At 44.8% G+C, this 71,477-nt stretch overlaps 2 protein-coding genes and 1 long non-coding RNA gene across 3 annotated transcripts; 1 reads left to right on the top strand and 2 right to left on the bottom strand.

Moving 5' to 3' along the window:
- Window positions 1-28,485: 28,485 nt before the first annotated feature.
- Window positions 28,486-34,841, bottom strand: LOC309367148 (retinol dehydrogenase 14-like). The gene is made up of 2 exons (XM_081906503.1): window positions 34,426-34,841; window positions 28,486-30,687 (listed from the first exon to the last, which is right to left on the bottom strand). The coding sequence occupies exons 1-2, from the start codon at window positions 34,825-34,827 to the stop codon at window positions 30,070-30,072; spliced, it is 1,020 nt and encodes a 339-aa protein (XP_081762629.1). The 5' UTR covers window positions 34,828-34,841; the 3' UTR covers window positions 28,486-30,069.
- On the top strand, window positions 30,702-31,596 carry LOC309367420. Its single transcript, XR_014167156.1, has 2 exons — window positions 30,702-30,953; window positions 31,249-31,596. It is a non-coding gene; the product is annotated as an uncharacterized lncRNA (long non-coding RNA).
- An 8,614-nt stretch (window positions 34,842-43,455) lies between the features above and the next one.
- LOC309367130 (cytosolic 5'-nucleotidase 1B-like) lies at window positions 43,456-50,839 on the bottom strand. Its single transcript, XM_081906476.1, has 6 exons — window positions 50,658-50,839; window positions 49,916-50,083; window positions 48,002-48,131; window positions 46,619-46,741; window positions 45,763-45,947; window positions 43,456-44,634 (listed from the first exon to the last, which is right to left on the bottom strand). The coding sequence occupies exons 1-6, from the start codon at window positions 50,805-50,807 to the stop codon at window positions 44,272-44,274; spliced, it is 1,119 nt and encodes a 372-aa protein (XP_081762602.1). The 5' UTR covers window positions 50,808-50,839; the 3' UTR covers window positions 43,456-44,271.
- Window positions 50,840-71,477: the final 20,638 nt, after the last annotated feature.

Here is a 71,477-nt window from a genome sequence, read left to right as displayed (position 1 = left end):
TCACATATGCATGTTGTTGCAGTGCTCACAAGGGAGGTAACTTGTGTGAAGCAGTAGTCTTGAACTCTCCACAGATGTGCCAAATGTCTGACAGTGCTTTTCACAGTTCCTCCGAGGTAAGGCATGCAGATCTAGCTCCAAGCAGAAGGCTGCTGTTTGCGATAAACATCTGCTCCCTGTTCTTCCAGGAACCTCCAGACTCCTAAAAAAGAAGGAAAGGAAAAGATTCGCAGGGGAGGGGGGAGGCGTCTTGTAAGAGCAAATATTTTCATGCTTTGTGTCCTGCCCAAAAGAAGCAGATCATATATTGTCATTATTCTGTTAAGCCCGCTGCCTTTAAAAGTCAAGAAACTGATACAAGCCTGCGCGGTTGTCAAATCACACTCGGCTTCCTCCGCAGTTCTGCCTGTCCTCTGGGGCTACGGTGGAAAATTTGTTTGCACATGAATCTGAGTCGAACTTAGCGAGGCGATGTCAATCTCAAATTTGCCTTCCGGGAATCGCGCAGTTTGCAAGGTTGCTACTTTCTCTGTGACATTGCTTTTTTTATACAGGGTAGAAGTAGAATATTAAGACGATTGCTTCCAGATGCAAAGGTTGGAGGAGACAAGAAGAAATTGGCACTGGAAAGGTGGACAAACTGGTGGGAGAGGACTATGACATATTGAAGCAATCTAAGCGGAAGATGCAACATTAGCCAAGGTTGTAAGATGTATGTGTGTTTGTGTGTGTGCATATCTGCAAATGCTGGAAAGGCTGCAAGAGATGGTTGCTTGTTTTATTTAAGTTATCTGGGTTGCAATCCTACAGCACTTACCAGGAACTAAGCACCATTTGATGCACAGGGCATTGTATTACACTGTTCAATAAAAAGGTAAAGGTAAAGGACACCTGACAGTTAAGTCCAGTCGCAGATGACTCTGGGGTTGCAGTGCTCATTTCGCTTTACAGGCTGAGGAAGCCTCTGTTTGTCCACAGACAGTTTTTTTGGGTCATGTGGCCAGCATGACTAAGCCGCTTCTGGCACAATGGAACACCGAAACCAGAGCAGCGCACAGCTAAGCTGTTTACCTTCCTGCCAGAGCGGTACTGTGGTCTAAACCACAGAGCCTAGGGCTTCCCAATCAGAAGGTTGGCGGTTCAAATCCCTGCAATGGGGTGAGCTCCCATTTCTCGGTCCCTGCTCCTGCCAACCTAGCAGTTCGAAAGCACATCAAAGTGCAAGTGGATAAATAGATACTGCCCTGGGGGGTAGGTAAACAGCGTTTCCGTGCGCTGCTCTGGTTCACCAGAAGCAGCTTAGTCCTGCTGGCCACATGACCCGGAAGCTGTCTGCAGACAAATGCCGGCTCCCTTGGCCAGTAAAGCGAGATGAGTGCCACCACCCCAGAGTCGTCCATGACCGGACTTAACAGTCAGGGGTCCCTACCTATTTATCTACTTGCACTTTTGGCGTGCTTTCAAACTGCTAGGTTGGCAGGAGCTGGGACAGAGCAACGGGAGCTCACCCTGTCGTACCTCAGAAGTTGAACGAAATCCTTCTGGAACTCCGTTCGACTTCAAAAATATTTGGAATCCAAGGCGTGACTTGGACTTGGTACAGATCCATGAAGTGGGGGCCAGCATATTACACCGATCCTGGTCCGACTGCACTAGCTACTAATTAGTTTTCGGGCCCAATTCAAAGTGCTGGTTTTAACCTATAAAGTGTTAAACAGCTCAGGACTGCAATACCTCAAGGACTGTCTCTTTCCATATGAAGCTCCCCAGGCCCTGAGATCACCTTCCAAGGCCCTCCTTCGTGTGCCTCCTCCTTGATAGGTCCGTAGGGTGGCAACACGAGAACGGGCCTTCTCTGCAGTGGCTCCCTATCTGTGGAATGCTCTCCCCAGGGAAGTTTGCCTGGCGCCTTCATTATACACCTTTAGGTGCCAGGCAAAAACATTCCTTTTTAACCAGGCCTTTTGTTGATCTGATTTACATCTAAAAGGTAAAGGTAAAGGTATCCCTGCCCGTACGGGCCAGTCTTGACAGACTCTGGGGTTGTGCGCCCATCTCACTTAAGAGGCCAGGGGCCAGCGCTGTCCGGAGACACTTCCGGGTCACGTGGCCAGCGTGACATCGCTGCTCTGGCGAGCCAGAGCTGCACACGGAAACGCCGTTTACCTTCCCGCTAAGCGGTCCCTATTTATCTACTTGCACCCGGAGGTGCTTTCGAACTGCTAGGTTGGCAGGCGCTGGGACCGAGCAGCGGGAGCGCACCCCGCCGCAGGGATTCGAACCGCCGACCTTTCGATCGGCAAGTCCTAGGCGCTGAGGCTTTAACCCACAGCGCCACCTGCGTCCCATTAGATTTACATCTAATGCCCCTTTAACATGTGTTTTTGGGGGAGGGTTGTTGGGTTGTTGTTTTTATTTTTATTAGATATTTTGTGGTTTTATATCTTGATTTTATTCTGTGAACTACCCTGAAACCTCCCAGGTATAGGGCGGTATATAAATTTAATAAATAATAATAATAATAATAATATTGCAAATGGGTTCAATTTTTGAGCCTGAAGGTTCACTACTTTGAACTAAAAGCAAAACGAAAACTCTTTTTTAAAGGCCACACAAGCTATTTCCACTCTTATTATATTTGTAAGTTTCCATTAATTTAACAAGCAATCATCTTGTAGCAACCGTAGATGCCATTATCAGATAAAATCCAACTAGTTTTATAGTGAATTAATGACTCTTTTAGAATGAAAAAATGAACATTATTTTCAGAGTTGTTGTGCTGAAAATATTAGAAATGGAACTCCACACACCCTGTTTTATTCCATCTTCTCTTAGCGGCATATAAAACTGTGCTCTGGTTGGTTGGTTGGTCAATCGGTCGGTCGGTCGGTTGTTCGGTTGGTTGATCGGTCGATTAGTCAGTCGGTTGGTCGGTCAGTTGATCAATCGGTTGTTCGGTCAGTCGGTCGATCGGTTGTTCGGCCGCTCGGGTGGTTGGTTAGTGAGTCGGTTGATTGGTTGGTTGGTTGGTTGATCGATTAGTCGGTCGTTTGGTCGGTTGATTGGTTGGTCAGTCAGTTGATCGGTCGATTAATCGGTTGGTTGGTTGATAGGTCAATTAGTCGGTTGGTCGGTTGATTGGTCGGTTAGTCTGTTGGTCGGTCATTCGGTCAGTTGATCAGTCCATCAGTTGATCGGTCAGTTGGCTGGTTGGTCGATCGGTTGGTTGGTCAATCGGTCAATTGGTCTGTCGATTGATCGGTTGATTAGTCGGTCGGTGGGTCGGTTGGTTGGTCAGTCAGTCAGTGGGTCGGTCGGTTGGTTGGTTGGTGGGTCGATCGGTTGGTTGGTCAGTCAATCGGTCGTTTGTTCAGTTGATCGGTCGATTAGTCAGTCGGTTGGTCGGTCAATCTGTCGGTCGGTTGTTCGTTCGTTCGGTTGATTGGTTGTTCAGTTGGTCAGTTGGTTGGTCGGTTGGTCAGTCAGTCGGTCGATTGGTTGGTTGATTGGTCAATCGGTCGGTTGGTCGGTCGGTTGAGCGGTCGATTAGTTGGTCGGTCGGTCAATTGGTCGGTCAGTTGGTAGGTTGGTCAGTCAGTAGGTCAGCCGGCCTGTCAGTCGGTCAGTCAGTCGGTTGATCGGTTGGTCAGTCGGTCAGTTGGTTGGTTGGTTGGTCAGTCGGTCAGTTGGTTGGTTGGTTGGTTGGTCAGTCGGTCGATTAGTCAGTCGGTCGGTTGGTCGGTCGACTGGTTGTTCAGTCGGTTGGTTGGTTGGTTGGTTGGTTGGTTGGTCAGTCGGTCGGTCGGTCAATCGGTTGGTTGGTTGGTTGGTCGGTTTGTTGGTTGCTTGGTCGGTCGGTCAGTTGGGTGGTTGGTCAGTCGGTTGGTCTGTCAGTTGATCGTTCAATTAGTTGGTAGGTCGGTTGGTTGGTCGGTCGGTCAGTCGGTTGATCGGTTGGTCGATCAGTCGGTCGGTCGATTGGTCGGTCGGTCAGTTGGTAGGTTGTTTGGTTGTTTGGTTGTTTGGTCGGTCAGTCAGGTGGTTGGTCAGTCAGTCGGTCGGTCGGTCAATCGGTTGGTCAGTTGGTAGGTTGGTTGGTAGATCATTTGGTTGGTCGATCATTCGGTCGGTCGGTTGGTCGGTTGGTTGATCGGTCAAGTAGTCGGTCAATCAGTTGGTTGGTCAGGCGGTTGATCGGTCGATTAGTCGGTCAGTCGGTCAATCGGTTGTTTGGTCGGTCGGTTGGTTGGTCGGTTGCTTAGTCGGTTGGGTCGTTGGTCAGTCTGTCAGTCAATCAGTCGGTCAATCCGTCGGTCAGTTGGTAGGTTGATCAGTCGGTGGGTCGGTTGGTTGGTCAGTCAGTCGGTTGGTTGGTGGGTCGGTTGGTTGGTCAGTCAGTTGGTCGGTTGGTCGGTTGGTTGGTCGGTTAGTCGGTCGGTTGATCAGTTGATTAGTCGGTTGATCGGTTGGTTGGTCGGTCGGTTGATCGGTCAATTAGTCGGTCGATCGGTTGCTTGGTTGGTCGGTCGGTTTGTCGGTTGCTTGTTCGGTCGGTCGGGTGGTTGGTCAGTCAGTAGGTCGGCCGGCCGGTCAGTCGGTCAGTCAGTTGGTTGATCGGTTCATCAGTCGGTCAGTCAGTCGGTTGGTTGGTCAGTCAGTCGATTAGTCGGTCGGTCGGTTGATGGGTTGATCGGTCGGTTGGTTGGTTGGTCGGTCAATCAGTCGGTCGGTTGGTAGGTCGGTTGTTGGGTTGGTCAGTTGGTCGTTTGGTTAGTTGGTTGGTTGGTCGGTCAGTCCGTTGGTAGGTTGGTTGGTTGGTGGGTCAGTTGTTCGGTTGGTTGGTTGGTTGGTCGGTTTGTTGGTTGCTTGGTCGGTCGGTCAGTTGGGTGGTTGGTCAGTCAGTCGGTCGGTTGGTCAGTTGGGTGGTTGGTCAGTCAGTCGGTTGGTCGGTCAGTTCGTAGGTTGGTCGGTCAATCGGTCGGTCGGTCAGTCAGTTGGTTGGTCGGTTGGTCAGTTGGTCAGTCAGTCATTCAGTTGGTTGGTCATTCAGTTGGTTGGTTGGTTGATCGGTTGGTAGGTAGGTTGGTTGGTTGGTCATTCAGTTGGTTGGTTGATCAGTCAGTCGGTTGGTAGGTCAGTCGGTTGGTAGGTTGGTCGGTTGATTGGTAGGTTGGTTGGTTGGCCATTCAGTTGGTTGGTTGGTTGGTCAGTCAGTTGGTTGATCGGTTGATTGGTCAGTCGGTCAGTCGGTTGTTTGGTTGATTGGTTGGTCAGTTGGTTGGTAGGTCGATCGGCCAGTCAGTTGGTTGACCGGTCGGTTGGTCAGTCGGTTGGTTAGTAGGTAGGTAGGTTGCTTGCTTGCTTGTTTGGTTGGTTGGTCTTTTGGTTGATCGGCCAGTCAGTTGGTCGGTTGATCGGTTGGTCAGTCTGTCTGTCGGTCGGTTGGTTGATCGACTGAACAGTCGATTGGTCGGTCGGTCGGTTGGTCAATCGGTTGGTTGGTTGGTCAGTTGGTCGGTTGATCGGTTGGTCAGTTGGCCAGTCGCTCGGTGAATCTGTCGGTTGGTTGGTTGGTCAGTCAATCGGTTGGTCAGTCTGATGGTCAGTCGGTCAGTCATTGAAAACACTACTGAGCTAGATGGACAAATGGTTTTGACGGTATATGGCAGCTTCCTACGTTGATTGTGTTGCCCTTGGCATGGAGTCTGGGTTTCTTGAAGGTTGGTACAGATGTTACAGGAAGCTCCTGCAGCCAATCAGAAGCTGTGGAATCCACATCGGACGTTTGAGTTCCAAAGAACATTTGCAAACTGGAACACTCCCGGGTTTGTGTCGTTTGGGAGCCAAAACATTTGACTTGCAAGGTGTTCGACTTCTGAGGTACGACTGTATATACTCTCCAGAACCAAGAAATGGATGGAAGGATGCAGGACATTATTTTACCCTCAATTCTGCACTGCTTGTTTAAGCCTGGCAGGGCAGAGGACAATGAGGTTGCATCTCTTTTGCCTTGAATTGCAGTCGATCACAGTGTTGGAGGAGATTTAATTGGATTAAGCTGAACTAGATCCAATAAAGTTTTTAGATTGCACCCAGGTCTGCCAAGGCAAAGAAGCACACAATGGCTAGTCTCCCTTTTTGAAAACATAAAATTCAGCAGCCTCATTTGAAGGCAGGGATCAAATGCAAACTACAATCTCAGTTTCCTCCCGGTTTTACTTAACATTCAGCCTGACGGAAAGTTCTGGAGAACTCCAAAAGCTCACTTGCTATTCTGTGACATTTTTGTTGGTCCTAACAAAGGTTCTTTCTCAATTGTGAGTTTGAAGATTGTGGAATTTCTTTTGACAGAGATGATTCTGGACACAGTTCTTAACATCTACGATGCAGGTCTTTTCCACCAGGGGGCACCTAAAGCCCACAGAAGTAGCCTCTTCCATGAACTGCATGCCTTAGAGAGGGAGGGTTTATATATACACAAAATGTATATATTTTCCAGATGGTTGTGTCAGTGGAAAATGCTCAGGGCTCTCTTAGGTCGAATGCCACCATAACGTATGCAGCATGCAAACTACCAGCGTACTGGCTAGGTTAAAGAAATAAAATATAAATGGAAAAAGTTCCCACGCCCGAGCCTATATACTTAAGTTAATGTCTTGTGTTTTATTATAGATGTGTTGCTTTGTTCAACAGCGTTCCATACTGCACTTTGTAGAAAACAAGATGTGGGTGGAGTGGGGAGGAAGAAACAACCCAAATTCTTGCTTATGTCCACATTTTTACCAAATGTAGGCTACATTTAGAATTATAGCATTGGGAGGGACCCCAAGGTCTAACACCCCGCAATGCAGAAATCTCAACACATGTTACCCCATCCAATTTGAAACCATACCGGACCCTGCTTAGCTTTTGCAAATGTACTAGCGGTTTTATTGGTGCTCCACTGGGAGGGTTGCCCATGCACACCTAATTTGAAGCAAACCCCAGCCAACAGAGTGGGCTTTTCTTCCAGATAAGTTTACACAGGAGCAGGCTGCACGAGTTCTTTACAAGATTTCAAGGGACTGCAGCTTAGAATATGCCACTGCATTTCTTTAAGGGAGCAAAACATAGTCCGTGCTCTTTAAACGGCCAGTCCTTAGACTTTTCGCTGATTTTATATCTACTGCTTTTTGCATTTTTAGTGCTGCTACAATACCTCCTCTTGTTTCTGATGTTTTTAATCTCTTTTAGATTTGTTTTGTGGTTCTCTTTTGTAGGCTACCTTGGAAATCTAGATTAATCAAATGATGGTTGTTGGTTTTTGGTTTTTTGGTTTTTGTTTTTAAAGACTTTTCACTTCGCACTGACAAGGCTGACTTTTGCAAGACAAGAATCTAAGGTGGTAAAGGGAATTATTGAGCCATCCGCCGGCTGCAGCCCATAGCATGTAAACACTTGAGAAAAAGTATATGCTGAGATGATAGCTTCATCATTACTGCATTGAACCTGAGCTGACCACCACTACAACTAAACATGTCATCACACATTGTAAAGAGGCCCAGGAACACTAATAATCCTTTAAATTCATTGGCTCTGATGCAACACAGGTGCAGCAGCCCATTGATGCAGCTGCAAAACACAAATGCAACAAACAGCTATAACCGTACATACATATCACCAGTAGGGATGCTCAGTGATTTTGTCTGGCCCACATTTTTAAGCCAGCCATCCTGAATCACACTTCCTGGACTTGCAAATAGATCGGAACACAATTATCATTCCGTTTTTACACTTCCCTGAATTTTGCAACACAGTTCTCTGCTCAAAAAAAGCATAGAAACTGCTTACTTGAGGTTAGAATGCACAAAACACATATTTTAGGATGAAATACATACAAAAAAAATGTATAATAACAGTAAAATAGGCTGTAATTTATTTTAAACAGTTTTAATGTTGTGTTTAGATTGAGGCAACCTGCCCTGGAACCTTAAGGTGAAGGGTGAGTAAGAAATCGTCATCTTACAAAAATGTCATTATTTTTTTTTAATTTTAAGGACAGTTCAGTGCAAAACCAGGATAGCACTGATTTATGAATAAACACACAAGAAAGTGGCATGGACCAGAAATGGAATGCTCCATCCATCCCTGAGCAACAGTGACAGCGATAATAGACACTTCCAGACACCTAGAGGGTGCCCCACTATGAGGTTTACAATGTGTTTTCCTGAAACGCTTTTTTGATGTGTCTCAATCCAGCTAAGCTCAAAAATGTGATTTGCTACAGTCAAATAGTACTTTTCTGCCCACTGCTCTGGAGTATTCTGGCCAAATCATTGCAATCATATGATCCATTTCAGTTCAGTAGTACAGTGGTACCTCAGGTTAAGTACTTAATTCGTTCCGGAGGTCCATTCTTAACCTGAAACTGTTCTTAACCTGAAGCACCACTTTAGTTAATGGGGCCTCCCGCTGCCGCCACGCCACCAGAGCACGATTTCTGTTCTCATCCTGAAGCAAAGTTCTTAACCCAAGTTACTATTTCTGGGTTAGCGGAGTCTGTAACCTGAAGCGTATGTAACCTGAAGCGTATGTAACCCGAGGTACCACTGTATTTGGTAAATTGTACATGCAAGTTTTCAGAATCAGTTTTCTCCCCCACACTAACTGCTCAGTTTATTAGTGATACTCTTCCCCGCCCCCCCAAAAATTGCTTCAACTTTCCTATGTTCCCAGGACACATGTTTATAATCATTTTAAAAGTTATGAGCAACTCCAAAAGGCTCTATTATCTCCGAAATCAAACTCACCCAGGAGGGCTGGCTTCCAAGAGAATTTAGTCGGGATTAGAAAATGGAATTTGCTAAAGCTTCAGTGCTTTATCTACCATCGTTTTCTGAGCGCTCTCCGAAATCCTTGCCCGTTGTTCTCTCATGTGCTTCGCTTGATTAGAAGGCGAAGATCATGGGAGCCTGGTCAGCCATACAACAACAGCAAGAGACAGGGGAGAAAAAGTTGTTTTGATGCCAAACTCTGTGAAGTTAATGGGGGAATAAAGGTTGTTCTCACATCCTAGGATGCCAGATAGCAGAGGGCTTCTCACCTCTGTTCTGGAGCTGTAGTGGCAGGAGCACCAGTAGCATTTAGGAATATAAATGTCAGTGACCTCCTTACGGGTTCCTCGCTGTGAGATCACATTCACCCTGTGCTATACCAGCTGCACTGGCTCCCAGTGGAGTAAAGGGTCAGGTTTAAGGTGCTGGTTTTAACCTTTAAAGCCCTATATGGCCTAGGACCCTCGTACCTATGGGACCACCTCTCCTGGTATGTTCCACGGAGGAACTTACGATCTTCAAACAAAAACATCTTGGAGGTCCCAGGCTACAGAGAGGTTAGGCTGGCCTCAACCAGAGCCAGGGCTTTTTCGGCTGTGGCTCCGATCTGGTGGAACGCTCTGCCACAAGAGACTAGGGCCCTGCGGGACTTGACATCTTTCTCCAGGGCCTGCAAGACAGAGCTGTTCCACCAGGCCTTTGGCCAGGGCACAGCCTGACTCTCTCCTTTGGCAGTCTTCACAGAACTCTAGCCCAATGGTTGCCATCAATTTGATTTGAATTTATTTTATAATGAAATGAAATTATTATTATTACTATTAAGCCCACCCAGCCCAAGCCATTTTAGCATCTGAAGCGGGAAATCTAATTAGCCATTAGGTGAATGAACAAAACTGGACATGAACTGGACAAGTTTGCAAATGGCATCAATTTATTCAGGATGGTGAAAGCCCAAATGGATCACTAAGAGCTCCAAAAGGTACCACCAAACTGGAGGAATGGTCGACAAAATGGCAAATGTATTTCAGTGCTAATGAAGTAAAAATGATATGCAGTTGTGTGGGGGGGGGGAACCCTCCCTTCGCATATAAGTGATGAGGTTTGACAGGTGGCGATTAACTAGGGAAATTATTGTGCCTAGGAAATCTGATTGGGCCTTCTCGAAAATGATAATGTACTGCTGGAAAGGTATGGATAATGGCGGTTGAGGTGATAAGGGGCTGTAGCATCTTTCTTGGGCGACTCCCTGGCCCTGAATATGGTAACTGTGCCCCTGAAGGGCCAGGTGTGCCTCACAGCTGTCCAAGGAGGCACAGGTCAATTTTGTCTCCAGGGCAGCTGTCTACCAGCTCCATCTGGTATGAGGCTGAGACCCTATGTGCCCGCAGACTGCCTCATTAGAGTTGTGCATGCTCTGGTTATCTCCTGCTTGGACTACTGCAATGTGCTCTATGTGGGGCTACCTTTGAAGGTGACCGAGGAACTACAACTAATCCAGAATGTGGCAGCTAGACTGGTGACTGGGAGCTGCTGCCGAGACCATATAACACCGGTCCTGAAAGACCTACACTATTCAAAGTGTTGGTGCTGACCTTTAAAACCCTAAACGGCCTCAGCCCAGTATACTTGAAGGAGCGTCTCCAGCCCCATTGTTCTGCCCAGACACTGAGGTCCAGCTCCAAGGGTCTTCTGGCAGTTCCCTCACTGCGGGAAGTTACACGGAACTAGGAAGAGGGTTTTCTCAGCAGTGGAATGCCCTCCCTTCGGATGTCAAGGAGATAAAGAACTACACAACTTTTAGAAGACATCTGAAGGTGACATCTGTCTGACATTTTATTATTTTTTTACATTTTGCTAGAAGCTAATAATAATAATAATAATTAATGGATTTTTAAAAAATTACATTATACTGTGCACCATCTTCATCTTCCCGAGGAGGAAGGATGAGAAATATAATAAATAAAATAAAGAATTGCATTTTATTTGTTTAGAAACAGGTAAACAAAGCATGTAGATTTATGGACTGTGGGAAGGAAGGAGTTACAGAGGATTTAAAAAAAAAAAAAAACCCACACAGCTCTTTCATTCCAGAACTCAGGATCACCATTGATATTCATTGGCAACAGATTCAGGACTTCTTCCCATCATAAATAGTTAATTTATGTAATTTGCAGCCACCACAAGACAGCTACATAACTCAGATGGTTTTAAAAGAGGGTCGGTCGTATTCATAGAGGAAGATAGATCTTTCAGTAGCTATTGGCATTCATAGCTAAATAGAATCACCAGGTTTAGAGGCACTATGCCAATTGTGGGTGCACATCAGTGAGACGGAGCAGTTCATTTTCAAGCCGGTGGGCTTCCGGGAGGCACCAAATTCACCACAAAGTAGGATGCTGACCTACATGGACTGATGGTTTGATCCTCTTCTTGTGTTCTTATAATATGGTGGTTTTGAGGAGGGAGTATGGGTGGAATGAGGGACCAAATATAGAACAACAGCAATATCACTATGTGACCTTTATTGTTGGGATGGTGACAATAGGTGCAATGGGGATGTCTCTTGGTCTATGAAAAGCAAAGATTGCAGCTGGTCTATAGTCCATCTGCTGCTGCTCATCTGCTGCTGCTGTTTGTTTTGCTGAAGGAAGATTAACAACATGGAACTATAGCAATGGAAAGCCCTGGGCTGAGCACTGCGCTTACAAAGCACCTGTTTAATCCCACTCCCATTGCTATTTTTCTAGGAAAAGAGGTGCCAGAGTTCACCATGAACACCTCCCTTGTTCCCTTATAATGGCAATGGCGCTCACCTAAGGAGTGCCAGAACTGAGTTCCAGTGAGTTCCAGCTGGGGGAAAAAAGTGCCCTGGTTTCCCCACTCACTCCTGTTGGGTTCCTCACCAATTTTGCGAGTACAATTTTATGGGTACAATCTACCCCAAATCCCAGTGATTCCAATGAGAATATTTGAGCAGGTGCTTAAAAGGGTTGAAGTTAACAGGACTTCAAATTGCTTCGCTTTGACTGGATTCATGGGATTTGGAAAAACTGAGAAAGCAAGCAAATTATTTCATATTAAGAACGCAAACTTTCCATACGATTTAAAAATATACATCACAGTTTTAACACCTGTCCTGTAAAATGTAAGTGCTAGAAGAGGTATTTCAGGCCCAAGATATCGTTTGAATATTTTATGCAGACGTCATGTGGATTTTCCAAATTATCCATCCTTAGACTTTCACATACACCGTGTAGGTAATATATAGGACAAACCAAGACTAGCCTGCCTCAGATAATGTGTCTGATACTATTCCATAGGCACCTTCTTCCTCTATGCTTGTAGTCATCTCAGTCTTCTGTTGCTGTTTAGTATCCAGTGATCTTCATTGCATTCCTTCATGTCAAAATGTTGGTCTACTAGTTTATCCAGTATGACAGTGATTAATATGGGGCAAAATGTCTCCCCGTACTTTGCAGGGATTTTGGCACAGATTTTGTCTTCAAACGTTCCCCCTATCTTCTAAGGAAACAGGAATTAGCCCCTACAGCTGTTTGGCATGTGATATTTTGATCTATTATTAAGTGATTTGCTTTGGGCCGCCAATCAGGTTGCTTTGATTTCTAAACATTGTCTACATTTTTCCTCCCTGCAATATATTTAAACTTTCCTCTTCAAGCAGAACGGGACGCAGAGATATTGCTATCCAATTTTAATAAAATGAACTTTTAATGTATTATTTCAGTGCCTGATAAATTATAACATATTACTTGTAGGTTCTTCTAAGCTCACCTATTATAAGGTGTTTCATTTGCGCTCCAATTAGGGCAGAACACCAGGCTTATACTCTGGATCCAAATTCCTCACAGGATACTGTGAATTATAAACAGTAGTAATTCTTAGTAATATATACACATGAGTTTCCAAACTCTTATAGGTGTTTAACTAGCAGAGATTTGAATTTTAGTATAAGAAATAGAATATACCTCTGGAATAAGGGTAGACGTGGTGATCTCTGCTAACCTACTCCTAGATCACTGTACAGAGAAGGTCCCTTGTAGTTCAGTCCCTTGCAATCAGAAGGTTAGCGGTTCAAATCCCCATGATGGGGTGAGCTCCCGTTGCTCTGTCCCAGCTCCCGCCAACCTAGCAGCTTGAAAGCACGCCAGTGCAAGTAGATAAATAGGTAGGAAGGTAAACAGCGTTTCCGTGTGCTCTGGTTTCTGGCACAGTGTCCCATTGCGCCAGAAGTAATTTAGTCCTGCTGGCCTCATGACCCAGAAAGCTGTCTGTGGACAAACTTCAGTTCCCTCGGCCTGAAAGCAAGATGAGCGCTGCACCCCATAGTTGCCTTAGACTGGATTTAACCATCCAGGGGTCCTTTACCTTACCTTTTTTGCCCATACCTCAAAGGCAAAGATGCCCTTGCATGTTTATGGTCATCTCCAGTCCCTCAACAGGGACGCGGGTGGCACTGTAGGTTAAACCACAGAGCCTAGGACTTGCTGATCAGAAGGTCAGCGGTTTGAATCCCCGCGATGGGGTGAGCTCCCATTGCCCGGTCCCTGCTCCTGCCAACCTAGCAGTTTGAAAGCACGTCAAAGTGCAAGTAGATAAACAGGTACCACTCCGGCGGGAAGGTAAACGGCATTTCCTTGTGTTGCTCTGGTTCGCCAGAAGCAGCCTAGTCATGCTGGCCACATGGCCCGGAAGCTGTACGCCGGCTCCCTCGGCCAATAAAGCAAGATGAGCGCCGCAACCCCAGAGTCGGTCATGACTGGACCTAATGTTCAGGGGTCCCTTTACTTTTACCTTTACCAGTCCCTCAACAAGTTCATAATAGCATACTTGGCGTGAGAAGAATATGTTTTTTATGTCTTTATGCAAAAGATGGGGACTCTGTGGCTCTCTGAATGTCGCCAGACCCCCCAACTCCCATCATCCCTGACCACCAACCATGATGGATGGAGCTCAACAGAGCTGGAAGAACATCTGGAGGACCACAATTGTTTCTTTTGTTTTTCATTAGCCTCTTTAAAAAAGCAGAGATAATATCTCCTTTGCACAATGGCTCTTACGGTGTAGATAAAAATATGCTTGTTCAGCTAGGCTTGGCACTTAACTTTGGTTCTCTGCTGTTGTCCTCTTTGGGTTGCTCTATTGACAACAATATCTGGATGCCTTCCTAGTTCAAAAACATGAGGGCCTCTAATGGAAGACAAGTGATGCTATTCCCTTTCCATTTCTGCTACTAAGACTCATTATATGATTGCATGCAATATTAATATAATGAGTGCACAGCATGCTGTTTTATATAAAAACAACTGTAACCAAGTGGTGGATGGGAATAAGACTTGTGGGGCGATGGAGGCAAGGAGGGTCATTGGATTCTCAAGTGCAAAGCCATGCTTTAGTCCCAAAGACATCTTTGCTTACCCAGTTAGATCCTGTAGTTTGCAGAAAGCAGATACTTTGAGATGGGGAGTGGATATGCTGTAATTGTTCTTTAATTGCTTGAACTGTCATATTTCAATATGGATGGCAATGCACAGCATCATCTGGTGCCACAAGTTGTGTTATTTGTGACTAGTATGTTGTGGGATGTGAAACACAAGAGCAGTCAAGTACAACATTCCTAGAGTTGGGGAGGAATGTTTGTCCAGCCAGCAGGTAAACTTTCTGTTTCCTTCTGGGCTGGGACAGACTTCCTCTGCATGTGACTAGAGGTGGGTGTGGCCTCACCTGTGCAGGTAATGACAAGAGCACAGGGCAGGGCAGCATCTCTCTCTTTTTGACTACATGCATCAAAGAAGCAACATCTGCTTAGCTAAAGATGCTCTCTTGGCTTCCAGCCAAGAGAGGACAAAGGGACTGTCTCTTTATGGGATAGTATCCAGGTGTATGTTACTTTTCTAAACTAAGTCTGCTTTCTGGGATCCGATTGGGAACAGAATGTGAGTAAATTCTTTTTATACTTTTGTAGAAGACTGTGTCGTGTCTTATCTTTTATGAGGGAATAAGGGGGAAATACCAGAACAGTTATTATAGAGGCTTTAGCGAGCCTGAGCAAACGCATCCACTGCAAGTTTAAAAAGGGGAATGTTACTCCGCTAAATTGTGAACTTGTTTACACAAGTTGGAAAGGCTATAATCAAACAATATATCCTCTCCTGCATCCCTGAACATTCCCATGTATGTTAAGAATAAGTGTTCAACTTCCTGAAATGGGAATCTTTGCTTATGTTGAAATGCTGTGTATTTTTAGCATCGGGTTTTTCCTTTGACAGTAGCTCTCTTGTATGATTGGCTGACTGTGAGTCACATGAGCGAGGCATTCCATTAGGTTGTGACTGTTATTCAAGTAACTGTCATTTTTAACTGTTTTCTGTTCTTCTCTCTCTCTGTTTGTGAAGGAGAATGGCTGCTGAGAAGTTTCGCTGGCTGCTGCTGAGGATGGTGTGTGCCAGTGTGGTCTGTCTGGGGTGAAGCAGACAGAGGAGGATCCCTAAATGTTAATAGGGAGAAACGTGTGCTGTCTATAATAAACAAAGTGAATAAGCATGAGATTGTAGATATGTTTTTCTCAGTTATATATTTATGAAAGTAAAGTTTTCTTTTTCTTTTCTTTTTTTTAAAAAATATTTTTTATTAACCGGCCAATCAAATCACATCACATAAATTCCGAATTACAAAGCCGAATTTTAAATTTTGTTGAGGGAATCCATATTTCAAGATCTTGGATCTTTAAGTTTTCTTTTGAATATAAAGAGTCTGGACATTACATATCATAAAAATGTCACACACACAACATAGTAGCGTTTGGATATAGCTGGATCATGGCCAAGGTTTATAAAGGTTTTGAAAGATTTAATGAGGTCTACTGAGAAACTTTTAGTGGCTACCAATATTCCATTTGCAAAACACTGGAAGCTGCCAACATTCATATCAATTTCAGAGTGGTTGGCTAAGGAAACACTCTTAGTGGCACAGCAACAAAGAAGGTGGATATATTAACTGCTATGTGGTGTGATCCTATGCATGTCTATGCAAAAAGCAAATCACAATTGAGCTCAGTGGGAGTAAGACTACTAACTCCCAGGTAAATATGCATAGAATGCTTAAATATGTCTATTTGAATGAGCTGATAACAGCCATAATTCCATGAAACTATTGGTTTCATTGTAAATGACTGGTACAGATATATTTATTTAAAAAGGTTTATGAAGGAACAAGTCTCTCTCTCTCTCTCTCTCTCTCTCTCTCTCTCTCTCTCTCTCTCTCTCTCTCTCTCTCTCTCTCCTCCCCCCAGTTCTACAATGATATTGGTTATTGATCAAGGATTGTGTGTTAAATAATGATCACAATTCAGTTGGTAAAAGTTACTAAAAATTGTTGTTTTAGAAAGCCTGCTAATCAAACCAGATGAACTGTACGCTAACCAATCATTTAACTATTAACCAGTCACGTTAATAGTTGGGAAATCTAAAAGGTGCTTTCTGTTTATCTATTCATTATGCAAATAAAAGGAGTTGAAATAATGTAAAACATGTCAAGCTATGTTATCAGTTGCACCAACTTACATAGCTAGAAAAGTATTCCAAGCATTCCAAGTCTTTAATTGGAATGTTTTTATAACTGGGCTTTTTTAAATCTCCTTGCACTCTCAAGCAGATGTTTGTGACTTCAGATCATTCCCTTTCAAAAGAAATCACTGGTCTTATTATAATATTTGTAATATGTTCCTTTTGATCCCAGTATTGTGACATAACTCAGACGTCTTCCATTGTCCGCATGCTGTTTCTCCAACACCGATGACAGATGATGTCATTCTGACCTTGATCCACAAGGCTGTATTGGGGGCACTGGTCTGTGTTATGCGGTGCTTGAAACCAGCATGGCTGTTTAGGAGTGGCAGGATTTGAGTGCTAAATTAGTCTAAAAAGCAAATCAGGTTTTTTTGGGGGGGGCGGATAATTAGAGGGAAACTTCAGCAGTAGTCATTGAAGTAGCAGGAGAGATGAGAGCCTTGGAAAGGAGTTGGAGCTGGAGGGAAGGCAAAAGAGGCACTGAAAGTGAGGACAGAACAGAAGGAGGTGAATAACCAAAGACTCCAAGATCAGACGACCATCTTGGATAAGAAGAACTGACATTCGTTTGAAACCCTGCATGGGCCCGTGAGTTTTATGGGTTGAATCGGAAATGTGTTAGCTGCACATAGGCCCCATTGAAATCAGTATGATGATGATGATGATGATTTTATTATTTATACCCTGCTCATCTGTCTGGGTTTCCCCAGCCACTCTGGGTGGCTTACAGCATATAGTAAAGGTAAAGGAACCCCTGACCATTAGGTCTAGTCGTGGCCGACTCTGGGGTTGCGGCGCTCATCTCGCTTTACAGTGGTACCTCGGGTTAAGTACTTAATTCGTTCCGGAGGTCCGTTCTTAACCTGAAACTGTTCTCAACCTGAAGCACCACTTTAGCTAATGGGGCCTCCCACTGCCTCCACACTGCCAGAGCACGATTTCTGTTCTCATCCTGAAGCAAAGTTCTTAACCTGAGGTAATATTTCTGGGTTAGCGGAGTCTGTAACCTGAAGCGTATGTAACCTGAAGCGTATGTAACCCGAGGTACTACTGTATTGGCCGAGGGAGCCGGCCTACAGCTTCCGGGTCATGTGGTCAGCATGACTAAGCCACTTCTGGCGAACCAGAGCAGCGCACGGAAATGCCGTTTACCTTCCCGCTGGAGCAGTACCTATTTATCTACTTGCACTTTGATGTGCTTTCGAACTGCTAGGTTGGCAGGAGCAGGGACTGAGCAATGGGAGCTCACCCCGTGGGATTCGAATCGCTGACCTTCTGATTGGCAAGTCATAGGCTCTGTGGTTTAACCCACAGCGCCATCCACGTCCCACAGCATATATAAAAGCACAATAAAACAACAAATATAAAAAACTTCCTGATACAGATGTTGCTTTCAGATGTCTTCTAAAAGTTGTGTAGTTTTTTTATCGCCTTGACAGCTGAAGGGAGGCAGTTCCACTACCGAGAAGGCCCTCTACCTGGTTCCCTATAACTTTGCTTCTCGCAGTGAGGGAATCGGCAGAAGACCCTCAATGGATGGGAGTGATGGGAGTGGAGATGCTCCTTCAGGTATGCTCAGGACACATCCCATTGATTTCAACAGGAATTAAGTACAGTAGTACCTCGGTTTTCAAACATCTTCGTTGATGAACATTTTGGTTTTTGAACACCATAAACCCGGAAGTAAATGCTTCAGTTTTCGAACAAGCCTCAGAAGTCGAACATGCCACTCGGATTCTGCTGAGTGTAAGATCCTGAGGCCTAGCTGTCGGTTATTGAGTTTTTGGTTTTCAAATGTTTCAGAACTCGAACAGTCTTCCAGAACAGATTACATTCGAAAAACTAGGTACCACTGTATATCTAATTTAGTCTGTATCCAACCCTGTAATGATTTTGTTTTGTTTTTCCCCAAGTGGAATGCCACAACAAATCAACAGTTTTCCAGTTTTCCAAAATCCATCAATACATTCCTGGATGATACTGACGCAGTATAGCTGCCCATGTCTGCTATACTTTAATGCCTGAGGTTTGGTTTTCTATGTCAGCATGTTCATTGTTAAGGTGACCGGCGTAGCATCTACATAGCAGTCAAATTCTGTCACATCAGTGTCACCAAGAAGCAGAAGCCAAGATGTGGCTTTGTGAAGAGAACTGCTGGCTTTATTCTCAATGGCTGCAGTCAGCAGACTTGGAGAATAGATTTGGGACTCAGCTATACAGCTGCAAATATAACGTTTAAAGTGTGTTTTAAGTGCATTATATAAATGTGACACTAGATGGCAATGGGGAGCTTATGGCAAATTTGATATATTTTTTCAAAACGCTAAAAAAAGCATTTTCACAAGGTTTTTTGTATGTGTCTAGATTCCACCTTAGTCTTCCATTGCAGTTGTGACTGAGGGCGTAATTCTTTACTCTCTCAATTCCAACAGCCTTCATTAGTTAGGCCATAATGGCAGACATTTTGCTAGTGCAGAGGTTGCCAACGTGGCACACACTACTGCACAGAAAGCCTTACCTTGCATGCTCAGAGATTCCCCCAACCCCAACAAATCTGGCTTGAAAGAAGCAATCTATTGTAGCCCAAAGAATGGGTTGCTCTGTCTGTGTGTGTGTGTGTGTGTGTGTGTGTGTGTTACCCATGACCAAAGTGGGTAAATGTGCCCACAAGCCCCCAAAGGTTGGCAACCCTGTGCTAGTGTTATCAAATGCTACTTGAGGGAGCTACACCATGTGCATCTTGCCTCTCGTCCCCAACAGAATATTAAAAATATGATAAAACACCAAACATTAAAAACTTCCCTAAACAGGGCTGCTTTCAGATGTCGTCTAAAAGTCAGGTAGTTGTTTATTACCTTGACATTTGATGGGAGGGCATTCCACCGGGCGGGTGCCACTACCGAGAAGGCCCTCTGCCTGGTTCCCTGTAGCTTCACTTCTTGTAGTGAGGGAACTGCCAGAAGGCCCTCAGAGCTGGAGCTCAGTGTCTGGGCTGAATGATGGGGGTGGAGATGCTCCTTCGGGTACACTGAAGGACATTAAGCAATCTTAAAACACGGAACATTCTGGTTGCACTGTGCTCCCAATTCACAGTACGTATTACTTGCCCATGTGACAATGAGGTCACAGCATGTGACAATGAGGTCATGGAGTGGGTGAATTAAAGCACAGACTGGGCAGGCAGGAGAAGGGAGCAGAATCCTCCTTTCCGGGGCCGGCCCAACCATGAGGCAAGGTGAGGAAACTGCCTCAGGCGGCAGGATCCACAGGGCCACAGATCCTCATGTAGATCTTCATTCCCCCTTGTTCCTGATGTAGATCTTCACTCACAAGAGAAAGGGGAGCCATTTTGGGGTTTGCCTCAGGCACCAAAATTTCTTGGACCAACCCTGCTCCTTCATACCAGGACATTCATCCCTCTGATGTTGTTATTGTTTTTTTTAAAAAAGCTATTTGACTCCCAGTGGGACCGCTCCTCCTTTCTTACTGCGTGAAACAATATGAGCAAGAGCACCAAGCTCCCCACTTACTTACATTGGCATTTTAAATCAGTCTTCTTCCTCCTCAGACATTTTATAGAGAATTGGCAGGATCCTTGCTGGGTGCTGCCCCCATTCCATATACAGTGGTACCTCGGGTTACATACGCTTCAGGTTACATACGCTTCAGGTTACAGACTCCGCTAACCCAGAAATAGTACCTCAGGTTAAGAACTTTGCTTCAGGATGAGAACGGAAATTGCGTGGCTGTGGCGCGGTGGCAACATGAAGCCCCATTAGCTAAAGTGGTGCCTCAGGTTAAGAACAGTTTCAGGTTAAGAACGGACCTCCGGAATGAATTAAGTACTTAACCCGAGGTACCACGGTACTTTGCCACATACGCCGGCATGCATTCCAAAGTTGTAGCTTTGATTATTACTGATAGGGTTTCTATTTCTATTTTCTTGGTTTATGTGCCAACAGATTCTGCCAGTACTTCCAAAATAGTGCGCTGTATCTGAATACTTGGAACAGCCTGGCTTCCTATGCTGTGAGCCTAGCCAGATGGTCGATTGCACTAATGGGGCACATTTGTAATACTTCAGGCACTGAATTAATAATAGTTAGTTTAGCCCAATGGGAATACAACCTAATAGAGTGTCTCCTTAACGTATCTGGTCCCCATCACTTTGATTGCTCTGAGCCGATGAGGTTTTTTCCACAAAGCTTAAAGGTGATCTCCAAGGATTTTTAGTCTTTTTCTGGTTAACTTTGTGTTACATGAGAAGTGCTGGGAAAATAGGATTTCTGGAAATAAATATATAAAAGTGTGCGTTTTATGCTCCTTAAAATGAAATAAAAATAATTAAAGGCCAAAGGAATCAAAAGTGTGAAGCCTGATTTTCATTGAATTTATTGGAGAACAGTGTGTTGCTTATTATAGGAACACTGAAGCAGAAGGCTGAAAAGCAGAACAACCCGTCTCCTTGCCATTGCCAGTCATAAGAACATAAAAGGAGCTCTGCTGGATCAAACCAAAGAAAGCCCACCTGGACCTGCATCCTGCACTCACACTAGGGACGCAGGTGGCACTGTGGTCTAAACCACTGAGCCTCTTGGGCTTGCCGATCGGAAGGTTGGCAGTTCGAATCCCTGCGATGGGGTGAGCTCCCATTGCTCTGTCCCAGCTCCTGCCAACTTGCAGTTCGAAAGCACACCAGTGCAAGTAGATAAATAGGTACCACTGTGGTGGGAAGGTAAATGGCATTTCTGTGCGCTGCTCTGGTTTCCGTCACGGTGTCCCGTTGCACCAGAAGTGTTTAGTCATGCTGGCCACATGACCCAGAAAGCTGTCGGTGGACAAACACCTGCTCCCTCAGCCTGAAAAGTGAGATGAGTGCTGCACTCCATATTCGCCTTTGACTGGACTTAACCGTCCAGGGGTCCTTTATCTTTTACCATACTCGTAGTGACCAGCCAGGTCCCTGTGAGAAACCCACGAGCAGGATCTGATCACAAAAGCATGCTCCCCGTTTGTGCTTCCTGGCAAGTGACATTCAGAGGCATACAGTACAGGGTCACAGCAGGGGGCACAGGGGTGATTGCCCTGGGTGCAAAATTGTTAGGGGATGTAAAATTTCAACACCTGGTGCTGAAATGCAGAATTAAGAAGAAGAGTTTGGATTTGATATCCGGCTTTATCACTACCCAAAGGAGTGTGATGGCCTGGGAATCCAATTCAGAGGCTGAACCGGAGGAATCCCAGCCTGCACAGGAGTCCCCACCTCCAGGGCCGGCTAAACTGGGACAGGGCCTTGATTCTGAAGTGCCTGCACCTGTGCTGGATCCTCAGGAGCAGGCACCAGGGGAATCCACTCTGGCTCCAGAGGTGGTTGAGGACTCAGTGCCTACAGGTGAGTCTCCCCCTGGGCCCAGTAACCCTTCAGCCTCTCCTGAACTGCAGAGGCTCGGGGCAGAGAGGCGAAGGGAACTGGTTTCTCCCAGGAGGAGTGCTCGCCTTAAGGCCAGGAGAGGCGGGTCTCCTGGGGGCTGGGACCGCCCCTGGCCTCAGAGAAGATAAAGGCCAGTCAGCCCAGTCCCAGGTTGCGGGAGCAATGTCGTTGATGAGCTGTTTCGGCCAGCATCCAGTCCTGTTTCCCCCAGAGATCCTGTCCTTGCCCGGCTTCCCGCTGTGGACCCCGCTTCACCCGAGGAGGACTGTCTGCCGACCCTCAACTCAGGTCCTGGACCTCGCCCCATGGTAACCTCCCTCCTGGACCAGCACAAGGAGTCTCAAAGCAGCTAACATTCTCCTTTCCCTTCCTTCCCCACAACAAACACTCTGTGGGGTGAGTGGGGCTGAGAGACTTCAGAGAAGTGTGACTGGCCCAAGGTCACCCAGCAGCTGCATGTGGAGGAGCGGAGACACGAACCCAGTTCCCCAGATTACGAGTCCACCGCTCTTAACCACTCTCTTGCATTTATGGGTAAAATGCAATTATGGGTAAAAGCATGCAAAAGTAACACAGAACAAAACCTCCAACATTACTGGGCTCTTCCCTCAAAATGAGCTCTTCCCTCAAATAAAAGGGGGGGGGGTTGAAGAGTTGTGACACCTTCAAACTTGAAAAACAGATGTATTGAATGTACAGGCCAGCTTTCATTCCAATAGCTAAATGTTCCAGAGACATTCCATTCCTTTTTCTTTTACGTGTCTCTCCTCAAATCTAGAACCATGCAATTCCTCTCCTTTAAATCTGGAACCTTACTGTTCCTCTTCAGCCAGATCTTTACAAAAAACATTAGGCTATTGGACCGGATCAAAGCTGGCTTTGACACCATGTACAACCTTGAGCCTATAGCCAGCAGAACAAGCTAAGTCAGAAAAATATACAGAAGAACACAGAGCACAAACCCAATTTTCTTCTTACAAAATGGCCTTTTAAAATGTGTGTGTGTGTGTGTGTGTAGGGACACTAATTGTCATTGTCCATGTGTTAAGCGGACACAAGCCAAAAGCCTGAGAGAGCAAACAATTACGATCCTTCCCCAGAAATCAAATGACTGTGGCACAAATGAAAAACCAGGAGATCAGTAAATTGGAAGTTAACGAGAAACAATGCTGTAATTCATGGATATAAAGCAGAGCTCTCTGTTAAGCCCGTGCACAAACACACAGCCATGCCCCACTGCAGTTTTAAAACAAACAACATGCTTTGCAGTCAGTTTGCTCACTGGTCCCAGGGAACTGGCGAGCTGTTTTAATCTGACGAAAGGTCCAAACGCACAACGGAAGTGTTGCCTTTCAAGTTAATCGGTTCAATAAAAGCCGGGGGCCCTGCTCTTGTGGATTCAGAATGAACCTGTGATGAAAACTGACATGAAAGCACAGTCAAGTTTCTCAGATGCAATGGATCTCACTGGAAGAAAGTGGCTGGACAATCGAGTTCTCCCTCACCGGTGACTCCCTGACACAATCTGCTCAGAAGTACATTCACTTGGAAGGACGACCCAATGATGTCAGTGTGAGAGACAAGTGTCACTTTCTCTCACTTTCCCAACTGGTGGGAAGTTCCAGAGAATGTCAGGGTCTGTTCTCTTGGGAAGGAGAAAGGAGGACGTGATGTACCTGAGCTTGGCCTGTTGCCATTTGAAAAGTACAGCACAGAAAAGGAGACAGGAAGGTTTGCCAACCCTCCAGCCGTTAATTGATGCTTAATCATTGATTTCATCTCTTAGGCCATGGGTAGTCAAACCAAGGCCCGGGGGCCGGATCCGGCCCAATCGCCTTCTAAATCTGGCCCGCGGACGGTCCAGGAATCAGCGTGTTTTTACATGAGTAGAATGTGTCCTTTTATTTAAAATGCATCTCTGGGTTATTTGTGGGGCCTGCCTGGTGTTTTGACATGAGTAGAACGTGTGCTTTTATTTTAAATGCATCTCTGGGTTACTTGTGGGGTATAGGAATTCGTTCATCCCCCCCCCCGGAAAAAATACAGTCTGCCCCCCCACAAGGTCTGAGGGACAGTGGACCGGCCTCCTGCTGAAAAAGTTTGCTGACCCGTCGTATTCCAGGAAATACGAGCTGCCAAAACCTTTGCCAATCTTCCAGTAAGTAACCATTGTTAACTGGAAGAAAACGTGTTGCTACCTCAGGTCACTATAAGGCAGAGGTCACCGACCCTTTTGGGCCAATGGGCACATTTGGAATTTTGAGAAACGGCCGTCACAAAATGGCTGCCATCAGTAGTGTGGCATAACGTCCAATGGCTGCCACATCCAAGAGAAGAAAAAGAATTGGGAACAAAAAAAGGCGTGAGCACCCCCCCCCCCACTGAACATTGTGCATTTTTGAGACGATATTTACTGGAACCTTTTGCAGGCATCACAGGAAGTAGCAGTGAATGTGCTAGCATTAAGAACACATAGGGTTCTTGTTGGCCTGTTGCATTGTAGAAGTGGATGTTTGAATCAGTTTTCCATGTGTTAAGAATGCTTCTTCTTTAAGATTATGGACTGGGTGTGACCCGATGCCTGCATAGAAATGCCATACAAGCTGACAAAAGAGACTGCATAGTTTGCTTTCAGGATATGTTGAAGATGGACAGTTGCCCAGATAAACCACAGGTGTTTGGGGCCTTAATAAAGATCTTCCAAAGCTTGCACTCATTTCAGGTGTTACAGTTAGCCTGGAGCATCTATGCCTGGAATACAGAACCTATGGCCTTTCAGATATGCCTCAGCTCCCATCTGCCCCAGAGTTGATGGGAGTTGCAATCCAACATCTGGAGAATCAAAGGTTCCCCATCACTGATCTGTGCAACAGTATCACTGGCTATCAGTAACAAGGGCTGATATCAAGGTTTTCTTAAGCTGTCCTGGCTCTTTTATTAAGACTCCAAACGAGCTGGAAAGTTAGAACCCACATGCTGCAAACTTGTGGTATTTTGTAGTATCTTATTTGTTTGCAGATGTACAGCTGAGTAAAGGGGTGCAGAAGCAAACACAGCAGATAGTATCACCCCCAAACCTGCTTGTGCAATCTAGAATCCCCTTGGTAAACTTTCAGCAAGCTGCAAAATTGAAAAAGGGCAACCTGTAGTACCACTTTGTACTGGGTAAAAGGTAAAGGTAAAGGGACCCCTGACCATTAGGTCCAGTCGTGAGCGACTCTGGGGTTGCGGTGCTCTTCTTGCTTTATTGGCCAAGGTAGCCGGGGTACAGCTTCCGGGTCATGTGGCCAGCACAACTAAGCCACTTCTGGCGAACCAGAGCAGCGCACGGAAACGCCGTTTACCTTCCCGCTGGAGCAGTACCTATTTATCTACTTGCACTTTGATGTGCTTTCAAACTGCTAGGTTGGCAGGAGCAGGGACGAGCAACGAGAGCTCACCCCGTCGAGGGGATTTGAACCACCGACCTTCTGATCCGAAAGTCTTAGGCTCTGTGGTTTAACCCACAGCGCCACCCGCATCCCTTAGTACTGGGGGTGCTACCTAAATGCAGTATGAGACTCAGCTAATTAGACTCCTGCTTTTTCTCCCTGCCCAGGTTTCAAGATTATTTCCAGCATAGCACCTAGTACTTACACACATACAAACATTCATTAATTACTTGCAAATATTTAAGGTGATAATTCCAAAATGGAGCAAGACATTTGCTGAATTTAGGAAAAAAAACCACACCTACCATGCTTACCTTTTGAAGAATGATCAGTAACAGGGTTTTTTTTCTTTTCTTTTCCTAGATGGTGTTTAGAATACTTGGAATCAAGTCAATATTCATTTAAGTTCTTAGATCTTAGGCCAGTCACAGCAGAAACGAAGGTGCTGGTGGTTGCTGGGAGAGGAGGTGGAATGGGGCCATTTTCTGCTACAGAAAACAACAGCTCCATTCTCAAAAATAATATTCTGTCTAGGTCTCCTGGACTGTTTTGCCAGGTGAAGAATGCCTGGAAGATTAGGCCGGGGAAGGGGGCCTTGTGTGAAAAGCAAAGAACAAGGTATTTTTTAAAATACATTTGGAATTTAAACCACCTCCCTTTCCAATCACCTTAAATGGAAAAAGTATCAAGGTTGTTCAGCTGGGAAATCAAGTCATTTCCCGACACCCTAGTTCTAAGCCTATTATACTTAGAAGCAAATCCCATTATTTCAACACTTATTCCCATATACATCATTACGAATGGAAAACGCACATATAAAAGAACCAAGTCTATCTGCCCCTAGAACTAAAACTTCTCCAAATTACAGTTATTCAGAAGTCAATGGCATCCCGGCATAAATGACTAAAAAAAAAAGTATATTGTAGGGGTTGGTAATCTTCCCTCCTAAAATGCAGACATAATCTCAGAGGGTATTGTTGGGGACTGCATGCCAGCAGCGATGCCCCAAATATGCCATACCCTCCCATCTGAGACATGCAAGTTTCTGGTACCAATGGGAGGCCTATTTTTGGGAGCAGGCCATTGTAGGGTATTAATGTCCTGGTCAGGTTTTCCTATTATCGCTGGTGCTTTTTTCTGCCTTTTTTACAATACTGTATTGTGGTTTTGATTCATGGTACTGCACCAAACCCCATCCCAGAATCGGTTGCAATAAAGAGTAGGCTAAAAATACCTTCCGGGTGGCACTGTGGTCTAAACCACTGAGCCTTGGGCTTGCCGATCAAAAGGTCGGCAGTTCAAATCCCTGCGACGGGGTGAGCTCCCATTGCTCGGTCCCTGCTCCTGCCAAACTACCAGTTCGAAAGCACGCCCAAAAGTGCAAGTAGATAAATAGGTACCACTCCAGCGGGAAGGTAAACGGTGTTTCTGTGCGCTGCTCTGGTGTCGGTGTTCTGTTGCGCCAGAAGCGGCTTAGTCATGCTGGCCACATTACCTGGAAAAACTGTCTGCAGAGCAGACAAATAACAGCTCCCTCCACCGGTAAAGTGAGATGAGCACCGCAACCAGAGTTGTTTGCTACTGGACTTAACCGTATATCATATGCACTCATGAGCCTGCTATAAGCCTCGTGTAATACACCAACAGCAAGTTTTCCAGTTGTTCTTAGCTCTCCATTGCATATCTATGGGTTGTCTAGGCCCCATCATATAATCACAGCCCTCCTTCTGCTCATAGTACTAGTGCCAACCTCAATGTTTGAAGATGGTGGCATCTTGTCACGCCACCCTCAAACCACGCTGCAGCAGGAGCTGCCCAAACAGTTGCAGAAGCAACTGTACGTACGGTCTATTGGTAACTGCTTCTTTAAATGGCTTGAAGAGTTCCCTTAAAAAAAAACTTTGGAGCGTGATTCTTCTTTTTTCTTTTTTTTACATTTGTGCGTAACCAGTGACCTGTTACAACTGTCACTCAAAGGAGTAGAGACACTCCTTCAAGAAGCATAACACTGGATTTAATGTGTATACCCAAGCACAGGACGGGCTGCCTTCAAACATCTTTGTGCAATCCTAGGATGCAAGTAGCAGGTATAATTCTATTGAGAATCCAGCATATATGGATACTTGCTGCACAATACTTCTTCAAAAACAAATCCCATCGAGTTCAGTGGCCTTTGTAGCAGAATCCTCTGCATACCCCTGAGTAGACGTAGGCCATAGGATTGCATAGCAAAGGTCCCTGAACTGTGGGATTTATTTTTGAAAGCTATTGTGCTGTTAGTAATACCAATATTGTGCGTAGCAGTAAACCCCAGTGTTAAATGGGACTTACTCCAAGAAAGCATGCCTAGGATTGCAGCCACATGGTGTGATGGTTAAGAGCGGTAGACTCGTAATCTGGGGAACCGGGTTCGCTTCCCTGCTCCTCCACATGCAGCTGCTGGTGACCCTGGGCTAGTCACACTTCTTTGAAGTCTCTCAGCCCCACTGACCACACAGAGTGTTTGTTGTGGGGGAGGAAGGGAAAGGAGAATGTTAGCCGCTTTGAGACTCCTTAGGGTAGTGATAAAGCGGGATATCAAATCCAAACTCTTCTTCTTCTTCACCTCCCTTCTTAAGTGTGCTAAAGACAATACAATCCTGTACACGCCTCCTCAAACATAAGTCCCACTAAGCTTATTAAGGCTGGCTCTCATAGAAGGTGGTCTAGTGTTTCAGACAGGGCAAATGTCGTATTTCCAATTTAGCCTTTATGGGCATTACAAACATGCTCAGAAGTAGCATCCCAAGCATTCCTTCGTTGGAAAGAGGCTTGCAGGCTCTTGTAAGTTTTCTAACCTTTGGTTTGTTTCTTAAATACAGTGGTACCTCGGGTTACATACGCTTCAGGTTACAGACTCCGCTAACCCAGAAATAGTGCTTCAGGTTAAGAACTTTGCTTCAGGTTAAGAACAGAAATCGTGCTCCGGCGGCGCGACAGCAGCAGGAGGCCCCATTAGCTAAAGTGGTGCTTCAGGTTAAGAACAGTTTCAGGTTAAGAACGGACCTCTGGAACGAATTAAGTACTTAAACCGAGGTACCACTGTACTGCTCCTCTTTTATTCTGGCACTTTGTGCTCTCTCCCTCTTACCTGCTATCCTCACAAATGTAGATTAAGCATTTCAAAGCTTTTAATTTAAATAATGAAACACAACAATGATGCACACAGATAACTTTGCTATGTGTTTGTTTAAGATATACCTTTATTTATGTACAACAAAAGGAGGCACATTTAGGTAATTAAACTCAATCCTAAATACTGTGAAAAACGACTCTGCATGGCAGAGAATCTATATGAAAATTTATGGTGGGTTTTAATTCAAGACAAGTTTAGACTGATGGTGAGGGTGGGTGTTCTGTATCTGTGCATATGTATATAAAAATTGGGTAAAGTTCTTGTATAGTAGTGCAAACTTAGATGGCAGCTTATTAGTCCAATGACTCAGAACCCACTCCAGCCAGTGTACACTTCAATCTGAGATACGTTTACTTCTAAGAAACAAGTTCAGAATCACTGTGTTTGGTCTGTAGTTTGTAAAAGCATTAAATTGCCAAGTGGGCTACAAAAGCTTAGGTCACAATTCGCCATTAATGCGAGTACACTAGCATTAATCAATTGCAGGTGGGAATCGGGTCGTTTATGAATTGTACTTCATGCATAATGATTTGTGTGTCACTGCCAACTCTTGTGATTTGCTCTGAGATTCTAGTTTGTGATTCTATGTGATGCCCCATTCATATTTTGTTAGTATAAATCACTCAAAATAACTCAAAGGACATAAAATCGATGTACGTGAATCCGTGCAAAACACTGTATTATATTATAATGTTCCATGGATATAAGTGAAGCTTTCTTAACACACACCTGCACTAAGGAGAGCAGTCTCAGCTAAGAAGTGTAGGAATGCAATGTCATGGCTTACTGATTCTGGAAGAACCACGTACTCACTTCAGGTGTGCAAACGTAACAGAAAGTCAGTCGTGGATCGGGACTTGGTAAGCATGTGCAAAACAGTAATTTTCACCTGTGCCGTACACTAAACCTAAAAGGTTTGACTAAATGTGATCTGTGAAGTGCTGCTAGCCAAAGAAGCATACATGAAGTAAGAGGTCCTAGTGGAGGTCGTGGAGGAGTGCAATAACTGCTTTGCAAAGTCAGACAACATCAAAGATGCAATCCATTGTTACGCATACATCAATTTTGACTGAAATATGCTATCAGCTGCACCCGGAATACTGTTCCTAGAGATGTCTAGAGAACCAGTCAGTGTACAATGGTGCTATTACATCATGCCAAGCTGTTTTCAGCTGGGTATCCTTACCAAAGCAGAAAAATACTCATTGACTCGAGCAATTCACAGATGATTTCTCTGCCTTATATTCTTGGAATTCCTTTTTGGAGCACAAAAATGACGCTGCCACATATTTCAAATACAGTACCATGCACAGCTAATTCGGATATGAAGCACTGAACTATCAGGAAACACCTACGAAAGCAGACAACTTTCCGTTTTGTTTGCAGAACAGCAAAAATCTCCCTTCAGCCCAAAATATACAAAAACCTCAACCTCTAATTTAAATATTAATTTATTCTGATATTTTCTCTTAAAAAAACAAACACAGTCTGCATTGATTGTGATAAATCCCAGCCAGAGATGCAAAATAACTTGGGCTCCATCTGTTGCAATGAGGCAAGATAACAGAAGCAAGAAACTGTAAATTCTGAAAGACTATTGACACTATTTTGATACAGTGCTTCTCCTTGACCTTTATTTTAATAGCCCCACCATCACTTCGCTGATATCCCATAGTTTCCTTGCAACCAAATCATCCATGGCATTGGGCAACAGTTGTTCCTCCTTGCAGTTTCCAAAATATTTCCCAGATACACCCTCTACTTCAGGGGAGGAGGCCAGATAAATTGACGTCTGGGCTCCTTCCAGAGGGGTTTTGAAGAAAGCCCAAGATACCAAATTGAAGAGGGGCTTGGCTAGCAAAGGGATATGTATATGTCTGCCTAGATTTGTTCTGACAATACCGGGATGCAGCACATTGACCGTGACCCCTGTGTTCTCTAAGCGACGGGCTAATTCCCTAGTGAACAGTATGTTGGCCAGTTTACTCCGACTATAAGCAAAGCTTTTATTGTAATTTAGCTCACTGTTCAAGTCATCAAAGTTGATCTCGCCGTATTTGTAAAGCTTGGAGGAAACCACCACAATCCTGCTGGGCGCAGAGCTTTTCAGAAGTCCAAGGAGGAGGTTTGTGAGCAAGAAGTGCCCCAAGTGGTTGACGCCAAACTGCATCTCAAAGCCGTCCTCGGTCTTCATATAGGGACACTGGAATATCCCTGCGTTGTTGATCAGGACATCCAGCCTAGACTCTTCCTTTACACAACAGAGGGGGAAAGTAATCAGACATACTAATGCAATAATATTAAAATTATTCATTTTTTTAAAAAAATAAAGATTAAAAAGTTTGATCCCTTAAAAGTGAAGCCCTTTACAGTTGACCACTTCCAATGCTAGCAATACCTTTATTGATTTGGCCACACACCATTTTGATTTTCCGCTCACTCCAACCTGAACCTATTGACCTTTTTTTCCTGTCAATGTTTTTTCTCTTAGGGTTATTTGTTGAGACGGGACATACAGTGGTATCTCAGGTTAAGTTCTTGTTGCAAACGGAAACTTATAGATACAGTGGTATCTCTGGTTATGTACTTAATTCGTTCCGGAGGTCCGTTCTTAACCTGAAACTGTTCCTAACCTGAAGCACCACTTTAGCTAATGGGGCCTCCTGCTGCTGCCGCGCCGCCGGAGCACGATTTCTGTTCTCATCCTGAAGCAAAGTTCTTAATCTAAGGTACTATTTCTGGGTTAGCGGAGTCTCTAACCTGAAGCCTATGTAACCTAAAGTGTATGTAACCCGAGGTACCACTGTACTAGCGGTGAGTAGGCCCACACTCTTTTCTCCCACTTTCTGCCACTCCTTTGTCTCTTCCCCCTCTCTCAGCCACCTCCTTTTCTCTCCTTTTTGCCACATGAAAGGTAGACCAAAGGCTGCTTGAAATTAGGCTGAGGGCAGCATGTGAGCCTAAGGCTATTAGTTGACCACCCTCAATGTAGAGTTGGACCGTTACTGGGTTCAAATCTCCTCTGTCATTAAACTCTCCCTAGGTGACTTTCTATGTTTCAATCATTCTCTCAGCTTAGCCTATGTCACAGGTTTGTGATACAAAAGAAGGGCATTTTGCCCCTCTCTGATATCTTTGGGGAAAGTGGGGGGGGGGGAGGGAATGCAATTAAAAACACTTTTCACAAGTAGCATGGCCTAACACATACAAGTTCCACAACTCATCTCACTTTTAATAGCAATTAAATGTTATTGGAGAACACTCCAGCTGCTGAAACACAAGCCATTTACAGTGCCATGCTATTCATGTCTCCTCAGAACTAAATCCTAATGAATTCAGTGGGGATTACTCCCCAGGTAAGCAGGGAAAGGACTGCAGTCTCATTCACTAATAATATTTAGCTATACAGTAGCACTGTGCCAAGATTGTCAGGTCCGTTATTTCAAAATATCGTATCTCCAAAAACATATAAGAGTGCAAGCTCTTAAACTGGCTCATTTGGTGTGACCAGACGCTCTTCTCATATTTAATCACATATTTAATTGATCACTTATTGATTACTGGGTGAAAGGAGACTTCCATTGACATTCCAAGGAATGCAAAACAAATACAGCTTGTGGCTTTGTTGTTTCTGCTAAATTGCCTGTTTTACTCTCTTTTGATGCTATTAATAGTCGCTTGGCAAGATTTGACATTGGAAGGTCAAATGCTCTTTTATGAATGATATTGCTGTATCTGTCCCCTTCAGATGTACTGGATTCTATTTTCCTATACAGTGGTGCCTCGCAAGACGAAATTAATTCGTTCCGCAAGTCTTTTCGTCTTGCAAGTTTTTCGTCTTGCGAAGCACGGTTTCCCATAGGAATGCATTAAAAATCAATTAATGTGTTCCTATGGAAACCGAACCGCCTTCAGACCAGGTCTGGGGACAGTCTGTCCCCCGACCTCTTCTGAAGGCTGGCGGGGGCGAAAGTCTTTGCTCCCCCCCGCCTGCCTTCCCGGGACAGTCCCGGGGGCTTTTAAAATGCTGGCGGGCGGCAGCGAAGCCTTCGCTGCTGCCCGCCAGCATTTTAAAATCGCCCAGGAACAGCGGAGGAATTCTCAGCTGTCCCGGGGCGATTTAAAAGCCCCCGGGAAGGCAGGCAGGGGGACAAAGACTTTTGCCCCCCGCCCGCCTTGGGAAGAGGTCCAGGACCTCTTCCCAAGGCGGGCGGGGGGCAAAAGTCTTTGCTCCCCCCGCCTGCCTTCAAAAGCCGTCCGGGATAGCGGGAAGCGATTCCCTGCTATCCCGGACTGCTTTTAAAATGCTGGTGGTGGGGAGCAAAGCCTTTCGCCCCCGCCGGCCTTCCTGGACCTCTTCTGAAGTCCGGAGGGGGGGAAAAGGCTTTGCTCCCCACCACCAGCATTTAAAAAAAGGTCCCCGAGATTTCCCTATGGGCTTTCGTCTTGCGATGCAAGCCCATAGGGAAAATCGTCTAGCGAAGCGTCGCAAAAACCGAAAAACCCTTTCGTCTTGCGGGTTTTTCGTCTTGCGAGGCATTCATCTTGCGGGGCACCACTGTATATGTAACATACTCTTCTCTCGCTTTTGTGATAATAATTCTAAGATTTATTATTGACATGTCATTCTTCTTGGAAAAGGGATACTGTGTGTACTTCACAAAACAAGTTTGTATCTGATACAAACAAGGCCAAAACCAGATCAACCAGCTCTCTTTTCTATCCACCCTGTGGTTGTCTATCTTTAAATCAATAGGATCAGGCTGTAACCGCCCTCATACTGGCTAGTCTGCATTTCGGATTCTGCAAAGATATATTCTCAATGTTAATGCTTATGGCGCAAAGAGAACACCATTTTGTGCTGTGGCATTTGGGAAGATTGCTACATTAAGCAGCAACAAGTACAGATGAAGGGAGCTACCAATAAAATCTTAGGCATACATCGGACGGCTCAATTGGTAGAGCATGAGGCTCTTAATCTCAGGGTTGTGGATTCGAGCCCCAAATTAGGCAAAAGATCCCTGCATTGCAGGGGGTTGGGCTAAATGACCCTTGCGGTCCCTTCTGACTCAACAATTGTTTTGACTCTGTGGTCCCTTGAACTCTGGACCCCAAGACATGCATACTTAGATGAAAGCCCCACTTATTTATTCTGAAATTCTATACCTCAGTTAGTCAGTTGGGTGAAGGGTCTTTAGCTGCAGCCCAGCCAGATGGGTGGATAATAATAATAATAATAATAATGGCAGCTCTTTAGGTGTATCCCAGTCATATGGGCAGGGTATATAATAATAGTAACAGTAATACAGTAGTAGTAATAATCGCAGCTCTTTAGCTGCAGCCCAGCCAGATGGGCAAGGTATTAATAATGATAATATTAATAATGATGATGATTGCTCTATACCAGATGGGCCGGGTATGTATAAATAAATGATATTAATAATAATAATCATCATCATCATCATCATAGCAGCTCTTTAGCTGCAGCCCAGCCAGATGGGCTGGGTATGTATGTATAAATAAATGATATTAATAATAATAATAATAATAATAATAATAATGGCAGCTCTTTACCTGCAGCCCAGCCAGATGGGCAGGGTATTAATAATAATATTAATGATGATGATGATATCTCTTTACCAGATGGGCAGGGTATGTATGTATAAATAAACGATATTAATAATAATAATCATAGCAGCTCTTTAGCTGCAGCCCAGCCACACGGGCAGGGTATTAACAATAATAATAATAATAATGATGTTTGCTCTTTAGCTGCAGCCCAGCCAGATGGGCCGGGTATGTATGTATAAATAAATAAATGATGATGATAATAATAATAATAATAATAATAATAATAATAATAATTGCTCTTTAGCTACAGCCCAGCCAGATGGGCCGGGTATGTATGTATGTATAAATGATATTAACAACAATAATAATAATGACAGCTCTTTAGCTGCAGCCCAGCCAGACGGGCTTGTCTCTTTACCTGCAGCACCTGCTGGCAGAAGCGGCGCACGGAGCCCAGCGAGGCCAAGTCCAGGTGGCGCACCACCAGCTCCCCTCGGCCTCCTCCTCTTTCCCTCGAGCTCAGGCCCATCTCGGCGCGCAGCTCCCGGGCCGCCTCCTCGGCGCGCGCCGGGTCCCGGCAGGCCATGATGACCCTCGCGCGGCGCCTCAGCAGCTCGGCCGCCGCCGCCCGGCCCAGGCCGCTGTTGGCGCCCGTGATGATCACCGTCTTGCCCTCCATCCAGCACAAGGCAGCGGCGGAGGCGGCGGCCGTAGCGCTGCCCTTCCCCGCGGCCGCCGCCGGCCAGAGGCGCCGGGCGAGGAGCAGCAGCCCTCCGCCCACAGCCGCGGCCACAACCACCGCGGCGGCAGTGGCGGCCATCGCCCTCGGAGCCCCGCCCCAGAGCGTGAGAGCGGAAGGGCCGAGCGACGCGCAACGCCGGAGAGGCGCGGCCCAATGAGCGGGCGGGCGCAGGCTCCTCAGCGTCGCAAGGCATCCTGGGAGATGTAGTTCTCAAGCGCTCTGGAACTTGCAGCCTTTCTCAACCTTGGGTCCCCAGGTGTTATTGGGCCTACAACTCCCATAATCCCTGACCACTGGTCCTGTGAGCTAGGGATCATGGGAGTTGTAGGCCAAAAACATCTGGTGAGAACCATTGTAAGGAATACCACGGCACATGGTGCGCTAGGAAGCCCGCGCAACGCGTTTCTTTTTTTGGGTCAAATTTATTTATTTGGTTATTCAGATTAATGTTTTACAAGCTCATATCCAACACGCACAATGACAAACCTAGACAGCATCTTAAAAAGCAGAGACATCACCTTGCCAGCAAAGGTTCCTATAGTTAAAACTATGGTTTTTCCCAGTAGTGATGTATGGAAGTGAGAGCTGGACCATAAAGAAGGCTGATTGCCGAAGAATTGATGCTTTTGAATTATGGTGCTGGAGGAGACGCTTGAGAGTCCCATGGACTGCAAGAAGATCAAATCTCTCCATTCTTAAGGAAATCAGCCCTGAGTGCTCACTGGAAGGACAGATCCTGAAGCTGAGGCTCCAATACTTTGGCCACCTCATGAGAAGAGAAGACTCCCTGGAAAAGACCCTGATGTTGGGAAAGATGGAGGGCACAAGGAGAAGGGGACGACAGAGGACGAGATGGTTGGATAGTGTTCTCAAAGCTACCAACATGAGTTTGACCAAACTGTGGGAGGCAGTGGAAGACAGGAGTGCCTGGCGTGCTCTTGTCCATGGGGTCACGGTCAGACATGACAAAAAGGACTAAACAACAATCCAACACGCAACATAAAAACAAGGTTCCAAAGAATCTCCTGGACTTCCCTCCTCCCCTTTGTGGGTCCCTCCTGCATCTTTTATAACAATCCAAATCTTTTACATCTCCATTATGTCCAAAATTTACCATCAACACAAGTGTTATTCCAATCCTACTAACGATTTTAGCTGTTTACAATGGTTTTTAAGCTAAATTATAAAGTTTCCCCATTCCTTACTAAAATTTTGGTCTTCCTGATTTCTGATTCATTTTGGCCATTTAGGCATAATCCATCAACTTGATCTGCCATTCTTCTCTAGAAGGGGCTTTATCTTCTTTACCACAGCTGCATGAATATTATTATTCATATTATTATATTATTATTTCCATAAACCAACAACTAAAAAAAGGGTGTACCTCTATGGTTGCAGTTGCTTACAGATGGATATACCTGTCCTGTGAGGTAAATAACCGAATCTAGTTATTGCCATCCCTACCAAAAAGTGAGAAATTTAAACTAAGAAAATGTTTATTTTTTATTTTATTTTTTAAAAAACCAAGTGTGAACCTCCATACTGATCTGTAAGATGGTGGGAGAAATGAGCATTTTAGCAAAGCTTTACATTACTGTTCATCAGCTGCTTTCTTTCTTTTAAACTGTAAAAAATAAGCAGACTTAAGTGTTTCAAAAATACCCATTTATTGCCATAGGAGAAAATTTAAGTGCATGGTAAAATAAATGGCAGCACCCCACTTATAGAACTCTCTTCCAGGGGATCAGAAGTCTTGAAAGGTTTTTTTGTTTGTTTGGGAAATTTTGGTTTTGAAAGACATATTTTTAGAATTGTTTATGATGGACACTTTGTTTATGTATAATATACAATAATTGCGTAGTTTTAACAATTTGGTTCTGCTTTGTGTTTTACACAGCTTTATGTTGTACAGCACAACTGGACGCCTTCAGCTGTCCCAGTTGCAACAAAACATGTCTCTCCTGTATTGGTCTCTACAGCCACAGCAGGTGCTGTGACCTTCCAAAAGTTTTACTTCACCTCGAAAAGCACACTCTTCCATTGTCTCCTGAGGCAGATGGATGCCAACAATACTGTTAGCCGCCCTGGGTTCCTTGTAGAAGAAGGGTGTGGTTACAAACCTAATGAATCCATTTTAAACCAAGAGTGATATGAAAATAGGAATCTGTGTTGTTGAGGGTCACAAGTCACATGCTCTGCCTTTCGATATCTAGCTATTTTTATTTTTATGCAATAGAATAGGGTTTTCCAGATATTTATTTCCCTCTTACAGCACTGCATTAGCAACACTGTATTTTATATTTGTTATGCAAGCCACTTAGGTTTGTGTTAAGCAGAGAATAAATATTTTACATTAAAAACAAATATATACAAAGCAGCAATGCCAGCAAGAATGTTGACTGCATTCCAAAGGCGAAAAGATTTTCAACTTGCAAATGAAACCAATGATGAACAAGGCGGGACAACTGATTGCTGCTGGACTTTGACCCAGCCAGCATGTCCAATGATACGTATTATTAGTGATGGGAGTTGCAGACCAACTCTTGCGAGAGTCACAGGTTCTCCACCTGCTGCAATAGACTTTAAGAGGGTTAGATTTACAAGGCCTTTCTTTAGATGCAAGATAGGAATGTCTGCTCCCCACAGGAAATAATGAGAAAAGATGAGAGCTTCATGCTCTTTCTAACGGCATTTTGTGTCTATTTTGCAAATGCAAATGCAGTTCAGTGTTATTATCCCTATATTGCATGTGGTGTTGCGGCTGAGAAAGAGTGTACCACAAGAGGCCTGCATTGTAGCTTCCTGTTATCCCCACACTGCAAAGTGGGGAAGGATCCATTGGTCACGTTGCAGCTTCTGGTTAGAGGCTGATAAAAGCCAACCATAATGTAAAGGTAAAGGGACCCCTGACCATTAGGTCCAGTTGTGGAAGACTCTGGAGTTGCAGCGCTCATCTCATCTCACTTTACTTGCCGAGGGAGCCCGCATACAGCTTCTTGGTCATGTGGCCAGCATGACTAAGCCGCTTCTGGCGAACCAGAGCAGCGCACGGAAACGCCGTTTACCTTCCCGTCAGAGTGGTACCTATTTATCTACTTGCACTTTGATGTGCTTTCGAACTGCTAGGTTGGCAGGATCAGGGACTGAGCAACAGGAGCTCACCCTGTCATGGGGATTCGAACCGCCGGCCTTCTGATCGGCAAGCCCTAGGCTCTGTGGTTTAACCCAACCATAATGTAGTATGGAGTTATTATGGCATGTCCCAAAGCCGTATGTAGGTGATCTTGCACCCCTGGCAGAACCGTCCAGATTGCGCCCCCTAGCTATGGACAAATTAGCTCTTCTTTCCACCTCTCCTCAACCCCAATCCCCTCCACCCATTCAATTCCTCACACACTTTACCTTGTAATGAATTCTTTCACAGAAAATCCAGTATTATATATATATATATATATGCTTTCGTAGATTTTCACGGGTACAGGAATGCAGGTTTTGGTGTCCTCGGGTGTCTTCCCGTGTAAAAGTTGGGGTGTCTAGGCGACGTTTCGACGAGGTCTCACTCGTCATCTTCAGGCTGGTGCTTTCGGCTTCTTGTTACTGGAACAGAGCAGGATCTCAGTGTTTGAGTTCCTATAAATACTGTTGAGGGGGTGTGGTGTATAGCCTCCAATGTTCTGGGCAGAGAGGAAGTTCCCAGGCTAGTGTGCCTTTTCTTCTTTTGTTCCTTAATTACTTGAGGGATATCTTGAGTGATTTCTTGAGTGATATCCTGAGTACCACTTAGGTGGGTCATTAGGTGTGGATTAGTTGCTAAAGTCTTTGTGTCTTGACCTCTTGAACTTTGTGAAGAGTTTTTCTGAGAAGATGGCTGTACTGCACTTAGTTGTGCTCTGGCTTGGCTTCGTGTATAGGGGCGAGCTGTGGTTTTGTGGCCTGTGTCAGCCAGATCTGTGTAGGGATTGCAGGGGGGTGCAGCATCCGGAGGTGCCACCATGGTTTGGCTACTGGATGGTGTCTGTAATTTATCTGTGGAGAGGGTCTGGGTTTGGGTCTGGTGTGGTTGATTGGTGATAGCGTTCTGTGTGCCTCTGGATCTGGTGTCAGTTTTTGTGGGGAGGGCTAATTTCCAGATGTCTGGCAAGCGGGATGTGTCGTCACGCTTGTTCATGTTGTGAGGGTGTTTCTCTATCTCGATGGCTTCCATGATTATTCTCTTGTGGTGATGTTCCATGTTAAAGAGCAATTTGGAATCTGCAAAATTAATTTCGTGTCCTGTTTCTTTCATGTGTTGGAAAAGAGAGGAAGTTTTTTCTTCTTTTTTGACGGCATTCTTGTGTTCTGCGATACGTGCATTTATTCGTCTGTTTGTTTGTCCAATGTACGTGGCTGGGCAGACTTTGCAGGGTATTTCATAGACCCCTTGGTTTTCCAACTGCATTTTATCCTTGGGGTTTCTGAGGATATTGGCTATTTTTTGGTTGGTGCAAAAGGCTGTTTTGATATTGTGTTTATGGAGGATTTTGCTAATTTTATCTGTAGTGCCCTTGATATAAGGAAGGAGGGCCATGCCATTGTTTTCTTCTGTGTCTTGGTTTTTGGGGGGTGTTTCTTTTTGGATTAGCTTCGTAACCCTGTTTTGCTGGTATCCATTGGCAATTAACACATTTGAGAGATTCTGTAACTCAGTTGTCAAGTGGTCTTTGTCAGCCAGGCGTTTGGTTCTGGAGATGAGAGTCTTGGCTACGGAGTTTATTTGTGCAGGGTGGTGGTGTGATTGTGCATGTAAGTAGCGGTTGGTGTGTGTTTTTTTCCGGTAGATAGTGTGTCCTAGGGAGCCATCAGGTTTTTTGTAGATTAGGACGTCAAGGAAGGGAAGTTGGTTGTTGGCTTCTATTTCCATAGTGAATTGTATTTTGGGGTGTAGGCTGTTGAGATGTGTGAGGAAGCTATCCAGTTTTTCCTTCCCGTGTGGCCAAATTACAAAGGTGTCGTCAACATATCTGAGCCAAAGTTTGGGTTTGTGTTCTGACTTGTCTAAAGCATTGGTTTCAAAGTGTTCCATGTACAGGTTTGCGATGACCGGTGAGAGGGGTGATCCCATAGGTGCTCCTTCTATCTGTTTGTATCTTTGTCCATTGTGGATGAAGTACGTGTTGGTTAGGCAGTGGTTGGTCAGGTCCAAGATGTATTCGGGGGGATTGTATTTGTTTTGAATGGCTGTCAAGGCTTCATTAATGGGCACTTGTGTGAAGAGAGATACAACATCGAAGCTCACAAGTAGGTCATTAGGATGTAGGTTTTGCTTCTTTATTGTTTCTATGAACTGGAAGGAGTTTGGAACGTGTGAAGAGATGGATTCTGCATAGGGCTGAAGTTGCTTGGCGAGAAATTTAGCGAGATTTTGTAGAGGTGAGCCTATGGAGCTGACTATTGGTCTGAGTGGTGTTCCTTCTTTGTGTATCTTGGGGAGGCCGTAGAGTTTGGGGCATCTGGATGATTTTTCTCTGGGGATGATTCTTAGCTGGATTTCTTCACTGATAGGAGAGGCTTTTATTTTGGATTTGGTGGTTTTTTCCAGATAGGCGGTGGGATCTGTTTTTAAAGGTTGGTAGGTAGGATCTTGGAGTAGGTTTGATAGTTTTGCTTGGTAGTCCGATGTGTTCATCACAACAGTGGCATTACCTTTGTCTGCTGGGAGAATGATTATGTTGTTGTCTTTCCTCAGGTTGGTGAGTGCTTTCTGTTCTTCTTTGTGTAAATTGCTTCTGGGTGGTTTGCTGGAGCAGAGGATGTTGGTGACTTCAAGTCTGATTTTATTGGCTTCATCTGGGTTGATTTTGGTTAGGCTAGCTTCGACTCCGCATATGATGTTTTCCGTGGGGATGCGTCTCGGGGCGACTGCAAAGTTGAAACCTTTGGAGAGTACTTTGGTTTCAGTTGTGGTGAGGATCCTGTCTGATATGTTATGTACTGTTTGTTTCATGGGTTGTTGTGGAGGGTGGCTGGGCTTCTGGCGTTTCTCTAGTTTGTGGAGTTTGTTGGTGTGTGTGTCTGTCTTATGTGAGGTCTCCGTTTCAGCTCTCCAGACGGCTAGTTGTTTGCATTTGTCCCAGAGTGCAGGGTGGATTTTGTTACAGAGTTTGAGGTGAAGAGTGAGCAGATCTTTGTTGGTTTGGTTTAGTAGGTATCTTTTCTTGTGTAGTTCGTTTCTGATTAGGGATAGTTCAGTTCGTTTCAGGATCCTTTCGGTAGCTGGGGTTTTAGAATGGTTTTAGAATGGAATTTAAGTTGGAAGCATGTGGGAATTAAGTTGTTGTCTCGGCAGTTGCGTAGGAACAAGAGATCACATAAGATGGTGGCTCTTCGGACTTCTAGTTTCTCGTAGGTTCTTGTCAGCTGGAAGGTTTCCTCCCCGTAGAGGTGAGATATTTGCTTTCGTAGATTTTCACGGGTACAGGAATGCAGGTTTTGGTGTCCTCGGGTGTCTTCCTGTGTAAAAGTTGGGGTGTCTAGGCGACGTTTCCTGCAAAGTCTGCCCAGCCACGTACATTGGACAAACAAACAGACGAATAAATGCACGTATCGCAGAACACAAGAATGCCGTCAAAAAAGAAGAAAAAACTTCCTCTCTTTTCCAACACATGAAAGAAACAGGACACGAAATTAATTTTGCAGATTCCAAATTGCTCTTTAACATGGAACATCACCACAAGAGAATAATCATGGAAGCCATCGAGATAGAGAAACACCCTCACAACATGAACAAGCGTGACGACACATCCCGCTTGCCAGACATCTGGAAATTAGCCCTCCCCACAAAAACTGACACCAGATCCAGAGGCACACAGAACGCTATCACCAATCAACCACACCAGACCCAAACCCAGACCCTCTCCACAGATAAATTACAGACACCATCCAGTAGCCAAACCATGGTGGCACCTCCGGATGCTGCACCCCCCTGCAATCCCTACACAGATCTGGCTGACACAGGCCACAAAACCACAGCTCGCCCCTATACACGAAGCCAAGCCAGAGCACAACTAAGTGCAGTACAGCCATCTTCTCAGAAAAACTCTTCACAAAGTTCAAGAGGTCAAGACACAAAGACTTTAGCAACTAATCCACACCTAATGACCCACCTAAGTGGTACTCAGGATATCACTCAAGAAATCACTCAAGATATCCCTCAAGTAATTAAGGAACAAAAGAAGAAAAGGCACACTAGCCTGGGAACTTCCTCTCTGCCCAGAACATTGGAGGCTATACACCACACCCCCTCAACAGTATTTATAGGAACTCAAACACTGAGATCCTGCTCTGTTCCAGTAACAAGAAGCCGAAAGCACCAGCCTGAAGATGACGAGTGAGACCTCGTCGAAACGTCGCCTAGACACCCCAACTTTTACACGGGAAGACACCCGAGGACACCAAAACCTGCATATATATATATATATATATATTATAGCCAATTTTGCGCTCCCACCCCTCGCCTGCACCCCTGGTGGGGGCCTTCCTCACCACCCCTTAGCTATGGCCCTGGCATGTCCAATCCAAGATTTGGTTTCTTTTTTTATAAGAAAGATGTCATCTGGGTGCTCCGTTTATCATAATTGCCATCCTGGGTGGTACTCCCCAACTATTATCTCTTAGCACAGTCAAAATTGGTGCTTGAGGAATTCTGTTCTCAACAAGGCAATATAGTAAATAGCCAGTCAAACAGATCTAACTCCACTAGTGTTAAATAATGATTCATGGGTAATGGGAAAATAGGTACATAATGTTGAAAGGTGCACTCCTCTTTCTTGTGTATCAGTATTAGGTTTCATAGGCTTCTATCACTGTCATGCTGTGCACTTGGAATTGAGTCCCATAGAACCTTGTTTCTGACCAGGCTGTGTGATGTTGTTGTTGTTGTTTAGTCGTTTAGTCGTGACCCCATGGACCAGAGAACGCCAGGCACCTCTGTCCTCCACTGCCTCCCGCAGTTTGGTCAAACTCATGCTGGTAACCTCGAAAACACTATCCAACCATCTCATCCTCTGTCGCCCCCTTCTCCTTGTGCCCTCCATCTTTCCCAACATCAGGGTCTTCTCCAGGGAGTCTTCTCTTCTCATGAGGTGGCCAAAGTACTGGAGCCTCAGCTTCACAATCTGTCCTTCCAGTGAGCACTCAGGGCTGATTTCCTTCAGAATGGATAGGTCTGATCTTCTTGCAGTCCATGGGACTCTCAAGAGTCTCCTCCAGCACCATAATTCAAAAGCAGGCTGTGTGATACCAGAGAATAAAATTGTAGTGCTTTCTGTTTTGGGAGATGGAAGGTGCACTGGGACCTTAATACAAATGCCTGAATACACTCTGAGCACAGACGTCTGCCTTATGTCCTTAAAAGAGGGCACAGATAGGGAAATAATTAAACCAAGGGCAAAAGTAATGGTTATTCTCATTCCAGGGAGCAATCTGAAGAATTATATTGCCATACAATCCCAGTTGAATGAAATTTGCAATCTAATTACAGTGGTTATGCAAGATACATTTAAAAGTGTTTATAAATATTAGCCTAGAAATAACGCATCTATGCAGGGATGTAATGATTCCTGCATTCTTTCAACATTGCAACTTAAAACAATATATTGTTTACTTCTACAGGACAACCGTTCATGAATACACCTTTAAAAGATGCTTGAATAAATAGAAAAATGCTGATTAAGTCTCTAAAAGCCACTTTTATTAAACCAGACAAGTAGTTTAAAAAAGAAAAGTGTACGTGTGTATCCCTATAAATCACAAGACATTTACTAATAGGTTTATACCACTTTCACACAGCACAAACCATGTGAAGCACGAGATAGAAGGCAGGGCCCGGTCTACTGACTGCCATTAACAGTTATATATACTGTCACTTTGGTGTTTGTGGTAGCAGGTGTCTGTGTGCATGATAATGCAGCACAGCTCAAGTTCTAGACAATGCACTGGGTCTAAATTCAGAATTACTAAATGAGAGGAGTGCTATTTGCATCCCATTCCAATCAATGGAAACTATTGATTGCATTTTGATTGCATTCTACTGACTTGGATCCTGCAGTCTGGCTGGTGTGCACACAGGGCAACAGACTGTCTAATAAAGCTGTAAGACATACAAAACCCCATATTTCCATAGCTTGTGTGCAAAGTGTGCACTAGGCACTGGTTATTCGTCAAGACACAGCAACGAATGCATGGTCTTCTGCTACGTTCACGGTTCTGTAGAGCAGAGGGAATGATTTAAGTATTATAGTGCTAATATTTCCCAATAGCCAAAGAGCCCAAGTTAGAAAGGTCGACTAAAACCCAATCTGTTTAGGAGTGTATATGCAAGTATTTCAACTTTTCCCAAAATATATATTTATAGTAAAAATATATATCTCCTCTAAAAATAGATCAGGAAACTGGAGGTCACACTTAAATATAAACCTTGATAAAAGTCCAAGAATGGAAATTTCAGACTCAACAGCACATTCAAGGCTAGGCTGAAAAAGCAACTTAATTTTTGGCAGGGCTGTCTTTCAGCTTGGACTTGTGGTACTTCTGCCCAATGCCATATGGCACGTGCGCAGCAATTGTACCCAGCTGCCGCGCTCCCTCTATGTGAAACATCTGATCATCAAAGAAAATATGAGGTCTGATTTTTGCCAGGACTGGTCCCTTAGGTGCCCCTGCGAGGAAGAGGGCTTCATCAATCTGCACGCCCCAGCTGCGGAGAGTCTTCAGCACTCGGGCCCCAGAACTGGCGGCGCTTCTGGCAGTCACCAGATAGGTTCTGATTGGCGAATCTAGCCGTTCGTTCTTCGCGTAGAACTTCTTCTGGAGTCGTCCAAGGTCTTCCAGGAAACCTTTCAAAGGACCCTAAAGGCACAAAATATCAGAAACACATTTACCATATGGAGACTGGTGATTCAGAAGAGAACTATGAGGGTTATAAAAAGCGTAAAGGACGAAAAAAAGTTTTAGCTAGAGAAAAGGTGCACAGGGCATTGCTTTAGGCTAAGTTTGATCACTGTACCATATATTATTATTATTATTTGTATACCGCTCTATACCTGCAGGTCTCCTGGCATACAAGATAAAATCGCAATATAAAAACACAAAATATATAATGAAAATGAAAACGAAAACAACCCAATAACCCCCCCCCCCATTTTTTAAAGGGCACTGGATGTCAATCATCTAGTGCAGCATTGACCAAACCAAGGTTTCCCAAACTTGGGTCTCCAGCTGTTTGTGGACTAAAACTTGCATCATCCCTAGCTAGCAGGACCACTGGTCAGGGATGATGGAAATTGTAGTCCAAAAACAGCTGGAGACTGAAGTTTGGGAAACCCTGGACCTGGGGGCAAGAAGCAGTAGATTTAAACTACCAGCTGCAGTTTCCATTAAACATAAGAGAATGTTGGCTTCCATCCTTGTCTTTCTTTTGGAGACTAAACATTTGGATGGTTCTACCAGGCTACCCAGGATGCAGGTGGCGCTGTGGGTTAAACCACTGAGCCTAGGACTTGCCGAGCAGAAGGCCGGCGGTTCGAATCCCCGCAACGGGGTGAGCTCCCATTGCTCGGTCCCTGCTCCTGCCAACCTAGCAGTTTGAAAGCACGTCAAAGTGCAAGTAGATAAATAGGTATTACTCCAGCAGGAAGGTAAACAGCGTTTCCGTGCACTGCTCTGGTTTGCCAGAAGCGGCTTAGTCCTGCTGGCCACATGACCCGGAAGCTGTACGCCGGCTCCCTCGGCCAATAAAGCGAGATGAGCGCTGCAACCCCAGAGTCGGCCACGACTGGACCTAATAGTCAGGGGTCCCTTTACCTTTACCTTACCAGGGTACCCAACCTTATCAGGACAGGATGTTAAAGATTTATTGTTATTCTTTTAAAACAGAATCTGTTTCCGATCTAAGATTCTTCCACAGACCTTTCCAACGCTTGTTAAGCCTTCCAATAACTTAGGGGGTAAAACTATAGCAAACGTTGACCACCATACCTGTGCCAGAGGCTTGTTCTCATTTAGTTGCTCATGCTCAAAAAACCTATCCAGGCCATGTTCTTTCACAATTATTTCAGACTCGTCAGAAAACAGAACGGCATCTCCATCAAAGGCTACTCGGAGTTGCTTGTCATCGTAAGGGACGTTTTTATTCCCAGTGAACAATGTGGCTGCAGCAATTCCTGCGGAAATATTTCAGAAGTCGTTAGGTCTGTATCTGTATCTCGTGTAAGTTAAAGGCCATTGTTATAAGAGCATTATAAAGGATCACACCTTGGTGGTAAACATAGGGGCTCATGTGCTTCTTGTAGTAAACATTTTCTGGCTAAACCACTGCCTTTCTAGAGTAACTAAGGCTGCAATCCTAAACACACTAGGAAACAACCCCTACTGAACGCAAAAATGCATCCTATTATGCTGCAAGGCTGCAATCACCGTTTGCACAATTGCTTAGGAGCAAGTCCCAGGCTGGACACAAATTCAGACTGCATTCATTTTTATGTCAACTGAGTTTGCTCACTAGGAGGCCATACTTTCATCATTTATAATTAGGACTCATATGTAACTGAAAAACTTCCATTTTCTTAAACCCAATGGCATTGGCCCGATGAAATGGACCATCTTACTATTATGTTTCTTCATTTCTACAGACCTCTGTAGAATACTTTGGATGACAGCCCAGAAGCACATTCTTGTACTGATATACTTGAAATCTGTACTAAGTGTAAGGCAACTGCATTCTACCACGCTGCATATCCTGGGGCTCAAAATTCAGGATGTTCCCTCTGGTCCAAAAAGGCTGGTGACCATTGGGCTAGTGTATGATTGAAGCAAGGAAAGAACTTGTCCACACCTTCTTCTATGGCTTCTTGAACTTTTTCAGAGTCAGCAGAAAGGTACAGATTCGTAAGGTATGCTTTTAGGTACCCGATGGGAGACTTCCCTCCAGTCATGCAGAACCTTTCAATTAGCAGGCCTGGAATGGATAAGAATTTTTATTTTTTTAAAGAATCATTTGATGCACAAGACACACAGGTTTTCTTGCAATACGATCACGTGGGCAGCTGTGTTCTCCTTTGGGAGGCATGTAGGGAGCTGGTTTAAATGGGAGAGGTGAGAGATGCTTCCAATCCGATGTTAATTTCTCTGGTCTCTACATGAGAATCTGAAAGAGATCTGCCACACCATCATACAGGAGAGCAGCATCACAGTTATGGACTTGGCCTCCTGGAATTTGGTTGCAACCTGCTACATACAGTTAATAAATACACAGGACAAGTATTTGATTTGTTCTCAGCCACGAAGGACATTTGAATACATTTGGCTTCTCCCCAAACAATAAATTTGGGAACAGAAGGCTACATCATTATGGTGGTCAGGCAGGGATTGTGGTACCCTACCTGGCAACAACTCCTACCACCATGTTCCTTAGCCTGATCTATTCCACCATCCCCAAAACTTTGGATTAGTGAAAGTCACACGTAAGTGAAAATCAGATGCTGCACACAAAATCCTCAGAAAGGCCAGTCAAAATCCAATTACCTGGTCACCCCACTGCAGGGACTGGCCCCAGCAATCATAGCCAATAGACAGGGTTGTTGGGACTTGTATTCCACCAACATCTGGAAGGGGCCACAGGTCCCCCAACCCAGCCCTAGCTAGTTCGTCCCAACTCTACAGCCCCACCATTGTGATTTTTATGTCGCTCAATTCTTCCTTGCCATTTTCAATCCATGTCCTCTGTGCTCCTCCCCTGACTTTGCAGTCCTTCCTTCGCAGCTTTCAGCTGCATCGCTCCCCAAATCCAGCCCATTTTTCAAGGCCAAGGGTGGGGACACAGCAGATGCGACAAGATGGGAAAGCACCAAATCATCTTGGAGAGGAGGAGATGTGGAGTGAGGGTGAAACCATGTTGCTTTTTAGCCAGGTTGCCAGATGTCCAAGAACATTAATCTGTGGGACATTTGGAGCCAGTTATGACAGCTTCTTATATCTGGGAAGTAAATCTTGACAGGCATAACTCAAGTAATTCTTTCAGATATCTCTTTAATCTAGGGCTACCCTAGCCTCTGTTGGGTTCCAGAAATCCCACAGTATTCTGCACAGAGGTGCAGGAGGAAAGCCAGCCTTCTCTTGAGTTGTGCTGAGGAGGCACAACAGTGAGACACATGACAGGGTCATGGGGAAGTAGCAGCAGCCCAGCCAGATGGGCAGGAACTCAGACCTCCAGACTCACCATAATGGTTAATGCTGTTGATAAGTCTCACCCCGACTTGAGCGTGGTTATTAGTCATAAGCACAATATCAAACAGTTCTTCATCGTCTGGATACAGCTCACGGAGTCGGGCGTTCACCAGCTCAACTGCCTGTGGATGGGCAAACATAGAGGAGTTCATGCGTTGGCTCAATTTTAGCTGTTTTCATCAGATCTTCTGACCGGGACATGTGGGAAGCCGTCTAGAAAAAGAATGCACTTGCCAGCTGAACTTCCATAATGTGCTCTATTAATAAGTGGGCCTGCTAAATTTTGGTGCAAAAGGAACAAACCCAAACCCCACCTTCTAACAGTTATGGAAGAAAGTGTGCTTTACTGTTTTCAATTTGGGCACCTACGATTATGGATTGATTGTTAGGTTAGCTGTATATACCCAAGGCTGTTCAGCTTGGCATCCATTTTTTTCAGGGGTTGGTGGGGAGAAGAGAAAGGAAATCCTTTCCAATTACTGAGCAGAATGTAGTAGACACCACTGCATACAAAAATGAAAGCAATGAAGAAAACGGAAGTGTTTACACACTGCAGAAAATGCTGCCAGTCTTGCTGTCAAAAGAGTTAGGAATGATGATGATGATAATTTATTACTTATACTCCCACACATCTGGCTGGGTTTTTCCAGCAACTCTGGGTGGCTTCCAATAGAATAATAATAATAATAATAAAGCGATAAAACATTAAATCTTAAAAAGCTTCCCTATACAGGGCTGCCTTCAGATGTCTTCTAAAGGTTACCTAGTTACCCATCTCCTTGACATCTGATGGGAGGGCATTCCACAGGGTGGGTGCCACTTCCAAGAAGGTTCCCTGTAACCTCACTCCTTGCAGTGAGGGAACCACCAGAAGGCCCTTGGAGCTGGACCTCAATATCCAGGCTGAACGATGGGGGTGGAGATGCTCCTTCAGGTATACTGGGCCGAGGTCGTTTAGGGCTTTAAAGGTCAGAACCAACACTCTGAATGGTGCTCAGAAATGTACTGTAGGTCTTTCAGGACTGGTGTTATATGGTCTTGGCAGCCGCTCCCAGTCACCAGTCTATCTGCCGCATTCTGGATTAGTTGTAGTTTCCAGCTCACCTTCAAAGGTAGCCCCACGTAGAGTGCATTGCAGTAGACCAAGTGGAAGATAGCCAGAGCATGCACCACTCTGGCGAGACAGTCTGAGGGCAGGTAGGGTCTCAGAATATAGGAAGTTGCCTGATAATGGTGTGACAGAATCTGTCCCTCTAGCTGCATAGTGTCTACAGGGGCCGCACAGCAGCTCTTAGGTGTTTCAGATGGGAGACATTTCCAGCTCTGCTGAGAGAGGCTGGAGACAGACGTTGGTTACATGCAGAGCCGATGCTCTAGCAGGGCTCAAAATCTTCCATGTTGCTTTTGCCCATTGTGCGCTAAGCTACTTTAAAAACACAGATCTTTATCCCAGTCTCAACAGAATGAACTATTGTAAACTGGATCATCTCTACTTTTCACTTGGTCTCGCTTAGGATTACGAGGCACAATGGGAATCAATTGTCTCCCTCAAGTTTCACTCTCGGTTTTTGGTGCGCTCATTTACCACTCCCAGCCCCTCCGTAAAAAGTGGCCTGGAACCCCCAAACATCATTTTTGTGTGTGTGTTTTCAAGGAACCACCACCAGAGAAAGCAGGAGGCCATCTTTTCTATTTGCTCTAACTCTGAAAGTCTCTGTGTTTATCTGGCAGCAGGATTATGTAACATGCAGCCGGATTACTGCTTTTGGGCAGAGGAAGGGAAAGGAGAGGAAAACCGAGTGGCGGGGAGGGAGAATTGCAGCTCTGGGATGCAGAGAATGATAATATATATATATATATATGTAGCCCCTACGGAAGCGGACTACTTGAGAGGAAGCTGGTTTACCTTCACCAAGGCAAAAGCTGGGCCGGGCTTCAGGGTGACGTTCTCGTTCGCCTGTTGATACTCCACATACTTTTCCACGCCTTGCTCTTCGTAGATTTTCCTCTCTTCCACCATATCAAAGAGAGCCCGGGAGGAAACAGCGATGGTGATGGCGTTTTGGGGTTTCGGCTGCAGGGGTGTGGGAGGGAAAATAATGATGATGATGATGGTAACATTATTGAGGAGACAGCCTTATGGGGGGGGGGAGAGTGTGTGTGCCATGGATGCAGCTAGGATTTATGCTAGGAGGGGGGCAGGCTTTAAGTGGGGAGGCAGAACCCCCGTTAGTTATTTTTATGTATTTACTTGATTTAGGGGGGCAGCTGTTCCCTGCCCACCCCCCGGCTCTCTGTGAGAGAGATGGGGAGATCAGGAAGGGTACGAGTGCGCCGGGAGGGGGGGGCGCATGAGAAAGAGAGATGGAGGCCAGTCTGAATTGTTTTACAGAGAAAATCAGCGAGGGGCGTGTAACCACTTGGGGCGAGGAGCAGCGGTACAAGGAAGAAAGGGACAGCCATTCAGGGCTTAGGGGAAGGAAGGACTCGCTTGCGCCATTACGCAGCCTCTCCTAGGAAGCAAGTTGATGCTGCTGTTACGCTTTGCACGCTTCCTTGGACCCCAGAGGGCGGGATCTCTTACTCCCGAGTAAAACAACCAAGAACAAACCCCGTGGCCTTGCACTGCACTTTTTTTTTCAACTCACGGGCCGGGGTCTCTTAGTGGAGGCGAGGCTTTCGTAGGCAGCCTTGGCCGCTTCCCAGTCTTGCTCGGCGACGGCCACTTCCTCCTCGGAGAGAAGCTCCATTTTGCAGCCGCGCTGCTCTTCCTCTTTGTCCGGGTTGCAGCCGCTCATCCTCCGGCCTGGAGTCGCTGGCTGGGGCTCAACTGCTCCGGCTAGAGGGGAAGAGAAAGGGCATGCCCAGCCCTGCCTCGGGCCCCGTCGTTTCCCGTCTTCTCGGCACGCCCGTCCGCGCCTCTCTCCGCCACACCCTTTGCCCCCAGGCACAGGGCGGGGAAGCCGGGAGGAGGAAGCCGGGCTGCGCCTCGGAGCGCCGGTGCCTTTTCGCTCAGGCGAGAGGAGGAAGCGCCGTCGAACCGGTCGGGCGGCGATCCTGCGCGCAAAGAGGCGCGCCTTTCCTGGGTTGCAGTGGACGTTTAGGCGCGCTGAACTCCTCAGGGTTGCGTTAAGGGGGACTCGCATCCCACGGCTAGGATCCGGCTGGAGATCACGCACACGCACAGTAACAATAATGATATAATCATAATTTATTGCTTATATGCCACCCATCTGACCGGCTTGCCCCAGCCACTCTGGGCTTCTCCCAACAAAAAATAAAGAAATAGTAAAAACACAATGCTACATCACACTACTAAAAACTTCCCTGTACACAGGGCTGCCTTTGGGTGCCTTTTAAAAATCGCAAAATGACATCTGCTGGGAGGGCGGGACAATATTAGAATTGTAGAATTGTTGGGTTGGAAGGGGTCCCCAAGGGCCATCTATTCTAGACCAACCCCATGAAATGCAAAAAACTCAGCTAAAGCATCCATGACAGATGGCCGTCCAAGCTCTGATTTAAAACCTCCAAGGAAGGAGAGCCCACCACTTCCCGAGGCAGACCGTTCCACTGCCAAACAGCTCTTACTGTCAAAACAAAAAAAATTCCTTCCAGTAGCACCTTAAAGACCAACTAAGTTAGTTCTTGGTATGAGCTTTCGTGTGCATGCACACTCTTACTGTCAGAAAGTTTTTTCTGACTTTTCGTTGGAATCTCCTTTCTTGTCACTCACAGTCATTCATTCATTTATTCATTCATCCCTTGCCTTTTGGCCTGGCCACGGTTCACTACACCCACCCACATTCCATACTAAGCGTCCCCACAGCAAAACCTTGCAGAATTCAAGTCCTCCTGCCATGCACATAATCATCTGTCATAATTATGGGATTTTTGCTAATGATCAATAAAGACTGTTATCTGATTCGTGAATTTGACTGTTAGTACTCACAGAAGAAACCTTTGACTGGACCTAAGAATTGATCCATACTTTTACATGTATGCTCTGTACACGTCATGAAATGTGAAGTCGTGACAAATCTTTGTAGAAACTGCATTTGTCAGTAAGCTCTGAATGGTTGTAGCTCCTTTGCACAAGCCTACAGTATATTTACAACGGTATGTCATCATCATTTTGTTATTTATATGCTTCCATTAAAAACTTTCCTGAACAGGGCTGCCTCCATATGTAAACGCCGTTTACCTTCCTGCCGGAGTGGTACCTATTTATCTACTTGCACTGGTGTGCTTTCGAACTGCTAGGTTGGCAGGAGCAGGGACCGAGCAACGGGAGCTCACCCCGTGGTGGGGATTCAAACTGCTGACCTTCTGATCGGCAAGCCCTAGGCTCTGTGGTTTAACCCACAGCACCACCCGTGTCCCTTTTCAGTGGGACTTACTTCCAAGCAAATGTGCTTAGGGATTGCACTGTAGGTTTTTGAAAAGTGTGTTGCACTCAGGATTGGCTTTAATACTTTCTATTCATTTTATTCTCTGTTGATAGTCTTAGCACATCGGCTTTTTCAAACTGGGGCAGGATTTCTGCAAGATTAGTACCACCATCTGTGGTGGAAAATTAAGATTTATTTTTTATGTTGGCCTTTCAAACCTTTTCAGACTAATTCATGAGCAGGAGAGGGGCATTTCCTGAGTGTTTTTAACGTGATGTATTCTCTCCAATCCAGCTACCTTCTCTGATTACAAGAGTGGTTCATTTCCCCTCATTATTCTCAGTCTTAATGCAGTTAGTGATTTCAGGCTGGCCACAATAACTGATTTGATAAATCAATCCACCGTTTTAGTTGTATGCAGCCTTTTATTCACTGCACAGGCCTTTCCAGATAATTAGTGCAATGAGGCCACAGTTGTTGTTGATTTATTGCAGACAGTCTACACGCCCTCCCTACATATTTGATGCAGGGATATAATGTTCCTGAACATTTGAACCACAGTGTTTGGTCACTAGCAAACTTTAGTTTCCATGTAGGTGTGATGTGGCACCCCTATGGCGGCAGTGGGCCGTATCGGGCATCCCTGCGGCTGTGATGGGCCTCACGGCCTCCTCCTAGCATGTGACATCACACATGTGTGCTGTGTGCGTGTTGTCACATGTGCAATGGGTCCCCCCAAAGTTGGGCGGAAGCCGGATGTGGGATGTGAAAAACAAGAGCAGTCAAGTACAACATCCCTAGAGTGGATATAAGGGGGGATGTCTGGACCAGCTAGTCGGAACTTCCTGTTTCTCATAGGCTGGGACAGACTTCCTCTGCATGTGACTAGAGGTGGGCATGACCTCACCTGCCCAGGTAATGAAAGAGCAGGACTGGTCAGCCATCTCTCTCTCTCTCTCTCTCTCTCTGACCACATTTGTTGAAGAAGCAACATCTGCTTAGCCTAAGATGCTTCCAGCTAAGAGAGGACAAAGGGACTATCTCCTTATGGAATAGTTTCAAGGTATACAGTGGTGCCTCGCAAGACGAAAAGAATCCGTTCCGCAAGTCTCTTCGTCTTGCGGTTTTTTCGTCTTGCGAAGCAAGCCCATTAGCGGATTAGCGCTATTAGCGGCTTAGCGGGCTTAGTGGATCAGCTAATAAGCGGCTTAGCGGCTTAGCGGCTTAGCGGATCAGCTGATAAGCGGCTTAGCGGATTAGTGGATCAGCTGTTAAGCGGCTTAGCGGATCAGCTGTTAAGCGGCTTAGCAGATCAGCTGTTAAACGGCTTAGCAACTTGGAAAAAAGGGGGGGAAAGGGAAAAAACCTCGCAGGAACTCGCAAGACATTTTTGTCTTGCGAAGCAAGCCCATAGGAAATTCGTTTTGCGAAGCACCTCCAAAATGGAAAACCCTTTCCTCTAGCGGGTTTTCCGTCTTGCAAGGCATTCGTCTTGCGGGGCACCACTGTATTACTTTTATAACTTAAGTCTGCCTTCTGGGATCCATTTGTGAACAGAATGTGAGTGAGTAAACTCATTTGATACTTTTATAGAAGACTGTGTCATGTCTATCTTTTTATGAGGGACTAAAGGGGAAATTATCAGTGAAACTTATAGAGGCTTTAGCAAGCCTGAACAAACACATCCGCTGTGCAAGTTTAAAAAGGGGAATGTTACTCTGCTAAATTGTAGAACTTGTTAACACAAGTTGGAAAGGATATAATCCAACAATGTGTCCTCTCCTGCATCCCTGAACATTCCCACGCTGGAGCCTACGATTCAAAGAAACAAAACAGCTTAGGGCTAGTGAGCACAACAACTCATCCTGGTAGATCTTGCCCCAATGAGGCATCTGTGAGAACTGAAGGTCCCCACCTTCTTGCAGCTCCCTCAGCCGCCTCTTACCCTGGGTCCATCCCAAGCAACCTGAGACTTTGGCAAAGCGTCTGTCTGGTTCCTCCCTCTTCATACCTCTTCTGGTTCTGGGAGAACATTGGGGAGTGGAGCTGGATGCCAACATTATCCTATTGGAAGGAAGGAGGGAAAGAAGGAATTTGACTATCCCTTTTGCCCTGTAAAGACCCCTGGATGGTTAAGTCCAGTCAAAGCTGACTATGGGGTTGCGGCCTCATCTCGCTTCAGACTGAGAGAGCTGGCGTTTGCCAACAGACAGCTTTCTGGGTCCTGTGGCCAGCATGAGTAAACACTGATGGAAATGAGAGCACATGGAAACACCGTTTACCTTCCCGCCTCTATATCTACTTGCACTGGCATGCTTTCAAACTGCTAGATTGGCAGAAGCTGGGACAGAGCAACGAAAGCTGACTCCGTCGTGGGGATTCGAACCACCGACCTTCTGATTGACAAGCCCAAGAGGCTCAGTGGTTTAGACCACAATGCCACCCGTGTCCTGTAACAACCCTACTTAGCATCTGATCAGGGAAGGAGTGCGTGCAAATTATCTTTACCCAGTGGTTTGAAACTTGAACTTCACTACTGCTATGTCACCCTTTCTCCTATTTGAGCAATATGGCTGAGTCTGGTGTGGCCAGGTAGCTCAATTCCTCTGTTATCACATTTGCCTGTAGCTGCCATGATGACTCCATGGTAGATTCTATAGGTTGTGGTGGCATTTGAGTTCTTCCTCTCCTCCAATATATATATATATATATATATATATATATATATATATATATATATATATGCAGGTTTTGGTGTCCTCGGGTGTCTTCCCGTGTAAAAGTTGGGGTGTCTAGGCGACGTTTCGACGAGGTCTCACTCGTCATCTTCAGGCTGGTGCTTTCGGCTTCTTGTTACTGGAACAGAGCAGGATCTCAGTGTTTGAGTTCCTATAAATACTGTTGAGGGGGTGTGGTGTATAGCCTCCAATGTTCTGGGCAGAGAGGAAGTTCCCAGGCTAGTGTGCCTTTTCTTCTTTTGTTCCTTAATTACTTGAGGGATATCTTGAGTGATTTCTTGAGTGATATCCTGAGTACCACTTAGGTGGGTCATTAGGTGTGGATTAGTTGCTAAAGTCTTTGTGTCTTGACCTCTTGAACTTTGTGAAGAGTTTTTCTTAGAAGATGGCTGTACTGCACTTAGTTGTGCTCTGGCTTGGCTTCGTGTATAGGGGCGAGCTGTGGTTTTGTGGCCTGTTCCTGCCATATGAGATGAGGAAGCGAGAAATAGATAGTTGTCATTTTAGTTTAACCATTACTGTTTTTATTCCTAGTATATCCTCTCAACATTTAATAATTCTCACTTCAGTGATTTCAAGCACTTACAGTGTGAACTGCATGGTCCAACTTTTCATTGACGCTGAATTATCTGCATACCTAAACATCCTTTAAGAAATTAGCACACACAGATGTGACATTCACTATCCAACATAAACATATATAATTTTAAGTAAGTGACATCAGCCAAATAAAATGGTTATGATTGAGTGCGGGTGATTATTTGTTTTGAAGAGTAAATAGATGACAGAATAAAACCATTACTGGGGGAGGCCAGGATTATATCTGCACTTTATAAAATAGAGGGGGAGGAAGTTATGTTAATAAATATAAAAACATGTGTGCATATTTCAGTGCTTTACACAGTGTATAAAACCAGGGGACACTTTTTGCTCAGTAGAAAAAATGTGAATTTATTGCAGTTCTAAATGCGTTTAATCCATGCTGAAATTCTTTCCTAATGTGTGGGACATTAATATTCTGAAGGTCAGTTACTACTCACAGACCACTTAATATAGATTAGTTTCCTCATGTCACACTTTGAACAACTCTTTTAGATAACCATTTGCCGACTCTCTTTGGGAATACACAATTCCTTCCAAGTGTGGAGTTTGGCAGCGTTGTCTCTCTCTCCAACTTAAATTTCTTAGGTCTGTGCAGGTGTGTAGCCTAGCACTCTGGTAAATGTTGAGTCCTAATTTGCAAAAGGCTGCTGTGCAAGTACAACCCTAGGCATAGTGACTTGGAAGCAAGCCTTGTTGCGTTCCCTGGGATTTACTCCTGCATAATTACAAGAGCAGAAGCTGGGTCCTACTGGACGGAACCATCAATCAATCCATCTAGATCAGGGAGGAGGGATCTGCGGTCCTCCAGATGGTATTAGACTACAACTCCTATCATCCCTGACCACTGGCCATGCTGCCAGGGGGCTGATGAGAGCTGGAGCTCACCAACATCTGAAGGGTCCATTCCTCATCTGGCTACCATCCTGTTTTTTTTACAGTTGCCAAGAAGATGCCTGTGGAAAGATCACAAGCAAGCCTTGAAGGCAACAGCCCTCTCCCACTATTCCTGGCAGCAAAGAGAGTCTATCAACTGTTGTTAGCCATGACGATAACCATCTTCCTCCATTCATTTGTCTAATCAGCCTTTAAAACACCACCATCTGGGGGGATGCACGACTGTGGTTCCTATTGAAACCCTGTTAGACTGCAATCACTAAAGAGAAAACCCTATTGTACTGTGGAAACTGCATCTTGCATCACATTTTAATCTGGTGGTATGTGTGTTACAGCAGGATAATGATGTCTCTGTAAAGATGTTCAAGAACTGCCACACTGCCAGTGTTTGGCCTGATTCTGATGGTGCGTGCCAACAAATCTCCAGTCTCTGGTCCCACTTAGTTGGCCAATGTGTATATCTTCCTTTCTTTTCTAACTGCTCCAAGGCGGTTGAAGTGGGAGGCAGCAGCTGCATGGATTCTAACAGCTGAGTCCAGTTGACCTTTGAAACTGATAAGCATGGGAAATGTAAGGAGGTATTAAAGAGAAGATAGTACTTATATTTTCAGGAAACTCTCTCCAGCCTTGAGCCAAGGGGAAAACTCTTTATCAGAAAGGGGAACCTTCTCGTGAACAATTTGCCAAAGCAAATCTCCTTTGATGAAAACGAATTGCAAAACGCATTCCTTTCCATTTAATTCCTTGACAACCTGGTACTTCAAATATGTCAAAACCCACAGTTCAGCTCATGTAATATTCCAGGCATCTTTATTCAATTCCATGGGTTTCATATGGTCCATGTCAAACATGAGTCTATGCAATATTCCCAGTCTGCAGATGCTGTCACACTCACGTTTTAAGTCATGTAAATAGTTCTGATTTTTAACCTTTTAACACCCTTTGCTTTCGTTTTGCAACTTTCAGAAGGATGGTTTGCCTCAGACGGGACACATGGAATCTACCAGCAAATCCCTTGTCTTCTAAGAAAGGAATTCTAATCCCAGTTGCTCTGCCATTAATAACATCCTACCCTGATCTCTCCTTTTATTATTTTTAATGTATGTATGGCAACTAGGACTGTAAGAGTTACAGTCCAATGATATGCATTTTTACTTAGGAAAATTCCCACTGAGTTTGATGGGGCTAAACTTGCAATCCTCTACTCATTGATCTGAAAATAAGCATTCCCTCAACCAATAGGACCTTCCTCTGAGTAGACCAGTCTAGAATGGGCAGGAGCAGAGGCACCAACTTCTCCAGAGGGAAGGGGGTCCTGATGCGATGTTGCACAACATCCTGACGCCATGTGCATGTTGTCATGAGAAGCCAGGGGGCGGAGCCAAGCACCCTCTTCAAACTGAGGGGGCTCCTTCAAAAATATATTAGTTAATATACTAGCACCTAGACTAGTTATTGCCCAGCGATGGAAGCAAACCTCTAATATACCAATAGAGACTTAGGATAATAACATCTGGAGTATTGCTCAATCAGAACGCCTCACATACCATCGCCGACTTATCAAGGACATCTTCCAAAAAGATACCTTTGATACAATCTGGTCTCCCTTTTTCTCTTTTATTGAAGAAGTACAGGATATTTTAATGCCATTATCATCATCACAGAGGTGTCTGTGGAGAGGGTCTATTAATTGAAAATGCTTTATTGTAACTTTTGAATAACCGTTTTATTCTGTTTTTTTAAAAAATCACTGGCTTTTGTGCGACTGGAATGTATCCTACTTTTGAAAGGTGAGAGACACATCCATTGGCTTTGGCCACACCCACTTTTGGCTATGGCCCCACCCGCCCCTGGCATGTGGTCCTCCCAGAAGGTGGTCCATGAAGAAATTCATCCTTTGGGTTGAAGCAGTTTCCCACCAACCCTCTCTACCAGAAAGTAAGTCCCACACAACACAATGGGACTTATTTCTGAGTGGCACAGTTACTGCCAAGAAAGCCCTAATGGGTTTAACGAATTAATTCATTGTTTAATGGGAGGAAGGCCATTTTGTGAATGCAAATTTTTAATTGCTGGGGCTGCAATTTATGGTTGCACGTTTATTTCTTTAAGCATGCTTTGCTTCTGGTGTGTTACTGTAGCAGGGGATGTAAAAGAAAATATTAAAAACAACTTTCCCTTCCAATAGTGGCTGCTAGTATTTGTTTAGAAAAGCATAAATCACCCAACTCCATTTCAATATGTCAAAAAGGCATCCATGTTGAGGTTTTGGCAACTTATAAATTCGTTTTAGTATACAATGTTAAAAGGAAGAGGTTTAATCCGTTTTAAAAGTCAGGAAACGGAATGTAATGTGCCAAACTAGTACACAACATACTTTAGTAAATATCTCCTGGCCAGATTCCTCAATGATCAAAAAGTGATTTGTGCTAGGACAGTGGTTGATGTCACTATTTTCCTTTGGAAGCGAGCCCTGCATACTTTGCCATCTTGAACAACTTCATGTTAGTTTATTTGCATTATCAGCATAGTGACAATGTCATGGAAGAGCACCTTTGAAAGCCGGACTCTCTCCTTCTATCATATGCATTCTACTGTTCTTTCATTAAACATGTCTTCATCTCCGGAAAGCCAAATTCTTACAATAATAAATCAGAGACACCTAGAGGCTTTGCCAAGTAAAATATCTACAGTTTCTGGCAATTATGTAATTTCCAGATTTGCTACAATGGCTATTGCTGATAAGTCAATCGTCATAAAAAGAAAAGGTCCAGACCAATCTTTATTAGTACGTCCTTCACTGATGTATGTAAAACAATCTCTCTGTTCTCCCTTCTTCTGGGGTGGGGGAAAAGAGCATAATTGCAGCTTTCTCCCTCTTTTGAGTGACTCTTCATCATAACAGTTTATATCTGGAAAATATCACAGAAAATGTGAAAAGGGGGTAAGTTTAAACCAAGAAATCAGGCCCCGCTGTTATTAATAGAATGGCTCAAAAATATTTCCCATGATGTGTTTGTAATAGTTCTGCCTTGTAATAAAACTCAGCAGTGATATATTTCTCCCATTCGCGAGTTGATTTTGCATTATGAGGCCAGACAAAAGCAATTTGTAATAAGGTCCCTGATCCAATGCCTGTACATGCAAAAGGACTCAAAGGACTCCCTGCTCATTTAAAGGCTCTTTAAAATGATTAATGGCTAAATGCATTGCAAATTATCAAGTGCTTTACACAGACAAAATGGGGAGCTTTTTTGGAACTTTACAAGAAAATTTCCTCTCTCGGTAACTGAGTGTAAAGTATTGCCCAGAGGAAGCAATTGCAGAAGGAGTGGAGCAAAAGAGAGAATTTGTTTTAAAACGAATTCTAACTTTGTTCTATTCAGCTTGCTACTGCTTACTTTGGCGATAGCTTAAACTTGGCCCTCAGAGAAGAAAGATGCCAAAATGCTTTTCTTGTTTGTTTGCTTGCTTAATTTATTAGCCTAGCACAGGTCAGACTCTAGGCAACTTACAGCCTAGTCTGAAAAACATACATAATTGTTCAAAACAACTGTCCTAACTTATTTACTATACAATGGTACCTCGGGTTAAGTACTTAATTCATTCCGGAGGTCCGTTCTTAACCTGAAACTGTTCTTAACCTGAAGCACCACTTTAGCTAATGGGGCCTCCTGCTGCCACTGCACCGCCGCCGCACGATTTCTGATCTTATCCTGAAGCAAAGTTCTTAACCCAAGGTAATATTTCTGGGTTAGCAGAGTCTGTAACCTGAAGTGTATGTAACCTGAAGTGTATGTAACCTGAGGTACCACTGTACAGTGGTACCTCAGATTACAAACACTCCGGGTTACAAACTCTGCTAACCCGGAAGTAGTACCTCTGGTTGAGAACTGATTTTGCCACTTCCCCATGATCAAGTGAAGGATTTGAAATGGAACATCTATGCAAGGAAACCTTCCTTGCTCCCACCGACTTATGCATGCCAAAGGCTTGAAACAAATGTGAAGAGAAATACACAGTGTGTGTGTGGGGGGGGGGGGGAGCAGCAACTTTTCACTAGAAGTTCAGCCTGGAGGTGAGACAAGCAAAAGCTCAGTCAACCCCCCTGATTTCTTCCCAGAGATCTGGCCCCAGATATGTTAATAGCCAACTAAAATATACATTTATAATTTGACACCAGCAATTTGATTTTGTGTGTGTGCGCGCACAAAGTTGTTAACACCCCTCAAAAAAAGAAAATAGGATTTATTCATCTCCCTTGTCAGAAACATAATGAGGGTCATCATGTGTAGCCGGCTAATTAATCACGCAGAAGACATGGTCAGCCTGTTAAATATCACTGGGCAAAAAAAGGCCTCAGAATGCCTGCTTATTCATTAATGTTATTTTTCTTTTCCCTGTAAAATGCCACTTTCCCCTGCATGCTTATTGTTCTTTGATACTGGACACGACCTATGTGCCTTCTTTCAACCTTGACAAGTCACCAATAGTCCTCAGGTCACTTTAAAGAAAGTCACAGTGAGATTTATTATCCTGCAGTCCTTCTTTGCCTCAGGGGTGTTAGAAAGCTGCATGTCATGGAAATGGAGCAATGGAGCCCTTTGCTCATGCTGAATACTAGTTTGGAACTCGGTGTAGAAGGCTGCCATCTTTTTTCATCCTTTGCATTGTGAAATACAACTATTACAGTCAGTGCTTTTTTCTGGGGGTACGCAGGGGTATGCATGCCCCTAAAGGTTTTGTGAATCTAACGGGAGAAGGAACAAAAGAAAAATTAAGTTTCTTCTCTAGCACAGTGAATCGTCAGTTCCGTTGCTACCCCCGATGGCGGCCTTTTGTCCATTTACTGTATTTATTTCCCCCGATTTGAACTATAAAATGGTGATTTTCTTAAGTCAAAATGAGAGTATGCTTAAACATTTTAAAAGAAAAAAAGCACTGATTATTGTTAATAGTTAGGATTGTCAGTTAGTTTGGTTTATTTTGTTTAGCAAGCAGCCATTACACACAACAACAACAACAACAACAGGAATCCTGCTACTAATCATGGTTCACAATCATTAATAATATAGTATCTTATTGTTCATTTGTTTCTACAAGTTGTAGTTCCTTTAGTCATGTCCCAGGCACAGCTAACAAAGAGTTAACGCCAACTTTGAACACTGTGATTTACTGCTGGCTCGCTCTTTGACAGTCAGGTTCAAGAATCGACCCAGGTATATCTTGAGGGCAAACCAAAAGGATAGTCCCATTCACAGAAATCTAATAGGAAACACGAAACATTTTGTTCTTTCCCTGTCATAAGCACATTCACTTTTTGGGGGGCGAGGCATGGTGTCCCCATGAAAAGCGCATAATAATATAGGGGCTCTGAGGTTAAAGATATTCTTAGCACCTTCTTCTCCTAGTAGGGATCATGTTGATTCAAGACATGGGGCGATATTGCTTCTTGCCTAATCCCTTTGCACTTGTTGATCATTCTAGTTTTCGGTGTTTTTAAGACTAAAAGGTAAAAGTAAAGGACCCCTGACAGTTAAGTCCAGTCACGAATGACTCTGGGGTTGCGGCGGTCATCTCGCTTTCCTGGACGAGGGAGCCAACGTTTGTACGCAGACAGTTTTTCCGGGTCATGCAGCCAGCATGACTTAGCCGCTTCTGGCGAAACCAGAGCAGCGCATGGAAACACTGTTTACCTGACGTGCTTTTGAACTGCTAGATTGGCAGGAGCTGGGACAGAGCAATGGGAGATCACCCCGTCGTGGGGATTCGAACCACCGACCTTCCGATTGGCAAGCCCAAGGGGCTCAGTGGTTTAGACTACAGCGTCACCCGCGTCCCTCCGACTAGCCTGTCTTAAGAAGAGGGGAACACAAGCCTTGCACTGAGTTCCGCTGTGCCACAGGTGTGCAACATCTGTCTTGAAGTAGGAGGAGTGAGAGAAAAGGCCGAAAGAATTCTGCAGTATCTGAGAATACAGAAGCGGTAAATATCTCGAAGTACATTTTTGTGCCTGTTGTGTATCTAGGCCCTTGATAGCAGAGCAGCTTCAAGTAAGTAAAGATCATACGAGCCGAAAAAACATATGTATGGTTTTGTGAGAAGAGAATGCTGAAGAGGAGGGAGAGACCCCCTCCCCCCACAATTAGGGCCATAAGGCAAGAACTGCACGGATGGGCTGCAAGCCTCTCACGTCTCTCATTTGTATGTGTAAGGCATTAAAATTCATATATGGCAGTGTGCTTCAACCTTGGGTCTTTAGCTGTTGTTGGACCACAATTCCCATCATCCCTAACTAGCGAGACCAGCAGTCAGGGATGAAGGGAATTGTTGTACAACAACAGCTGGAGATGCAAGGTTGAGAAACACTGAATATGGAATCAAGGTTGTCCAGCTGAGTTCAAGGAGTAAAGGTGAAGGTAAAGGGACCCCTGACCATTAGGTCCAGTCGTGGCTGACTCTGGGGTTGCGGCACTCATCTCGCTTTATTGGTTGAGGGAACCAGCGCACAGCTTCCGGGTCATGTGACCAACATGACTAAGCCGCTTCTGGTGAACCAGAGCAGCGCACGGAAACGTTGTTTACCTTCCCGCCAGAGCGGTACCTATTTATTTACTTGCACTTTGATGTGCTTTCAAACTGCTAGGTTGGCAGGAGCAGGGACCGAACAACGGGAGCTCAACCCATCGCTGGGATTTGAACTGCCGACCTTCTGATCGGGAAGCATTAGGCTCTGTGGTTTAACCCACAGCGCCACCCACATCCCTGAGTTCAAGGAGAATCACTCTCAAATAAGTGTGCAACAGGATTACAGCTTAAGAATCATACATCAGTGAAGAGCATTCCTTTTTTATTTGGCCCCCTACTCTTTAAACATTATGAGGATTTAATTTGTTGCCTATTACTTTTGTTGCAGTTCGAAAGCAGGTCAAAGTGCAAGTGGATAAATAGGTACCGCTCCGGTGGGAAGGTAAACGGTGTTTCCGTGCGCTGCTCTGGTTTCACCAGAAGTGGCTTAGTCATGCTGGCCACATGACCTGGAAAAACTGTCTGTGGACAAATGCCGGCTCCCTTGGCCAGTAAAGCAAGATGAGTGCTGCAACTCCATAGTCATTTGCGACTGGACTTAACTGTCAGGGTCCTTTACCTCTTAATATTCTGTTGGAAGCTGCCCAGAGTGGCTGGGGAAACCCAGTCAGACGGGCAGGGGTATAAATAAATTATTATTATTATTATTATTATTATTATTATTATTATTATTATCCATTTCTGGGTTTGAAAAAATTTCAGTACTGGCTGGACCTAAGTCCTAAGTGCTATGTGCTCTGACAATGGATGCACGTTCCCCAAGGTCTGTTTGAGATTATGCATATAATTTCCCCCAAACATTATAAATCCCTATTGAGAGATGCTCTTTCCCTAAGACCTCTTGCATATTCCACATATTGGGTGTAATTCAGTGTTGAGCTAAGGAGAGCAAGAATTTCTGCTTGCCTGATAGAATGATATCCCTTTTCCTCTCTCTGCACACACTTCTGATGTTTCCCTAACCCACTAGAGCAGATTTTTTTTTGGGGGGGGGGGAGTATTAAAAAAACCCATTGCACTAACAGGAATCCTTGTGTTGTCTTCTGCTAATAGCACTCCGTAGCCAAATTGCCCGGAGAATTTACAGAATGCTGCCAAGACGTGCACATTCCCTAACACATCTCGGATATTGACTGGAAAATGTACACACCTTGTGTTGTAGTCACTGTAGCACTAAAATGAATGTTCTGTCAGCACACGGATTTCTCCTTGGACAACAGGATTTTCTGCCCCAATCCTTCCCTTGCGTCCGCCCCCCTGCTCTGCTCTGGCTTTCCCCCAACCCTCCAGAACAGATTTGTGGGTGGTGCCGGGTGCATACAGTGGAAGTGGAGGGGGAAAATCCAATTGTGGTGGCCCTAATCCTTGAACTATTGCAGTGATTTAGTTGAACACCACCCAGTATCTCTTTATGGGCTAAATCCACACAGTTTTTTTTAAAAAAACACACTCTGAAAACACTTTGCAAAAAAACCGCTCACAATTGAAAATATCATTGAGTTGCGATTTCAGCTCTACAGCGCCATCTGGTGTCATGGTGTTAGAGCACATTTATAATGCTATATTTTTACTATTGTAGCTGTCAGGCTTCAGGGAATCTGATCTCTCTCACAGTGGCAGCCAAGAAGCAGATTAACATGAAGAATTTTTACCAAGTCATTTATTTAATATCCACAGAGAGAGACGAAGGAATGCAGTCTTCTCTAAATAATGCCATTGCTCCAAGTAAAGTCCCACCCCCTCCATCTTTCCTCTTCTACTTCATCCTTGTGTCGGCTGATCTGAGCCTTCTGCCTCTGAGCTTTTTGTTCTACTACTCTCAATGCATGCCAGGTCCTGGGAGAGAGGGGTGGGTCAGGAATGCCTTCCAAGGACTTTGTCAGCTATTTCTCCCCTGGTACTTCTTCCTGCTGGTCTCCCAATATTTCCGAGCTTCTCCCCTCTGCAGCCTTTGAACTATGTCCTTCTGCAAACCACTCTTCTAAATCTATACTGTCCTCCTGTTCTCAGGAAGGTTCAGGAGAAGGGGGGCAGGGTGGTCTCCACCATTCCTCCTCAGTCCAGACCCAGACAGTAGCTGAATCCATGGACAGACTGTGTGATATGGGACATGACTGGGAGATAATGGTGAATATCCACAAAAACCAGGTGTTGTGCATTCAACTTGTATCCTAACATATAAACAAAATAGAAATAATTACCACCAGTAGCATAACCGTCTTAAATATTTGGTGTTTTGTTGATGCACAGTTTCTGAAAAATACTTGTTAAACAACATAAGATATAGAAATACATGTGCCAAAAATGTTCTGGATGAATTCCAGTTCAACGAAAAGTCTTGTTCCAGGCAATGTTCATTTTGGGAACTCCTAAAGACCATAATTAGGATATCCCAGGAGGGATTTAACAGTTCCAGAGGATGTGCTATGTGAGATTCAGACTTAAAATATTTTCTCAGGAGTTCAATATATTTGGGGCATCGCTTATGGTAGATAAGACCTAAACCGCAATTCTACAGATGGATTTATTAATGTTTAAAATACCCTGAAAGAGACTATTGCACAAAGAATTCATTATTGGCACTCTGATCTAAATGCGTTTGTTTCCGTGCACTGCTATTGTACTGAACAGCAGAAGAGAGAGGAATAACATGGGCTGAAGTTTCTCCATATTGTATGAGAACAAAGACTCTCCGCAAAAAACTGAAATCTTACTCGCCTTTTCAACCCAACCTATTTCAACATGTGTGTGCCCTTTCTCTTCAGAACTGTAGTACATTTAGGGTACAATCTATACCCACTTACCTGGGAGTAAACTCTACTGAATGGGACTTCTTGTCCCTCTCCTCCCAGAAAAATCTACTCCAATGGTGTGCAGAGGGGTCCGTAGAGGAGAAAAGAGATGGAGGAACTTTCATTATGCAAGCAGAATTGACAGGGTTGAATACAACCCGATGGGACTTCCTTCTCAGTTCACATGGCCTCCCCACACACTATGCTTTTAAAAAGTACCGTATTTTTCGCTCTATAAGATGCACCAGATCACAAGACGCACTTAGTTTTTGGAGGAGGAAAACAAGAAAAAAAAAATTCTGAATCTCAGAAGCCAGAACAGCAAGAGGGATTGCTACACAGTGAAAGCAATCCCTCTTGCTATTCTGGCTTCTGGGATAGTTGTGTAGCCTGCATTCGCTCCATAAGATGCACACACATTTTCCCTTACCTTTTAGGAGGGAAAAAGTGAGTCTTATAGAGCAAAAAATACGGTATATGTTACTGATGGATTGTAGCTTGACCAAAAGTGTGCTGTGGCAATAGTAGTCCCACTGTGCAAATATATAGTTAAAAACAGTAAGTGCTGAATCCACAAATGGAGCAATAGCAGAGCTCGGGTCTGAATAGGTTGAAGATTACTGCTCTAAGGGATCTGAAACTCACTCCCTAATTTGTATTCACTTAGTGTAACTCCTTTAGTATTCCTTCAAATCAAAAGTAAAGCTCTCCCCACCTTTCCTGTTCTTTATGGTAGATATTTTTCAAAATAAGCCCAAGGGCAAGAGTTGTATATGTTAGAAAACATCTTTCTCATATCATGTACAACTCAGGGCCAGCCCACCTATGAGGTGGACTGAGGCAGCCGTCTTGGGTGGCATAATCCCATGGGACGGCCCTTCTGTTGCCAAACAAGTGAGGATATGTTTCTGACCTCTGAGACCTCACCAGGACCTTGTGTGACCCCCCAGGGAGTGAGGCTTCAACGGCAGTGGGGCAGTGGGGCCGGCAGCTTCCCCTTTCGCCTCAGGTGGTGAAATGGGACAGGCTGCCCCCGGTTACAACTCAAATACCAGGCTGACCCATGCCCAAGTCTAGGATGTGATGCTTCTGTTAATACAGTTTAGGATAACTCAGGGCGGCCCTCCAACATAGCTGGATGTTAGAAGATTCAGGACCAAAAAAATAAAAATAAAATAAAAAGTAGCACTTTGTCACACAACACATAAGCTATGGAACTGACAGACACCATCTTGGATGGCTTTAAAAAAGGATTAGACAAATTCCTGGAGGAGAAGTCAGAAGAAAGGGGCTACATGTTCTGTATCGCCACTGTCAGAGGCAGTATAGCGCGAAACACAAGGCTGAATACACACACAATTGAAGCACAGATAAAGCATGTTTTCTCTGCCCTCAAGAATCTTGGGAGCTGTGGTTTGTTAAGGAAAACTACATTTCCCAGGATTCTTTGTGTGGGGTGTGTGTGCTTTAGACGTATTGTGTGTACACAGCCTGCAGAGCCTCCAAGTGTTCCTATTTTCCAGGGACAGGCCCAGATTTACAGAAGCTGTCCTGATTTTTGTTTTGATTCCTGAATGTACCGCTTTTCTTTAGGACATCCCTATTTTCCTCAGAGAAATGTTGGAGAATATGGAGTTATGTGACCCCCCAAGCCATCTGAAGGCAGTTTTTTTTAAAAAAAAAGTTCAATGTTTTATTCTGTTTTCATATATGTTGGAAGTGGCTGGGCAACCCAGTCAGGGGTATAAATAGTAAAACTATCATTACTATTATTATGGAATAGGATGGGAATATTTTCACCAGAGAAATGTTGGAGGGTATGCAGTTGCTGAGAATCACAAAGTGGGAGAGTGCTGTTGCCCTCTGGTCCCAACTTCCCATAGGCAACTGGTTGGCCACTGAGAAAACAAGACACTGGACTACTAGATGGACCTTTGGCCTGATCCAGAAGAACTCTCCTTATGTTCTTACATGTTGGGCTTCTTTGCCAAAGCATCCTGATACTTTATCCCATTTGCTTCATCCCATGTTGCCTTCTGAGGAGGAATTAAAGAACCTTTTAATGAGGGGGAAAGAGGAGAGCACAAAATATGGTCTGAAGCTCAACATCAAAAAAACGAAGATCATGGCCTCCTGGCAAATAGAAGGGGAAGAAATGGAGGCAGTGAGAGATTTTACTTTCTTGGGCTCCATGATCACTGCAGATGGTGACAGCAGTCAAGAAATTAAAAAACGCCTGCTTCTTGGGAGGAAGGCAATGACAACCTAGACAGCATCTTAAAAAGCAGAGACATCACCTTGCCAACAAAAGTCCGTAGAGTTAAAGCTATGGATTTCCCAGTAGTGTTGTATGGAAGTGAGAGCTGGACCATCAAGAAGGCTGATCGCCAAAGAATTGATGCTTTTGAATTATGGTGTTGGAGGAGACTCTTGAAGGGCCCATGGACTGCAAGAAGATCAAACCTCTCCATTCTGAAGGAAATCAGCCCTGAGTGCTCACTGGAAGGACAGATCCTGAAGCTGAGGCTCCAATACTTTGGCCACCACATGAGAAGAGAAGACTCCCTGGAAAAGACCCTGATGTTGGGAAAGATGGAGGGCACAAGGAGAAGGAAACCACAGAGGACGAGATGGTTGGATAGTGTTCCCGAAGCTACCAGCATGAGTTTGACCAAACTGCGGGAGACAGTGGAAAACAGGAGTGCCTGGCGTGCTCTGGTCCATGGGGTCACGAAGAGTCGGACACGACTAAATGACTAAACAACAACAACATGTTGCCTTCTCATGTCTTACGATCATGTCCAACTATTTCTCTAGTGCCTCAGCATAGCCTGCCTTTTCTTGGAAGATTAGGGAAGGGTGGGAAAATACTGCCGCTGTTGTGTCTGGGAAAGGTTTTGTTTTGTTTGGGGTCAGCGGGCAGGTGGTGTTCTCAGTTGCGATCCCAGTACTTCTCCCTACAGAGATGGCTATCTAGAGTCCTCCGTTGTGTGGTCTTGGGCCGATGGGCCTCCTTCTCATCTGCCTAGCGCTGCTATGACACGGAGTGTTATCTATGTGCTTTAGTTAAACACTGAAGCAATGCGATCCAAGTACACCTCAGCCCAGCAATTTTTAATATGTCTCGAAAATGAGGAGCGCAGGGGAACCCAGTGGTCCTCTCCATTGCCAACGCTGTGTGAAAATAATAAATATGCCTTTCCTAAAACTTGGAAGAAGACGGAGTTTCTTGTTTTTGTTTTGTGCCAGATCTTAGCATTATCTCGGGCCAAGGAAGAGGGTGATAAATGTGTAAGGATCCTCAGGAGGGAACCCGCTTGATTGCAATCTGGCCTTGCTCTTAAAGAAAACACAGCCCTGTTCTCATCAGGCAACAGGCCTGTGGAAGTCAATGGAGTTTAAATAACAGCACTTCATTACGCTCGAAAAAGGTTTGCAGGGATGGGGCCTTAAGCCTGAGAAATGACTGCTGGAAATGCAACCGAGACAGAACTCAATGGGGTCAAAAGTTGCAATGCAAAAATACGGCAGCGTTTCAAAACCATCGGCACAGTGGTACTCGATGCCTGCTGCATGCAGTAGAGTGGTACCTTGGGTTAAGTACTTAATTCGTTCTGGAGGTCTGTTCTTAACCTGAAACTGTTCTGAACCTGAAGCACCACTTTAGCTAATGAGGCCTCCTGGTGCCGCCGTGCCGCTGGAGCACAATTTCTGTTCTCATCCTGAAGCAAAGTTCTTAACCTGAGGTAATATTTCTGGGTTAGCGGAGTCTGTAACCTGAAGCGTATGTAACCCGAGGTACCACTGTATTGCAGTCTTTTCCCAAGCGTCAGGGAAACGGGTGGTTAATGTCGCTAGCATAGCCCAGGTCACGCTGGAAGGTGAAAACAGAGTATCTGGGTCAGACGGAGATCAATGGCCCATTTAAAGTGTTTATGAAACACCCACCCAGACATGTGCATCTCATAAAAATACTGTGGTCACCATTAAAAAGCAAACTCTGGCCAACCATTACGGTTTCAAAGATAACCGCAGTTAATTCCTTTACACGGGCCACACCATAGTGTGGGAACTGCTGACAAGCACTGACTTTGTTGTAAATAATGGTTATAGCTCTTGGCTATAGTTCAACTGAGAGAAAAAACAAAACAAAATTGTAGTACATTATCGTTGCTATTCAGTGTTCGCAAAACAAATGATGTGACAGTAAAAGGATAACATTGTATCATCACTACATACATATATATATATATATATATATATATATATATATATATGAGAGAATGTTTACCCCTTATTGTTCACTATGATTCAAAGGCAAAGCCTATTATCACACGGATTTCAGCAGCCTTAAAAATATTGCTTTCTGCTATCGTTATGTCAATAGGCCGATGTCGCCGATGTCTAAGGGGCAGGATTAAAATGTAATAAATAAATATATCTATTTGCAGAGTCAAAGTTGGCCTTGAAAAGCATCTTAGAATGCTTACTAGCATTGCAGAGTGATAAATGAGGTATCAAATTAAAACAGTGAATGAACACAGACGCTAGCAGAAAAACAGTGAATTTGCCAACTCTCTCTCTCTCTCTCTCCCCCCCCCCTCCGGATAAAGCCAACCAAAAAGGGTGGGGGGAACTGAGCTAAAGGCAAGCTTTGATACCTCTTCTGTAGCAAATGACTGTGCGAGATCAGTTGATTAAAATGCCCATTGGCTCAGCATTGGGAACGTTATGGAATGCTCACAAATATTCCAATTTCTCAAGCATTTTAAAAAGTGTCAGCACATAAGGCAAGGATGGGACTCTATGCTGTTGGGTTGAGATGGTTCTGAAGAGAAGGAAGTAGCAGCAGAACTGAACTTAGATTGCATGCGAATATTCGTGTTGTCAGAGCGGAATGCAAATTGCACATGTGATTTGTATGAATGTGGGTTTCCAGTGCTGTTTTTCTAGAAAAAGAGATGCTGGAACTCGCTATGAACTTGTTCTCTTATCATGGCAATGGCACCCATCTGAGAGGTGCTGGAACTGAGTTCCAGTGAGCTCTGGCTTAAATGAGCCCTGATCCTATTCATCCGCCTATATAATGGATTTTCAAGTCCACCGAGCTCAGTGGGGTTTATTGCCAGGTAAATGGGCATAGGATTGTAGCATAGATTCGTTATAAGCAAACATTACCCTTGAGTTCCTCATGTGCTTCAGTAAGGGCATGACAAATGGAGGAAGAGAACTAGGGACTCAGCTAGATGCGTAAAGATATAACACCAGGCGGCGCTGTGGAGTCCCACCTTTCCCTACCGGATTTCCCTGTATGAGTTTGCAACGCCTTTAACTGAATCGCTTCTTTGACGTGTCTGGATCCAGCCCAAATCTCAGAATCAGGACCTCTGCTAATTTGCTGAATTTGCAGTACGCTGCCCACCCCCCTTTTAAAAAAAATTCTTGCGCAATGTTGGAAAGTA

Source organism: Podarcis melisellensis (genome assembly GCF_964234715.1).
Source record: "Podarcis melisellensis genome assembly, chromosome: 3".
Lineage (NCBI taxonomy): Eukaryota > Metazoa > Chordata > Lepidosauria > Squamata > Lacertidae > Podarcis > Podarcis melisellensis.
The sequence above is the reverse complement of the archived record's forward strand: the minus strand, read 5'-3'. Positions and strand labels throughout refer to the sequence as shown.

Bases quoted from the DNA above. Each gene is read 5' to 3' on its own strand.
- LOC309367130 (XM_081906476.1), bottom strand. From the start codon at position 50,807: ATGAGCGGCTGCAACCCGGACAAAGAGGAAGAGCAGCGCGGCTGCAAA. The intron at 50,084-50,657 runs GTGAGTTGAAAA...ACACCCCTGCAG, and splicing joins CCACTAAGAGACCCCGGCCC to CCGAAACCCCAAAACGCCAT. The intron at 48,132-49,915 runs GTAAACCAGCTT...GCCCATCCACAG, and splicing joins CAGCTTTTGCCTTGGTGAAG to GCAGTTGAGCTGGTGAACGC.
- LOC309367148 (XM_081906503.1), bottom strand. From the start codon at position 34,827: ATGGCCGCCACTGCCGCCGCGGTGGTTGTGGCCGCGGCTGTGGGCGGA. The intron at 30,688-34,425 runs GTAAAGAGACAA...TGTTGTGTAAAG, and splicing joins TCTGCCAGCAGGTGCTGCAG to GAAGAGTCTAGGCTGGATGT.